General features: G+C 41.0%; 2 protein-coding genes across 5 annotated transcripts; both read right to left on the reverse strand.

Annotated features, from left to right (window-relative positions):
- Window positions 1-21362: 21362 nt before the first annotated feature.
- Window positions 21363-41197, reverse strand: SMARCE1 (SWI/SNF related BAF chromatin remodeling complex subunit E1). Of its 3 annotated transcripts, XM_003942812.4 has the most exons (11): window positions 40905-41197; window positions 38924-38975; window positions 38703-38746; window positions 35527-35631; window positions 30487-30567; window positions 29359-29490; window positions 28895-29066; window positions 25133-25305; window positions 24482-24583; window positions 23615-23825; window positions 21363-21637 (listed from the first exon to the last, which is right to left on the reverse strand). In XM_003942812.4, exons 2-11 carry the CDS (start codon window positions 38928-38930, stop codon window positions 21429-21431), a joined length of 1236 nt encoding a protein of 411 aa, XP_003942861.1. In that variant the 5' UTR covers window positions 38931-38975; window positions 40905-41197; the 3' UTR covers window positions 21363-21428. The 3 variants fall into 3 exon arrangements, with proteins under 3 accessions (XP_003942861.1, XP_074244806.1, XP_074244807.1); XM_074388705.1 differs by lacking the exon at window positions 35527-35631 and having other exon boundaries at window positions 40905-41193; XM_074388706.1 differs by lacking the exons at window positions 35527-35631; window positions 38703-38746 and having other exon boundaries at window positions 40905-41182.
- An 8228-nt stretch (window positions 41198-49425) lies between these two features.
- Window positions 49426-58787, reverse strand: KRT222 (keratin 222). Of its 2 annotated transcripts, none has more exons than XM_003942816.3 (6): window positions 58615-58787; window positions 55158-55286; window positions 53269-53489; window positions 50953-51029; window positions 50635-50770; window positions 49426-49892 (listed from the first exon to the last, which is right to left on the reverse strand). In XM_003942816.3, the coding sequence occupies exons 1-6, from the start codon at window positions 58708-58710 to the stop codon at window positions 49664-49666; spliced, it is 888 nt and encodes a 295-aa protein (XP_003942865.1). In that variant the 5' UTR covers window positions 58711-58787; the 3' UTR covers window positions 49426-49663. The 2 variants fall into 2 exon arrangements, with proteins under 2 accessions (XP_003942865.1, XP_003942866.1); XM_003942817.3 differs by having other exon boundaries at window positions 58533-58623.
- Between the last annotated feature and the right edge of the window lie 12952 nt (window positions 58788-71739).

Consider the following 71739-nt stretch of genomic DNA (forward strand, 5'->3'; position numbering starts at 1 on the left):
GGCATGCGCCTGTAATACCAGCTACTCAGGAGGCTGAGGCAGGAGAATTGCTTGAACCTGGGAGGTGGAGGTTGCAGTGAGCCAAGATCGTGCCACTGCACTCCAGCCTGGGCAACAGAGCAAGACTCTGTCTCAAAACACACACACACACACACACACACACACACACACACACACACACACAACTTTAAAGTGATGGTAGTGTAATTGATTCATGTCTGCTGAGGTCACTATTATGATGCACCTACCTGCCCTCTGTAGGAGATGGCTCCTGAGAGGCAGGGACCTTCTCTTAATCTTCTTTGTGTCCCTTTGCCTCTCAGCATCGTGGCCAGTACATGCTGGGAGGTCCTGTGGGGTGTGGGGAGTTGGATTGGGTGGTTAAACCTGACTTGTGAGACTCTTCACTGCAAAGAGCACTGGGAGGAGGTGGGGGCAGGCTGGCCCCACCGCATCCTCTCTAGTCAGCTGTGTCAACTCTCACCTTGTGTCAGAAGCCTTTCCAGACCAACTCAGCTTCTGAATTTTGGAGCAATATCTGTTTGTGCCCCATGTTCAGCCCCCTCTGTAGACTTATTTACGTGGGGAGAAGGACAGCATGCATTGTGATTCTGAGTGTAGGCTGTGGATCTGGCAGCCTGAGTTTCAGTCCCAGCTCTATCCTTTTTGAGCTGTGTGATCTCAGGCAACCCATCTGAGCCTCACTTTCCTTACCTGTAAAATATTCCTCCTTCCCGGGCTCATCATGAGGATGAATGGGGACGAGGCATGCAGCCGTTGGGTGTGGCGCCGGACGCTCAGCACATTCCCGCCCTTATCGTTGTGAAGTTTTCATCATTAAACGTGTTGTTCTGCACCTGTTCTGAGGATGGTTACATCACCCATGAACGAGAGGAAATGATGTGTAACCTTGGTGGATTGTTATGGCAACCAAATGAGAGAATATACATGAGAATGCTTTGTAAACTGCTGAGGCTTGGGTGTGAAGTGTGACTGACCCCAAAAATCACACAATAGGTAAGAGGTGGGGTCCTCCTCAATGACCACACCCTCCCTCAACACACACACACACACACACACACACACACACACACATTCACATATGCGCACACTTATACACATACGCGTAAGTATACTCCCACAGGCACACACACCAGCACCAGCACCAGAACCATGAAACATCTGACCCCATGCTGGCATCCCAAGAAAGCCGGTCTCTCATTTTTTCAACAGTCTCTAATGAGCCCTCTGAGACATCCAGACAAGTAATGGTGGAATTAAAAAAGACCAATGAGACCCAGCCCTTACTCTTAAGAAGTTTAGCAGGGGAGAAGGGTAAGCAAAGGTTACTCTAAACAAGGCCAAATGACTGCCAAGCCATAGCCACCGAAGGCTGGGAGTGGGGGAAGTTTGAGAAGGAGGGGCGGTTTCATGGCAGGGCTGGCATTGGAGCCGGTCTTTGAAAGATGGGTGGTGTCTTAGTCTCCTAGGGCTTCTGTAAAAAGTACCACAGACTCAGTGGCTTAAATAAGAGACATAGTTCTAGAGGCCAGAAGTCCAAGATCAAGGCGTTGGCAGCGTCGTTTCTTCTGAGGCCGCTCTCCGTGGCTTGCACATGGCTTGCTGCGTCCTTTCGTGGTTGTCTCCGTTATGTGGGTCCCAATCTCCTCTTCCTTTTATTCCCCCAAGATGGAGTCTTGCTCTGTTGCCCAGGCTGGAGTTCAATGGTGTGATCTCGGCTCACTGCAACTTCCGCCTCCTGGGTTCAAGAGATTCTCCTGTCTCAGCCTCCTGAGTAGTTGAGATTACAGGCATGCACCACCACACCTGTCTGATTTTTCTTGTTTTTAGTAGAGATGGGGTTTCTCCATGTTGGCTAGGCTGATCTTGAACTCCTGACGTCGTGATCTGCCCGCCTTGGCCTCCCAAAGTGCTGGGATTACAGGCACGAGCCACTGCACCTGGCCCCATCTCCTCTTCCTATAAGGATGCTAGTCATATTGGATTAGAGCCCACCATTGACTTCATCAAGGTAAAATGAGGTCATATTTGTGGGTCCCAATTCAATATGACTGGTGTTCTTTATCTCCTTAAAGGCCTTATTTCCAAATACAGTCACATGATGAGGTACTAGGGGTTAGGAATTCAATATATGAATTTGAGTGGGGAGACACAGTGAAGCCTGTAACAGATAGGATGCTTTCTTTTCACATTTGTTCCATTATAGAAGTACCCACTGTGGCCAGGTGCAGTGGTTCATGCCTGTAATCCCAACACTTTGGGAGGCCAAGGCAGGAGAATTGCTTGAGCCCAGGAGTTTGAGACCAGCTTGGGCAACATAGCAAGACCCAGTCTCTACAAAAATTAATACATAAATTAACCAGACATAGTAGTGCATGCCTGTGCTCCCAGGTACTTGGGAGACTGAAGTGGGAGGATTGCTTGAGCAACCTAGAAGGTTGAAGCTACAGAGAGCTGTAATCATGCCAATGCACTCCAGACTGGGCAACAGAGTGAGACCCTGTCTGTCTCAAAAAAAAAAAAAAAAAAGTACTCATTGTAAAATGTTGTAAAATGTTGAAAAGCACAAGAAGGAAAATAAAAACCCTTCATAGATGATCATATCTGTCCATGAAAAAAACCTTAAAATAGATTTATATTTTATAACATCTATTGTTTTGTAAACTACTTTTATATAACAAATATATCATGAGCTATTAAATATTCTACCACAACATCACCTTTAATGCCTTCCTCGTGGTCCATGATAAGGGTGTATTGAATGTGTTTAACCAGTGGAAAGAGGGGTTTTCATTAGCCAAGACTGGAGTGGAGAAGGAGCAGCCTCATGGGAGGGAACCATGTGAGTTCCAAGGGCAACAGTAGTTGGTTACGTGTCAGCAAACTGCAACCAATCAGAACAGTTCTCAGAATCAGGTTGATTACACTTAAAAGAACATGTTAATTTTGCGTGTGCTGTGGGGCTGGTGGTGGTGAGGGAAACAGACTGTGGATGAGAGAGTGCTGCTGCTTCTAAGAAGTCCTGCAGGGTCCCAAGAATGAGCCAGCTCCATGATTTGTGTCTGACTAATCAGAGTCTCAGTTAGACCCTATGGGGGCAACGGAAAGTCAAAATCTGACTCTGCATGTTGAGACTGAACTCGATGAATACTTCATAGTTTTAATGGAAATGCTGGTTTTTTTTTTTTTTTTTTTTTCGAGACAGAGTCTTTCTCTGTCGCCCAGGCTGGAGTACAGTGGCGTGATCTTGGTTCACTGCAACCGCCGCCTCCTAGGTTCGAGTGATTCTCCTGCCTCAGCCTCCTGAATAGCTGGGATTATAGGCACCAGCCACCATGCCCAGCTAATTTTTGTATTTTTAGTAGAGATGGGATTTCGCCATGTTGGTCAGGCTGGTCTCAAACTCCTGACCTCGAGATCTGCCCATCTTGGCCTCTCAAAGTGCTGTGATTACAGGTGTGAGGCACTGTGCCTGGCTGAGATGCTGCTTTTTAATGAGTGACTTTTAGTGATTAGTGATTATTGCTTTTCCAATCACTTACTTCCCTCACTCCCCTCTTTCCTTCCCCACCCTTCATCCCCGTTGAGGAGAAATCATTGGTAAAACAAAACAGAAAGAGACTTAGTGATAAAGACTCATCTTGTTTCACAGTGAAGGCTGAGGATCTAAAGGAAGAAGTTCAGGTTGGATCAGGAGGGCTTCTAGGGGAGAGAAGAGGCCGAGAGAGCAGGGAGACAGCACAAGTCCCGGGCTGGAGGGCAGTGGCGCAGTCTCGGCTCACTGCAGCCTCAGTCTCCTGGGCTCAATCAGTTCTCCCTCCTCAGCCTCCTGAGCAGCTGGGAACATAGGCTCTCGCCACCAGGCCCAGATAATTTTTTTTTTTTTTTTTGTAGAGATGGAATCTCTCTATTTTGCCCAGGCTGATCTCAAATTCCTGGGCTCAAGTAATCTCCAGCCTTGGCCTCCTCAAATGCTAGAATTGCAGGCATGAACCACTGAGCCTGGCCCCACTGTGGATTTTGAATGATCCAATAGGTGATTCAATAGGGAAAAAAATGCTTATCACTGTTAATTTCAATAACTGAGCCTTTCAAGTTGTGTTTCTAAAGCCGGTAGAGACTTAGGTTTCATTTGCTGTATTGTGCAAGTGGAGGAAGAGGAACGTGGCGATGACTCGTGCTTTGACAGAGAAAGCTCACAGAACAGTTTAGAAATACAGAGATGTCAGCTGCAATGCTACATCTAAGACAACCCATTCCCAAGTGAGCAAACCAGTCAGAATTATAGCTATCTTTGGGGGTTTCTTATTAGAGGACAAGACAATTATTTCTCAAGTCTTTGGAGTCTTGGCTGGGCATGGTGGCTCACACATATAATTCCAGCAATTTGGGAGGCCTAGGCAGGAGGATCACTTGAGGCCAGGAGTTTGAAACCAGCCTGAGCAACATGGCAATACCCCATCTCTACAAAAAATTAAGAAAAAAGTAGTCAGGCATGGTGGTGTGTGCCTATAGTACCAGGTACTTGGAGGCTGAGGCAGGAGAGCGGCTTGAGCTCAAGAGTTGGAGGCTACAGTGAGCTGTGATTGAGCCAGTGCACTCCAGCCTGGGCAACAGAGTGAGATCCTAGCTCTAACTAACTAACTAAGGGAAATGAAAAATAAAGCCTTAGGAGCCTTACCAGATCCCTTTTGTTGAACAGATGAGTCCAGGGACAGATTTATTCTACCCGAGACCAACTGGGAACAGTGATGAATATTCACCTGAGTCTGCCTGTTGCCCCGAAGAGCAAGATTTATGTTCTTGTGAAAGTTTTCAACCTAACACTTTGTCATATCTGATTCTTTGACCTGGCTTTTTGATGTAGAGGGGCACCTGTCTGTTCCCAGTTGCAGGGGGAGGAAGGCCATCTTCTGCAGCTCCTTCTGAGACACTTGTGTTAATGACGATGGTGGGCATTTGGGAGGCAATTTCATCAGTTGGCATTATAAGGAAAATAGCAGGCCTGCCAAGCGCAATTTACCGGCAGAAAAAGAAAAGGAGTGAAGAGGATATTGCTTATTAACTATGAAATGCGGACTGTACAGCACAACACTATCTCTTTTGAATTCTCTGTGATTGCAGAATCATAAGGCTTTCTTCTGGCGTCGGGGAGCATACTGACACCCCTCCCTTGTGCTGTGGTTGTGAAAAGGATTATGTAAAGTTAATCACCACTTTCAGGAGCCACCAGCCTCTCCACTTTAGGGAGGATTCAGGAAGGATGCAATTCATTTTGAACCTTTAAGAAATCCACATCATGAAAACCTAATTCAGAGAAGGTCATTTGCTCGAAAGTATATTATTAAATAAAACAAAGCAAGTTTTATTTTTAAAAAGATCATTTGCTATGATATTGCTTTGCAACCATTCACCACATGATTACTTAGTTCTTCTCATGCATTTTGTATCTTTTTTTTTTTTTTTTTTAAATTAACGAGTCATTATGGAGAGTGCGCTAAGTGCCTGTCTCTGTGGGAAAACCATATTGGCCAAGTCTCTAAGCTGACTCATACCCCCTCCTTCTGTGCAAGTGAGTTTCCCAGAGCCTTTCAGCACCCGCCTCCACTGCCTAGTGAGACAGTCACGCCACCTGGGAAAGTGGGCAATGCTACCTAAGAACAGTGCCCACATTCCAGCAAACTGTTATCCTGGAGCCTGGCAACCTCCTCTCCAAACGCGTGCAGGAAAACAGGAGTGAGTGCTAACAGACTCCTTGCCGGAAACCAGGTAGCCAGAGAAGCTAGTGACGCACCTGAGGAGGAAACTGGGAATCAGGACACGCTGAAGGCCCAGAGCTGGCAAGCTGCCCCGGGCGAGGTGACGGTTAGGACATTTCTGCATCATCCAATTATGAAAGCCACTTCTGTTTAATTCACTTAAACTAAAACAGGAGGGCCAGTTCCACCCAAAGGCAGAAGACACTGTCAGCGGATGCAGAGTGAGATCTGAGGACCAGGAAGCAAAGGTAGCACCTCCCCCGAATTCGCCACTGATGACAGCAATGACCCCATTTCCCTCTTCTAGTTACCCTTCACTATTCACTCATCCCTTGTCCCTCTGGGAGACATTGTCCCAGGGCAGAGTTTCCCAGCCCAGGGCCCTCTGCTCTGGTGACCACCTGCTCTGCACTAAAAGTCAGCAACACACGACTGGGCAAGTGTGAAGGTCCAAGGCGCTAGGGCGCCAGCGTATCTGAAATGGAGATGCCCAAAGGGCAATGAGACAAGGAATTCAGGTCCCCGTTCCCACTTGCCTTTGGGGAAAGGCAGTCATTTGGCTTAGTTGAACTGAGAACAGACAGGGCACTTGCTGGGAAGGGGAAATCAAGGTGCAGTTTCTCTCGGAAGGAGGCAGGATCACTAGCGGGTCCTGGAGGGAGGGGGAAGGTGTGGGCGGAAAGAACAAGTGTGCATGTCACAACAGACACAGTCCGCCTCATTCTCCACTGGACGGAAACTCCCTAAGGCAGGGGGCTCTGTGTTTTGTACACTGATGTGTCCCCAGCACTTAGAACACAGCCTGGTGCGCTGTAGGAGCTCAGTAAATATTTATTGTATGATGACATTTTGGGCTGGATGATTAAAGAAAAAAATTATTGTATGAATGACTCTCAAGTGTTGAGTTGAGTTGGTCTTTCCAGTGAAGTGGTTGCTTCTCTGTGAAACTCTGTGGGAAACATGAGCGGTGAGAGATAGGGCACCTGGCCTTAGGGCTGGCCATATGTGAGCCCTGTAACTGGTATTCCTTTCTTCCTTCATTCGTTCATGGAATATTTGCCCGGCCCCTTTCTTTAACATATTGTATTAGTCACTGGGGGCACAAAGATGAAGGCCAACAAACATTTCTTCAGGACAGGTGTGGTGGCTCACGCCTGTAGTCTCAGCACTTTGGGAGGCTGAGGCTGTAGGATCCCTTGAGGCCAGGAGTTCAAGACCAGCCTGGGTGACATATCGAGACCCTGTCTCTACAAACATTTTTTTTAAAATCCAGATGTGGCAGTGCATCTGTAGTCTTAGCTACGTGGGAAACTGAGGTGGGAGGATCGCTTGAGGAGTTTGAGGCTGCAGTGAGCTCTGATTGTGCCATTGCATGCCAGCCTGGGCAACAGAGTGAGACCCTATGGTTAAAAAATTAATTCATTAAGGAATAGATATTTCTTCAATATTCATCATGAGCCAGGCTCTGGGGGACACTGATGACTCAGGCTGGGAACATATTCTTTGGTAGAAGACACAGACGGTCTAAGCCACAGACAGGGGAGCACCTGTCTCTATCTGGAAGTGGAGATGCTGGGAAAGGCTTTGCAGAGGAAGGCACATTTGGGCTGCGTCCTGACAGCAGGGCAGGCTTTCGTCAGGCTGGGGAGGTGTGAGGCAGCACCGGAGCAGAGCGTCAGCGTGTGTCACGGCTTGGTGTCCCTCAGAGGCGTGCTGGGGCCACCTTTCAGCCACATCCTTTGCACCTCTTTTCCCCACTTCAGATCTTCTGAACATGTCCTTCTCCCTTACGAGTTGCTCCCAGTTTCGCTCGCCCCAGGGCCTTCCACCACGTGCAGCACAAAGATTCGTTATGATGAATGCCAGTTAGTCTAGGAACAGTTCCCAGAGCTCAGCGACTGCCCTGGTGTGGGTGCAGCTGGGGACGGCGGCGGGACTTTGACTCCCATTTCCTCTCGTGAGCTCCTTGGCCTGGCTCCCCTGGGAACTGACTGTGAGAGGAAGAATCACAACAGGGCTGGGCAGGACGAGGGCATCCCTGGGTTTTCCGCGCCACTGAGATACAACCCGGGCCCTGCCGCGGGCCACGTGGTTCAGCATAACCTGGAGCCAATGTCCTCGAGAGGGCTCCGACGTGGTAGTGCTCACCCTTCACCTGGCGGCAGCCATGCTCCAGTGTGCACTGTGACACACTTTAACAGGGCAGCGTGTTGGTGCTTTGGACTGCAGGGCTTTTGAGGTCGCTTCCAACTGCACATTTCATTTTGATCCAGTGATTCTTTCTGGCCTTGAGCTGGGAACATCAGAACCCGGTCCTGTGGCGGCTGCCAGAAAAGACTGTGAAAATGCAGCTAGAAGAACGGTGTTGTGGTTCTTTCACACATCAGCTGTTAATCTTGGTAGGATTTTCCCCTTCCAAGGGTTAAGAGAGAGAAGAGGAAGTGAAAACAGGAGGGGAGAATTTTCTTAAAGCACCTCTTGCCTTGCAGACAACAACCAAAAACCCCCTAGGCTTTGAGCAGCGCTGTGTACTTTTCTGTAGCTTGTTCCCATCCACAGCCGGCCTCATTTGGTTCTCAGAGCTCCCCCAGGTGGGAGGCAGAATTCTGAGCTGCTCCAATTCCACTGTCATTTGCAGACAGGGGGTGTTCCTGGGGCTGGAGGCAAGGGCTGGGGACTGGCTCTTCCGGGAGGAGGAGGTATTTTGCAGAGTCATTCTGAAGAGGCACTGGGGGTTTCTGAGTTTCATCAGGAAAGCTGGGCAGAGTCTCCTCTACACCCAGTGGAGAATGGTCTGGGTGAACCGGGATCAAGCTGACTGTCCTCTGGGTGGAGCCCTTCAGCCACAGAAGGCGGAGGAGCTGGACTTCGCAGCCCTGATTCAGCATCCGCGGATCTCTCGCAGCCACAGGGCACTCCCGGCTATTGGGGATCTCCCACTCTAAGGCCCAGGCCCTCCCAACTGAGAGCTCCCAATTGCAGTGTCCACTGCCAGGACAGGGGTGTCTTCCGCAGAGTCCAGCAGGCATGTTTCCAACTTTTCTTGTTGTTGAGTAGATTTCACTGACAGCTCAAGATAGGCAACTGGCCGGTGGGAAGCAGGGAGAATCTGGAGGCAAATGCGATGGAGCCCTTGTTCTCCAAGAGGAGGCAGTTCTGAGGCAGACAGACATGGGCACAAACACAGTGTGAGGATGGAATGGAGGGGTGGTGGGGAGGGAAGGGGAGGGAGTGCTAGGCGGGACCATGGCAGCCTCACTGTTGCGTGGAGCCCTGATGCCCAGTCCCAGGGCAGAGTCTCCCAGTCCAGGGCCCGCTGCTCTGGCCACCGCATGCTCTGCACTGTAAGTCAGCCACACACGATTGGGCAAGTGTGAAGGTCCAAGGTGCCGGGGGGCAGCGTATTTGAAATCGAGATGGTCCCAGGAATTCAGGTCCTTCTTCCCATCACCCTTTGGGAAAGGTGGTAGGTAGTGTGGGCTACTTGAACTGAGAACAGACAGGGACTTGCTGGGAAGGGGAGATTAGGTGGCCCTCTCCTGCCTCCTGGGGGTTTTGGCTGGGGATTGGGAAACTGGGGCTGGAGGAGAAGCTGGTGATCAGGGAGGCCGGGAGAGAAGGGGCAGCCTTCACTTTGTTTGGCAGAGATCAAGCCCAGGGCCATTTGGCAGGCCAGCAGGGCTGAGGATCAGCCGCTGTAGGACTTGGGTGCACAGGGGCCCTCTCCCTTTCAGGCACCCCCAGGCCCATTCTTATGCCTCCGAGACAAATGTGGTGAGTTAATCCTGGATTCAGCCTGGGCTCGGGGTCAGGGCCCTGCGAGTCTCCCATGCTGCGCCGGCCAGCCCCTCCTGTCTTTCTGGTTGATTTCTGCTCCTTCCCGTTGTGACTTTTCCCACAGAGCCTTCACTCCCTCATGAAATGCCCTTCTTTCTGCCTCCGCTGCCCTCTTCCGGCTGCTCAGATGCCGTGATTCCATGAGGCCTTCCCTTAGAAGTGCCCATCTTCCCTCCCTGAGCTCCCCGGCTCAGAGGACCGTGCATGTGACAACAGCTGCCAGAGATTTTCAGTTCATTTCTTTCTTCTCTCTCCAAGAATCTAACTCCTTGGGGCTGAGCCCAGGTCTCCTTCCCCTCTGAGTTTCTGCCATCACTTGGCTCTTCATTAAGCCATCAGTAAGAACTGCATGAACACCAGGAGCTCTATCCCCGGCTCTCAGAGCATGGCCTCTGTCTACCATTTACCTTCCTGGAGAAGAGGCCATTTGCTTTCCGGGAAGTGGCTGAGGAGAGAGCTGGAAGGAGCATCCATAGCAGATTCCCCCCAGGAATCTGAAAGAGCTGAAATCTCATCAGGATCAGATTTCAGCTCTTTCAGAACTGTGGGCTCAGGGGGCACCTAGCCAGGGCACCTGGGAACGACAGACCAGTTTGCTGGTTTAGGCGAGAGGAAGGGGGTAGAAATCTCAGTAGTTTCTGGCAGTTTCTCCCAGTCTACCAGCTTGGGAGAGGGTTGGTTTTCAGGGTGAGGCCGGAAGAATTCTACACAGATGTATTCCAGCTCTTTCTTTCTGGGGGTGCAGAGTAGGGTGAGCCATAAAGAGTGAAGGGGTGGGACCACCTCCGGGAGCAGCCACCTCTGACCCAAGAACCGTGTTTCCAAAGGGACAGAGTTGATTTAACAACTATTCAAATTTCCTACAAGTCAATACCTACTTCCTTCTACTCAACCAAGACCCAGTCATCCCTGGGGAGAAGCCTTAGGTGCTGGGATGAGCCCTGGGTGGGGAACTTAATGCGTTGTCATTTCACTGACATCTGTAGAGGTTTGAAACTGGACAAACAGGAAGTGTCCTGTCTTTAACATTTGCACAATCTCAAGCCTTTTGTGAAATATCGAGGAGTCGGGGGGTCATTGGGGCCGGTGGTGTGAGGGGCTGTGAGGTAGCCTGGGACCCGTCTCTGATCCCGAGAGTTGGGCCCTCTGCAGCTCAGAACCTGCCCCGCGGCTGCTCCCTCCTCAGTCACTGGGCACACCTGTGCTGTGAGATGCTGCTTGCCTGGCAGTGCTGGGGGCATCAGTCTCCATCTCTTCATTTTGATGGCAGCCTGGATTTGTTATCCTTCAAAGATCATCTCTTGGAAGGACAGCAGCCTCTGATTACCTTTCCCAGCCTGCCTGGACGAAGCTCAGTGAATCCGGCACGATTTGGGTGGTGGATTCCCTTCTGGCCTGGGTGTTTCAGCGCCACCTCTGGCACCAGTAGGGTGGGGAGATGGACAAAATAATTATGCCCCATGAGTTGAAAGGAGAATTAATTCCCTTGTGCAACCGTTTTTTTTTTTTTCTTTTTTTCTTCCTGGATAACTTAAAAGAAATTTTTTTTTTTTCTGGGTGTGGTGGCTCATTCCCGTAATCCCAGCCCTATGGGAGGCTGAGGTAGGTGGATCACTTGAGACCAGGAGTTTGAGACCAGCCTGGCCAACATGGCAAAACACGCTCTCTACTAAAAAATACAAAGATTAATGGGGCATGGTGGTACATGCCTGTAATCCCAGCTACTTGGGAGACTGAGGCAGGTGAATAGCTTGAATCTGGGAGGTGGAAGTTGCAGGAGCCAAGATCGTGCCATAGCACTCCAGCCTGGTGACAGAGACTGTCTCAAAAAAAAATTGTCCTATGGGTACATAGTAGCATATAGTTCAGGGCTGTTCTATTTTCCTTTTGTAACAGGTTTAATTTATGGCAGTAGTTTTTTTTAAAACTATTTTTTAATTAGAATTTTGTGCATATGACCTTTATACCATTGAGGATGTTTATCCTTCTTTATTATAAAAATGACTTAACTGTAGTAAACCCAGTTTTGAAAAGAGAGGAGTAAAAGATCGTCCATCATCTTAACACCGAACACGCTGGATCCAGTTCATTTTCCCGACCAGTCTTCATCTGACTCTGTATTTAATTGCGTGATCCTAACATACATTTACTTTTTGAAGAAACCTGGTCTGGTAGCATATGCATGGTCCCACATGGCTACAGAATCTTTCTCATCATCTTTAAAGCACAAAATGCCTTTAGGAGCATACTCAGCCAACTTTCTGCAGCTAAAAATTTAATTATTTCTTTTACCTTTCAAACCAAGATTTTGTTTGTCTTTTCTGGTATCTTCCCTGGTGCCCCAGCAGAGAGAGGGTGGAGCTATGAAACAGGGTTAGACCCAGCTCATCATCATGTCCTGCCCATCAGCCCAGCCCTTGGCCTGACCCCTACCAAATGGCTCCTGCTGTGTTTAGGTGCCTGCGGCAAGGAGCTCCCACCTTCCAGCACCGTAAGGGCATTTCCAGGGCACATCTGTGTGAGGCCTTTCATTCATGGTGCACTTGCCCACTGGACACTTGCCACTTGTATAGACACCTCCCCTAGCAGATGAAAGGCAGGGCCCCTGCCATACTGCCTCTTTTATTACTGGTGCCAAGGAGGGTTCCTGGCATATAAAAGAGGCTCAGTAGTTAAAGTATATGAATGAAAACTAAGAGTGATTCACAACTCACGAGGGATCCTGTAAGTCATCAGGCTGTTGGCCCAGCTTGGGCTGCAGAATCGGACACTGTGCTGCTTTGCAAGGCTTGGGGACTTTGATTAAGATACCCTCCCCACCCCCCAACTTCAGCCAGACGTTTATGAAGATTTAATAATAGCGCAGGGTCCCCGCCCGATTCTCCAGCATAGTCCATTTTTTAATTTATTAAGGTGATCAGCTTGTTTCAGTTTTCCTGGGATTTGTCTGGTTTTATCACTGAATGTCCCTCCTCAGTTCCAGATAAGTGGGGACAGGGGTTTTCTCCTAGTTCCCAGCATCCAGTTCTTAATAAGCTCCTGTAGAGGGCGCTGGAGGCAAAGCTCAGGAGGCAGGTGCCAGATGGATTGAGCAGTTCCTCTCCCAGGTGGGAGATATGTCAGCCGGACACCATTGCCTGGATAACATCACGCACGTCGCCTGGATAATATCACATCACCCAGACACCATCAGACTCAGGAGCGGGTTAGAAAAGAGCCGATCCCCTTAACCCTCCCCCAGGAAATGCTTGTGTCAGGAAACTGATGCTTGTTGGCCAGGAGGGAGTGACCGTGTAGGACGAGTCTCTGTTTCTTTATCCTGAGAAAGCAAATCATGTATCAATGAATCGTGGTTGTCTCAGGCTGTCAAGCTCCAAATGTGTTCTGGCTCTAACTACCCTGACAGCAGGATGCCCCAGTTGCATTGACCTAGAACAACCTAGGACAGAGAAAAAAAATCGGTTTCATTTTGTACGGGAGGACACATTTTTAAAAATTTCGCTCTTTTTCAGGATCTCTGTAACAAAAGTCAGGCTAGCAAGAGAAAGTCTTTTTTCATTTATTTTTTGAGATGTAGTCTTGTTCTGTCGTCCCTGTTGGAGTGTAGTGGTGCAATCTCGGCTTACTGCAACCTCCACCTGCGGGGTCCAAGCAATTCTTCTGCCTCAGCCACCCGAGTAGCTGGGATTACAGGCGCCTGCCACCATGCCTGGCTGATTTTTTGTATTTTTAGTAGAGATGGAATTTCACCATGTTGGCCAGGCTGGTCTTGAACTCCTGACCTCGTAATCCACCCGCCTCGGCCTCCCAAAGAGCTGGGATTACAAGCATGAGCCACCACGCCTGGCCTACATATTTATTTAATGTAAGTTTTACATGATCCCGGGGCTTTTGTAAGAAAATAAAGACTCAAAGAAATGCTTAAACCTGAGCGTTTTAATACTGGGTTTGATGAGGAGTCAAGGAAGAATATGACAGGACAGAGGGTATGAGCTGAGAGTCGGAAAGCGGGGGAAGTTGGGCAAGGCCTGTTTGCCCGGTTTCTCTTCTTCACAGATAGAAATGCTCTTTTCCCCTGAGAATAGGGAGGGCACCTGTCGCCTGAAGTTCTAATGATCTGCTTCAAGGGAAGTTCAGAAATCGGTTCAGCTTAAAACCTTCACTATTTTCAAGGTGCCCTATTTGGGGCCCGAATTCCATCCATTTTTTCCAAGTGTGCCTATCAACTATCCATCTTTCCCTGGTTGATAGACCTCACCACTTCCCTTGGGAAATTGAGTGGGAAAACGTGAAATTTACTTTCAAAGTGGGTGGCGATAATGAAAAAATAATCTTGCTATGATTCTAGTAAGAGAGGAGACCCACACAGATCCTACTTTGGGTATGACCTGGCCGAAGCCTGCAGCAAGGCAGTGAGCCCTTCTGTCATGCGTGGGTTCCCAGGGGCTCCACATGCATCGGCCCCCAGCTTCGGTGCACAACGTGTATTGCTGTTGATGTGTTCAGCTCTGTTGCAAAGTGTTTAGGACAGATAACATCACAGTCGGATCATTTATCAGTTCTTTCACTTGCCCACCTTTTGTTGTTAAACCACATACTTTGGGTCATAACTGCAGTTTATTAGGCATGCTGTGAATACTGTTTTGTAAGGAGTGCTTGGCTGGAAACACCCACAGAATGACTTAAAAACACAGAGCTAGGCTGGGCACGGTGGCTCACGCCTATAATCCCAGCACTTTGAGAGACGGGGGGATCCCAAGGGCAGGAGTTCAAGACCAGCCCGACCAACATGGTGAAACCCCGTCTCTATTAAAAATACAAAATAATTAGCTGAGCGTGGTGGCATACGCCTGTAATATCAGCTACTCAGGAGGCTGAGGCAGGAGAATCGCTTGAACCTGGGAGGTGGAGGTTGCAGTGAGCCAAGATCTTGCCACTGCACTCCAGCCTGGGCAACAGAGCAAGACTCTGCCTCAAACAAAACAAAACAACCCCTGCAAAAACCTACAGAGCTAGTATTTACATCTTGGAATGTCATCATCGTGAATGTTTCCATCTCCACAAAGAGCTGGAAAATGACTATTAGGATACCAGCCTTTATTACTGTTCTATTAAGAGAAGCCACTTGCTCCTAAGCCCTTCACTCTCTTAAACAGATCATTTTAAGAACGGAGTGGTTATGAGAAAAGTGCCGGTGCTTTTAAAGAGTGGCAGGAATGGGAAAGGTCACTGGGCTGTCAGTTTGAGTTTTTATCTCGTAGATGGGGTAACTATCCCTCACAGCATTGGAGTCGGATAGACCGAGGTGGGAATCCTATCTCCACCATAAATTAACTGTGTGATCTTTTCTAAACCTCAGTTCCCCATCTTTAAAACAGAGATGATATTCATAATCTTTCATTAAAAAGTATAACATTAGAAAGTGTCACACGCTGAAGAATGTCCGACTCTTGGCAAAGTTCAGTCCAACTAGGCTTGAACATGTTTTTAAAAATATCCTGGGGCTCTGCTCTCCTCAGAAGAAGCTGTAAAAAAAAAAAAAAAAAAAACAGTTCTAGCCCTGGCACTGAGACAGTTGGATCTTAGATGAGTCATTCCCTTCTCTTTTTTGGGGGCCTCAGGTTCCCCTTTGGTAAAATGAAGGGATTAAACTAAATCGGTGATTCTCCAAACTTTGGTGTGCTAGTCTGCTAGGCTCCACATTGGTAGCCTCTCATTCAGTTGGCTTGGGTGGGGTTCGGACAGCTTCCCTAGGAGGTTCTGATGCTCGGTCTGAGAACCACCCACCTGAGAACCACAACCACAGCCACCTGCGCTGTGATTGACATTTGATGGCTTCAAAGGGGTATTTTAAAGCTTTGTCCCAGAATACGTGGTATGTTTTTTGAGGAGGAGGAAGACCTATCCACAGCACACATCAGGGAGAGGTGGCTAAAGGTCAGAGAGTTATTCTGCATAACATCCATCTGATTTGGTACTTCATGAAATTTTTGGCACCCAACCAGGAATGTCTTTTAAAAGGTTCCCCACTGCTCACAGATTGACAGGAAACCACACAGGGGTAAAATGCACACATAACATACTGTACGTCTGACATCAGGGTGGTTCTCTATATAGCGCAGTATTTTGTATTATTGTAGACTTACAAATTATTGAAGCCTGTGTGTTTGTGTGTGTGCACTTTTTCATTTTGGTGTCATGGAGAGCTTTGAGGGAAGGAGAGAGGGATTCGAAAAGGAATCGTTTTTACACATGTATCTCCCTTTGCAAGAACACTGATCTCCAAGTGGATCCTTTTGTCTTGAGTCTTTTGAATTATTGATCCACAGTGATGAAATACTTAGCACAGATGTTCAATCTTGATGTCATTGAATATATTGTACAACAGCCTGAGGCTAATTTTCCTCTCTCCAGGAAAAATGGTTTGTAAGAGTTGATGGATCAACTCAAGCCCAAGATCATAAATATAGATTTCATTGATAAAGTGATCTACTCTAATATTAACTTCCGAGATTAGAAAATAAAAAGTACAAAAAACACATGAGCATATAGTAAGTGCTCAACAAGTGTTGGCTTTTATTATTGTCAGGTGATTAAGGAATTAACTTTCACTAATTTGCCCTGAGTTATACGCCACTGTTGATCCAGGGATAGTTTCTAAACAGACAAACCTCCTGCAACTTCAGGTATCAGGAGAGAGACCTTCCCATTAGTGCTGTCTTCTCCCAAGAGTCTTATCCAGACCACCATGTGGGATCTTTGGCAACATAGCAAGACCCTGTCTCTATTTTTTAAATAATTTTAAAAAATAATTTAAATACAATTTTTAAAAATTATTTAAAAATGATTTAAATAATTTTTAAAAACTATTTAAATTATTTAAAAATAATTTAAATAATATTTAAAAATTATTTAAATTATTTTAAAATGATTTAAATAATTATTTAAAAATTATTTAAATTATTAAAAAATTATTTAAAAAATAGAGACAGGGTCTTGCTATGTTGCCCAGGCTGGTCTTGAACTTCTGACCACAAGTGATCCTCCTGCCTCGGTCTCCCAAAGTGCTGAGATTACAGATATGAATCGCCACACTTGGCCTTAAATAACGCTCTTCAAAACAGTATGGATTGAAGTCTAAACAGAACGAGCTACTAAAAGATTTGTGAACTACTAAAAGATTTAGAACTTACTAAAAGTTTGTTTTCTTTTTATGACAAAAGACAATGGTTTTAACATTTATGCTGATATGCAGTTTCCCTTTAAAACAGATCATTCGAGTGGAAGAAGTTGATTCAAAGAAAACTGCTAAGTAATAATAGCACAAGTCGTACCAAGAAATGGTAGAAATTGTGATGGTGGCATGCAAATAACTAAGTTTGGGAACTACTAGGTCAGTGAATTGAATCCATGTCCTCTCCATTGTGTACATCTGAAAACATTCATCAACACTTATTTCATGGAGTTTGGATCCGTTGCACAAAAACTTCCGTGCTGTTCAGGACCTTGAGATCATCATAGGACCACCCCCGTATTTTAGGCAGGTGGTTTCCATGATCTAGAGATGTTGTATCTCAAGTGTAATACACTGGGGAGGAAACATGACTTCAGCAGATTATAGAGAAAACAGTGTTTGAAAAGAGGTAGTCCTTCTATCCCAGGAGAGACGCATTGGAGGAGAGAATCGAAACTATGTTCCAAATTTTTCTATGCATCAAAAAAATTAAACATTTTAAAAAAGAGAATGGAAATTGTCTTGTGAAAGGATCTCAAGGGGCACATGTCTTAAAATATTTGAAGATCTTTTACTTGGAAGACAATGACATGTACTCTAATTGACTTCAAGGTGAGTAAGAGGGAGGCCGAAATTATAGGAAGACAATTTTTAGCTAGGTGAGAGGAAATACCTTTAGTGAAGTAAAGAAGGAATGAGCTGTCTTAAGAGATGATGAGCTCCCCAAGACTACCGGTATTTATTTAAGCAAAGCCATGATGACCTTAGACCTTAGGGAATCTGGGACCAAGTGCTGGAGGGGTGTGGAGGTGGCTGAGTAGGGTCCTTGCTGACCCTTAAAGTCAAGGAGTTCAAGGCAGCCTTTTGGCCAGGTGTGGTGGCTCATGCCTGTAATCCCAGTACTTTGGGAGGCTGAGGCGGGCAGATCACGAGGTCAATTATTTCGAGACCAGCCTGACCAACATGGTGAAACTCCGTCTCTATTAAAAATACAAAATTAGCTGGGTGTGGTGGCATGCCCCTGTAATCCCAGCTACTCAGGAGGTTGAAGCAGGAGAATCGCTTGAACCCGGGAGGTGGAGGTTGCAGTGAGCTGAGATTGTGCCACTGCACTTCAGTGGCAGAGCGAGAGTCTCAAAAAAATAAAAGGCAGCCTTTCCTGCCTTTCAAGTGGCTCCTCAAAGGAAGCTATTACCTGCAGTTACTGTCTCAGTTTTATGTAAAAAGCATTTGGGAATTTCCCCTCCCCATACAATACTTTTTACTCCTGAGTACATGCAAAAGAGCTATAAGAAAGTTTCTGGTGCTAAATGAGAAAATGTGTGAACATAAATGAGCTAATTTAACTATAAGTTCACCACAGTGTATTTTAAACACCAGGCAGTTAAAAACTCAATAGTTTGATATTTGTGTTTTAATCAGGGTTTGGCTAACAATATGACACCAACTATTAGAGAAGTGAAGATCATTCTGGCAAACAGAAAGTTCCATCATTTCACATGTAGAAAGCTGCCATTAAGAGCTTGTTCTTGGAGTATAAAATGCTGAATTTAGGTTAAACCGGGTGAAATTGTCATTTTGCAGATGAAATCCTATACTGGCAATTTCTTATGGTTCAACCTAATAGTAAAATATTTATAAACAATTGTATCATTACAAATACATTTAACATTGTTTTCTACTAAACCAATATTTTCCTTCCCATCCTGATCAAAGAAACATTATTGCAGTAAGCCACAGTGTAATTCAGCATGATTTCTTCTAAAAAGGCTCCGAGTTCCTTTGAGCTTGTTATTGCAGTGGATTTTTAAAAGATGTTAAGCCCTCCAAGTGTGCAAATCATTAAGAAGTTGGTTGTTGTTCCAGCAAGGTTTGCCCAGCGGTAAAAAAGAAGAGAAAACTCATGCACTAGCTGAAACCAGGTGGGGAGACCATGTGTGGCAGTGCTCAGGGGTGGAGGGAAACTATTTCTGAAATGAGGACTTCAAGTATAATCCCGGCTTCACGGCCTGTTCACATGAGAAACCAAAGCTTCAATTTAACTGCAGGCAATGGGAATTTCACATTGTCAGCACCAACTGTCTAAAATCCCAAACTAGTCTCTAAATGTGTAGGATCAAAACCAAAAATCTGGAGGGATCTAGTTAAACTTCAATATGCATGATCCCAGAGTCCCCTTTCAAATATAGTCTAAGTATTATGTTTTCCACAGGGCATTTACATTATCATGTTAATGTGAATTATATATCTCTCCCCAAATCTCTGCTTTATAGAATACATAATTATCACATCCTGTAGGAGAGCCATTAAAAAAGACAGCCTTGTTTATAGACGGGATGTTAACGGAATTTAAAATTGTTAGAAAATTGGGGGACTATGGGGCTGGGTGCGGTGGCTCACACCTGTAATCCCAATACATTGGGAAGCTGAGGCAGGTGGATCACCTAAGGTCAGGAGTTCAAGACCAGCCTGGCCAACATGGTGAAACCGTCTCTACTGAAAAATACAAAAATTAGACAGGCATGGTGGCGGCGCCTGTAATCCTAGCTACTTGGGAGGCTGAGGCAGACAGAATTGCTTGAACTCAGGAGGTGGAAGTTGCAGTAAGATGAGATTGCACCACTGCACACCAGCCTGGGTGACAGAGCGAGAATCCAGTTAAAAAAAAATTTTTTTTTTCCTCATCAGCCATCAGCCAATTGCCAGTGTTGTATGGGCAAGCTGGGTCTGGATAGACTTGTTTTCCCAGTTCCATTTCCAGCTGAGCAAAGGAACCACTTAAATTCCCTTAGAACCTTTGATACCATAGTAAATAACCTGGTATCTTAATTGGGTACTGTTTTCCACCCACATTAAACTATATCTACCCCATTTTGACTACTAGAAAATGTATCAAAGAGGCTGTCCAATTTGTCTGAGATAGGCTGAGTTCTTAGCCATATAATGGCTAACACTCAGAAACTCATCTATTTGATAAAATCATTATTTGACACACAAGGAAACAGATGTCAAGAGTTGTTTCCACCAGACATCAAGCTTCCTCCCTCCTCTCAGGAGGCTGAACAGATTCCCAGTCACTAATGTGCCATGAACTGAATAGGAGTGAATTCATCGTAAACTCATGCATGCTGGTATAGAAAAGTTCTCTCCATAGAAGCACAGGACTTAAAGAGTTTTTAGCCACTTTTTCAGACATAATTCAAATGTTAGAGATTTCTTCATATTCCTCATGTTAATGTAGAAACATATTCCCCTTACTTGTGCAGTCAAAGGCCAACTTCCATATGTGACATTGACTATGAAAACTGATTTTCACAAGTATCTTGTACAAATGAACTGACTTTTGCAGCAGTTTATAGACACAGTTGGGTGAGACAAGGGGCCCGAGAACACAGACTTGCAATGGTTGAGTGGTCAGTCCACACTGTCACTGCATTACAGAAAACTGGACGCTTGTCTTGCATACAAGTATGTAGTGCATTAAAAACACTGAGACCTTTTTTTTCATTTTTTTATTACATTTGGACCTTTAAGAAACATATACCATCAGATATACCACTATTCAGTAAAAATCTATTCTAGTTTTTGGGAAGCATATGTGTCACAAACTATCTTGCTTCTAGTCTCCAAGACTTAGTACTAAGAGTTTATCAAAAGGTGGGCTCTGATCTATGGGATCCTGAGCCTTGAGGTTTTGAATGTTCTGATTATTGTAAAATAATTTCAAGTGGATTAACTTAATTCCCAGCTGTTTTTCTTCTGGAATGGGCTGATCAGTTTAAATTATCTAGTCCATTACAAGAATATTAAATTCCTTGAGTTTTTTGATCTAGTCTGTCTTTGGAAAACCTGGTAAAAAAGTAATTTTTTTTCTATACAGTAAGGATGAATTGACCGTAACATACCCAATATTAATCATAACAAAAAGCAGTATAGATAATGTATATGTGTTGTGTTCACTTTAATGACCATTTCATAAGTAACTACTCTTAACTATGGGAGCTATTTCTGGATCAGTAAGATCCAAGCATAGTTAGTTGTAGCCTACACTCAACTTCTTAACACAACTCTTGGTATCTGACATTGACTAAAAGTAAAAAAGGGGAAGTGAACAAATACATACTCATACATGATTACGGTTTTAAGAAACTACCCTTTGCAGAAGTAAACAAGAGAGGAGACTTTCAGGAAGCTGTTGACGGGGATTGGGAAGGTTTAGAGCTATGGCTTTGGTAAGCACCCCAGTGAGCTGTAGGAAGGCATTGTAAGAGTAGATTCTGCAGCATCAAAGGATAATTCTCTAAAAGAGGAGGGTGTTTTCTCAATTAATCTAAATTCTGAGGCTTTCAGCAGTTGAGGGCTAGAAACAAGAGCCAAAGAAAAGGCCATCTCCACAACACTAAGAAGGGTGACCGACTGTGCCATCAGGCTCATGATGCTAAATGGTCCAAAAGCCTTTGGTGGTGTGATATGGACAAGAAAAAAGTTAATACACAAACCACATAACACCATTAAAACCAAAAAACATTTTTTTTTCATTTAAAAAAGTATTTAGAACACATAAAACAAGGCAACATTTATTCTTTTTTCTCATCTTCTGGTATGGGATCTGTCGGGGGCTCCTCCACTGTTGCACTGTTGCTCTCCGAGCCAGTGTTGCTATCACTGGTTCCTTCCTCCGCCATACTGTCGACCCCCTCCTGCCCACTCTCCTTGTCCTCAGGAGTAGACGTGCCTTCTTCACCGTTCTGTTGGCTCTCTGTCGTTTCTTCAAGGTGTGTCTCCTCTGTAATCACACATTTGTCACTGTCAGTTCCAAGATGAAATTTTACTCTAGTTATGTTGACAGCATACAGCTGTGCTGTCCAGTACAGGAGCCACTAGCCACATGTGGTTATTAAACCCCTGAAATGAGCCAGTGTGACTACAGAACTTTTAAGAATGTTGGAACAATCTGGGTATGAAAACCTACCTTTTAGCTGTAAATTTATGAAATTTATTAAATAAATGCAGATCAAATACTTTTGATAAAAATTTGTCTTCTGAATTGAGATGTGTAGAAAAATGTAAAATATACACTGGATTTGAAGACTATTTAAAAAAAGGAAAGCTGTTTAAATGTTTAAAAAACATTTAAAAATGTTTCTTCCATGTTGAAATAATGTTACTTAGGATATGCTAAATTAAATAAAATATATTGTTAAAACACTTGTTTTGCTTAACTTTTAAAAATAGGTCATTAGTAGAAAATTTAAAATTTCACATGTGAATTGCATTTTATTTCTATTGGCCAGTGAATGAGACAGTCTGTAGTGCTATGGATTAAATGAGGAGAAGCAGTTATAGAAATGAGGTAAGGTTGATCTTTTAGATCAGGGGTCCCCAAACTTTTTACACAGCGGGCCAGTTCACTGTCCCTCAGACCGTTGGGAGGGCCACCACATACTGTGCTCCTCTCACTGACCACCAATGAAAGAGGTGCCCCTTCCTGAAGTGCGGAGGGGGGCCGGATAAATGGCCTCAGGGGGCCGCATGTGGCCCACGGGCCGTAGTTTGGGGACGCCTGTTTTAGATACTTTGGTAAAGTCATGCTGGGCTGTTTCCTGTAGGAAATTAAAAGCATGAGGTTTTGGCTCTAATAGTCTCACATGATCTTCAGGTATTTCCTTGAGCTAGGAGAAGAGAATTTGAGTAAAGACCTGCAAACCTTAAGCATAAGACATGCCTCATTCACAGGTGCCAAAACGGAGGCAAGGGACAGAGTGTTCGTCTAGTTGCAAAAATCAGTATTTTAAATTTCAAGCTCTTACTTTAACCACAAAGATGTGCTCATGCTCCAGATTCATTAAGATAAAAAACAAGTTCATACAAAACAGAGACTCAGATAGTGAAACTTAAAATATGACTATCTAAAATGTTAACCTGCTGGATTAAATTTTGCAAAAATACCTGGTAAAGATCCGTATTTCATTACATGTTTTCCAGATGGTTGTCATTTGACTACCAAGTATGACACTCGGAGGTTGTCATTTGAGTACCAAGTATGACTACTGTCCCTCCCACTTCTTGCAGTGATGCTCCAGGAAGGCTTTGGTTTGTTTTCCATAACGGCTTTTAGCTCAGTCCTGTTTACAGTGTACTAGGCACTGTCAAAACAGTGCTATGAGGTTAGGTGATCTCAAAATTACAAATGATAATCAATGGAATCAGTATTTTGTATAAGTTTTATTCATACAAGTTATTACGATTATTTTTTAGCTTGAGGGATGCTGCTTTTAATCAGGAAAATCAATATACCTAGAAGTAAGGGTTCTTCTAGGACAGGGTTGGCAATTTTTTTCTGTAAAGAGCCAGACAGCAAATATTTTCGACTTTGCAGGCCCGGCAGTCTTTGCTGCAACTACTCAACTATACTGCTTTAGCCCCAAAGCAGCCACAGACAACATGTAAACAAACACGTGTGGCTATGTTCCAGTTTTATTTACAAAAGCAAGTGGTGGGCAGAATTGGCCTACAGGTATTACTTTGCAGAATGCTGTCTTAGGACACCAAAGACAATTAATCTTAACAGTAATAACTACATCTTGATAAATAATGTAAGCAATAAAAGTTAAAATATTGAATGTCAGTATCATGTCAAATTCAGTACTGGGAATCACTCTCAGTGGCAGGTACCAGAAAACTTGCACTTAGAAAGAAAAATCTAAATTAAAGACAGCTGTACAGTCTTGGGACTTCCTTGTGTTTGTTGCGAGTGGGTTACCTGTCTCCATTGGAATGTTCTCGCCATCCTTCTTCTCCTCGCCTTTGTTGGCTGCTTGTTCTTCCTCAGGAACGATGCTGCTCTGACTGCGTTCAGCTTGCTCTGCTGCCTCCTTCTCCCTCTCCTCCTGCCTTTTGCGGGCCTGTTCCTCTGCCTGTGCAATCTCAGCTGCAATTTTCTCCATATCCACTTCTACTTTCAGACCACACAACTAGTCAGAAAAAACCAGAACTCTTAGTAATGTTGTTTTCTTATAATTTTTGAGCCAGATATATTCTTTCAAAAGTTGGTTTTCTTTTCCATAAACTATATATAGATCTATACACCTGTGTGTCTGTGTGTGGCAAAAAAAATGTGGTTCTAGGTCTTCTCTGAAACTCTTGGGTCTACAAGAAAAGAAAGCTGCTCTAGCAGACATATAACATCCGATATTCTGGAGCAGCTGGTGAGGCAAAATAGTGAAAAGTTCTGGGGCATACATAAGACTTCCATTTTATATTTTGGGCTACCAACTAGATTTCCTTGTCTGAATGTAAAATGCAAACTATAAATTACATCTAATGAAGACAGTTTATGAATAAATCATAATAAAAGTAATTGACTGTATGGGAGTTTAAAATATCAGAGGGCTCTAGCATTTATAGGCCTAGTAGATACGTGTATACTCCATGATATTTCAAATTTATTGCAATTTTGCCAGAGGATGGGAAAAATTGTATAAAAAAAGATCTTACAGGTTATATAGTAAAGTTAACCCTGTTCCAAAGTGAACAACATTCATTAAAACACTATTTTGGAAAAAAGAATGAGGAAAAATAAAGTAACAGGTACAGTGATAAAAGTATAGTTAACATATTAAATAGATACCCTTTTAAGTTCATTGTTAAATGAATCTGTGCTTTCCAGGAATTTCCTCTTCTTCTCCTGGTGTCGTTCCTCTATCTGAAGAAGTTCAGCTTCTAGTTTTCGCTGTAAGACAGGATCAGGCTTTATGATTACTTAATTATTTTCTCTAAAGCAAATGTCAAACATAGAAAATATGTTTCATTTTTTAATGGTCCACAGCTTCAAACAGTGTACCAAATAATGCTTTGAATTTTTACTTTAGATCATTAAGTACATGAGTCTAGCTAAGATTTAAAAACTACAAAATGCAGCACAAAGAAATGACTATGATAAACATGCAAATATTAAAGAAGACTGTTTCAGGTCTGAGCAATTCCTCTGGAAAAAATATTTAGTAGAGCAGTAAAGACTGATAGGATGCCTCAAAATTCTTACGTTCACATGTATATCTAAACAAATATATTTTCCATTACAAGGTTCTATGTTACAGTTTTTAATGACATTCTTATTAAACCTCTGGGAAAGGTCCATTTCCTTAAACCTCTTCTCCAAATCAGGAACAGTTTAGACTGAAATATTTAGCAGGTACATTTACGCATGGTGTAAGAATCATGTCACTTGGGATTTACGGCATGGGCCCATTTTATTGAAATGAATATTTTATGACTTTACCTGATGAACCATTAAGGACTGGACCTGTCGTTTGAGGACCTGCATTCTAGCTGTTGTGACAACTGACCGAACGTCTGGCACCACACTCTCACTAAGGATTTCACTGATGAGGCGATGGTTTCTCTGGAAACGGGCAGTGGCTGTATGCTTCATTGAAAAGCCATCATCGTAATCTGGAATGAACAGATTATTCTGGAAATTAGGTCACCAGTAACCAAAAAAGGAGTGTAACAATGTTAACAATTAATTACCAAGGAACTATGGCCCTCACTGGCCTAACAAGTGGACCTGACCAGCATCATGGGAGCTCTGGGGCAGTTACTTGATAAAAACCATACAGAGGACATAATGTGTTCATTGACCAAGGTCGTCGTTTATCTCCCAGTCTTTAAGTGACGATGTGTGTCTGAGAAGGATTTGGCTAAAACATTAACGAGATATAACATTTCTCTTTTGGCTTTGGAATCAATGTGAAGGCTGCATGTGATGGCCCTCATTGACCTTCTGCCCCTGTGTTTTACTTTCCTGGTAGTAACTTAAGGCACTTAACAACTGATGAACATCATATGAACTCGGCAGTGTCTTTGTCACTGAAGCACTTTGAAAATGAATGAAAATGTCCATTTGTAAAATTATCACAGCAGAGAAAACATCACCTCTAACAATATTCAGTTTCCTAGGCCTTCAAGTAATTTATAGAAGAAAAATAAATGTTTGATTCCAAATTTAATTTTTGTCAGTTTACACTTAGCCAGCTGTTGTCAGTGTGTAATGGTATGACCCAAGTTCATAAAGTACAGGTCTGGTTTATATGTTTTTGTTTTGTTTGTTTTGAGATGAATCTCGCTGTGTCACCCAGGCTGGAGTGCAATGGCCTGATCTTGGCTCACTGCAACCTTCACCTCCTGGGTTCAAGCGATTCTTGTGCCTCAGCCTCCCAAGTAGCTGGAATTACAGGTGCCTGACACCATGCCTAGCTAATTTTTGTATTTTTAGTAGAGACAGGGTTTCACTATGTTGGCCAGGATGGTCTTGAACTCCTGAATTAATGTGATCCACCCACCCTGGCCTTCTAAAGTGCTGGGATTACAGGTGTGAGCCACTGTGCCCACCCTATTATGCTTATTTTTAATAGCTATCTAGTGTTTCCTTAATCTCAGTCTTTGGTCTCCTAATGTTATAGTTTTTCATATCTCTTTTAACAGCCTGCACTATTGTTTACTTAATATTTTTTCTTTAAACTAACTCACTTAAAAAAATAAAAAGAGAGCATTCTCTTAAGCAATACGTATTAAAACAAATGCTCCTCTCTGAACCAGTTTATCACGTCAGTGTCCCGCCAGACAGAGGGTCCACACTTGAGGAAACCTTGCTACAGAGGCCTGTGTTGTGCGGCTACGTCACAGTCTAGCACCTCCCTTATTGTGGCAGTTAAATAAATAGTTCCTAAAATTCTCATTATCATAAATACTACAGTTAAAAACTGTTTTTAAAAAATTTACTTTCGTTTCCTTTTGAGTAATTTCTTTTGGAAATAAACTTCTGAAACTGAAACTACTAGGCAAGATACAGTTTTTTAAACTATAACCGTTCTACTTTTTAGGAGCGTTTCACCTTTAAGGTTATCTATGGTAAATTTGTGCTAACTCTAAGTTACCTACTTTTGTTATTTTTTGTTTTCTTCTTTCATTTATATGGCCCCAGTGTTGACGTGGGAAAACAAAGTCTGAGCAATCTGGGCTTGTCCTTCCTTGCATGTTAGTTGTCTGCTTCCTGTTTTATGGGAAATGGCTTTTCTAGTTATGATTTAATTCGACAGCTCTTTATCCCATGAAGGGTCTCTTACTGAATAAAAGCCTTTATTGTCTTGTGTGGATAACTGCATATGCCCTATTTTTTTTTTTTTTTTTTTTTTGAGACTGGGTATTGCTCTGTCATCCAGGATGGAGTGCAGTGGCATGATCATAGCTCACTGCAGCCTCGAACTCCCGGGCTCAACTGATCCTTCCACCTCAGCCTCAGTCGGAGTAGCTGGGACTACAGGCACAAGCCACCATGCCCAGCTAATTTTTAAGTATTTTGTAGAGACAGGGTCCTGCTATGTTGCCCAGGCTGGTTTCAAACTCTTGGCCACAAGCAATCCTCCTGCTTCAGTTTCCCAAATAAATGGTATGACCCAAAGTGTTGGGATTACAGCCATGAGCCATGGTACCTGGCCATGTCTATCTTTTGACAGTTCTCTGTTAAAGAAGTCAGTAGCTGTTGTACTTCATGCAGGTGCCACCTTTCTCTTATGTACATTTTACATACATTTCCACCTCCCAAGTCTTCCTCTTTCTGATCATTTTCATACTGGCATGCTAATGACATCCTCATACTCGAATCTTAATTGCTACCTGTACCTTCTTACTAGCAACTTTAAGATCCGATCTTAAAGTTGAAAACATAACAGGCCCAAGTTTGAGACTGTTTCTGAGTGAATCTCTTCAGTCCTTCTCAATGTTCATGCTGTTAATGAAAGCTTTAGTTATTTTCTACTTATGTTGCTGGCCTCTGTTTCCTCTTGTACTGACCCGCATCCTCCCAATAGCTGTACATTGAACATCTGTTTTTCAGTTCTTTATGTTTCTCTTGCATTAATCATCCCATTTGAGTAATTAAAGTGTGAGAATGCTAGTGTGTCTTTAGCACGCTGATTATTGGGCTTAACACTCAGCACTGTCTGGTGTCAGCTGTTCAAGGGAATTATTTTAAAAAAAGTAAAAAAAAAAAACCACTCATTACTGTTTCGATTCCATAGTCTATTCTCTATAGTATTACATTTCACTGTCTGTATTTATGGGAACAATATTCCAGTCCATTCTTTTAAAAAACGATTTTTGGGTTTCTCCACTTTTATCAATTTATTCTTGTCTTTAGGTGCTATTATTGCTTCCTCCCTCATTGATGTTGTCTTTAAAGTTCTTATAGGCTTCCTCTTTGTTATTGCTACTTTAAAATGGGATCTTAAATCATTTTCCTGATGTCTTTGTTGCTTGTAGCTGGAGCTTCTAATCTTTTGCACATGACAGCAGCATACAGAAAAACTATTAATATTATACAGCACACTAGGTATGTGGTTGAGTGTGTTCATACTGCAGGTGGCTATCTGTGTGTCTCCTTGCAGCTTCAGACCCTGCCTGGCTGCACAAGACCAGAACAATCAGCACACCTGCTAAGTACTCATTCAAGATGGTAATTAGGAAGCTCTGCTATTCGTGTGCATGTATAAAATTTGTATGGGTGTACCCTCGTGAGTAGTAGCATGAGCTATATTTATACATTCTTTTTGGATTTCTGAATTAAATAGAAAGGAAATTTCGTAATGTTTCTACATACTCATTAGCTTCTCCCTTAAGAGCCCTTAATTCAGCAAATTTAGTGAACCATTAAAAAAACAGGATATAATTAGAATGCATTTAGCTTTTAAAAAGCAGATGAGGCAAAATCCTGATTGTGACTTAAAAACCTTTCATACATTTTGAGTACAAAGATTCTGATAAACAATAAATATTTTTTGCTATTTTCTACACTGAAAAAGATATTTCTTTTTCTTGTGGGAAATTCACATACAAATCTTAATACAACCAAAATACTGAGATGATACTTGAATTATGCTTTCTTTTCCATTTAGGATAAGAAATAAAAACTTATACTTAGGAGATTTCTCATATCTTAACTCTCAGAGAAAGCAAGAACAAAACCCCACTTGTTTTCTTTTACCATCTGGATCTTCAGCAGGCTGAATGCTCATGTACGGTTCTCCTTTCTCCATGCGAGACTGTCTCTGTCGACTTTCTTCCTCTAAAGCAGCTTCTGCACGACTTTTTGCATTTATGTAAGCAAGGTACGCGGGGGAATTATGATAGGCCTTCATAGATTCATTGTACTCTATCTGAAATTCAAATGTTTTTTGATTTTATAGTTAACATTTTGCAGGTTACAATGCAGACTTACGCTATCTCATTTGACTATCAAAAGATATGATGTAAGCAGAGTGCTGGGATAATCATCTCCTTTTTTACAGACAAGAAACCTGAGGCCTTGAGAAGTTGACTTGACTTAGGTAGACAGAGCCTCAGTACAGCATCAGCCTTCTGACCAAATCTTATGTTTCCTTTATAAATAGTAAGCCAGTGTTTATGTACTTTACGCATTATCTATCCCACTGTGAGCCTCTACTCTACCTTTTCTGCTTCGTATTCGTTTAAATATTCTTGTTTTTCTTCATCAGTGAGATCTCGCCACATGCCACCAATAATCTTGCCAATCTCCCACAACTTTAGGTCAGGGTTGGAAGCCTTTACTTGGTCCCAGACCTTAAAAAGAAAACAGGTGAAATGTCAATACTGATGTCTAAATGTACAGACACTAAAAAAATACTTTTTAATATGGAAACTTTTAAACATAAAAAGCAGAGAAAACAGGATCAAATTTCTATGTACTCCTCAGCCTACTTCAACAATCATCAATGGCTGGCCAATCTCATGTCATCTTTGCCCTACTGGATTAAGACAGATCTCAGGCATCATGCCACTCACTTATAAATACTTCAATTTGATAGACAAGAATATCTCCAATCACTACACATGCTTAAGATGAGTTACTTCAACAACACAGGCTACGTCTCTAAAAGTTTATGTGAATTTAGAAAAAAATGCTTAATTTGCGTAACACAATACATCATATTATCAAATACATATATACTAGTCAAGACCAAAAGGTTTAAAATTTCTAGATAGTGGTTAAAATGCTCTGCTTTTTAATAAAGATATTGGCTATTTTTTTAATTTTAAGAGTAATGTAGGTTCATCACCAAAAAAACCAAAAAAACCAAAAAACAAAAAAAAAACAAAAAAAAAACAAAATTGGGGAAATCTGAGGAAACATAAAGAAAATTTAACTACAATAAGCTTACTGCTTAGAGATAATCATTGTCTTCTGTGTTTTCCCCCTTCAAACTAACATGTGGTTGCTATTACTTTTATAAAAATTAGATATTAATTCATAGTCTTGTCTTCCTCCTTCACTTAACACATTCCTCATGTCATTAAATATTCTACAAAAGACATGACTTCAATGGCTACCGAACATTCTGTCCTAAGGATTTTAAAAGTTTATTTAATCATGCTCCTCTTGTTGGATTTTGTTCTGGAATTTTGAAATCAGAACTAATTGTTTTAAAAACTGTAGTTTTTTGGTCCTTTCCTCTGAATATGGACAGAAAAGCTGGCTAAGCCAATCTAAAATTGGATGTAAAGCAAAGAAGCAGCAAAGACAGTGTCCTCACTCCTTTCCAGGTCCTAAGTGCCTACCTTTCTGCTGTACCTCATGTAGGGCATCAGCGGCTTATCTGGTGGCTTTGGGGGTTTTGGAATCGTAATACCAGAGGATGCCTACAAAAGAGTGAAATACATTCATTATTCAACTGTAAGGAGTTCACCGGCAAACTGAAGAAGAGTTCCTTAAAAAATTCTAATGCGCCTTTCTTCTACTCGTCCAAATATTTTCTCCACTGAAAATAGCTATTACTGCAAATTCAGAAATGTTCAAAAGAAAATGACTTTAAGCACATAATTTTTAAATGTTTTACTTAGCAGTTTATTGCCAATACTTTGACAACCTGGCTGTAAGAACAAATAAAATATTACATGATAACCCATACATTGAAAATATATGGTTATAGATCAACCGTCTCACATTCAGGACTTTACCTGGCACCCTCTGATTCTGCTCAATTACCGTTACACATACAGTCAACACTTGATTATCTGTAGCAGGATCTGAACCCTTAGCACTTACCATTCTCACACTGTCTATAGGAGCCTCAGTACCTATTAGCACTATGTTAGGGATGCACTCCCAACAATACCACCACAAAAACAACTTCCCAGGTTCAAAAACAAAAACAATTTGTGAAATAACAAACCACCTTACCTCCTTCGCCAGGCTAGAGATTTTATTTCTCTTAAGGTTCTGTCTGTTACCTAGTGGTTTCCTTGTAAAGGGGAAGGAGAAGTGTGAACTCAAGTCACACTTTTCTTTGTCCTTAGGCCTAATCACAGTGTAAAAGCAAACAAGTTTATCAGGAACAGAGAAGTGGCAGATATGGGGCCTGATAATGTTATTTTTGAGGTCTTATAATGACAAACTCCATTCCATTAAAAATCTTCCGTTTTATGGGAAAGACAAAGTAAAAGGAAAGATGGGATATGCAGGAAGAGGGAGACAGGAGAAAAGGAGGGGGAGGGAAGACTGAAAAATATTTTTTAATAAGGCAAAGCAAAAATAAGTGAGAGAAAAAACACAAAAGGAAGAAGGAAAGAGAAAGAAGTGATCAGTTTTTCCTCTGGTTTAAGGTCTAGGTGAGATTCCAGACAGCTTCTAGTAGGCCCCCCAGATAACACCCATCCACAACTATCTTTTACAACTTTTTAGTCTCCCCTTAATATGCATGACTGCATTTGATTAAAGACCCAGGATAAGAGAAAGCATTGCTATTTCAGACAATCTGCAAATTTTCAGATCTCTGATACTGACTCTTCCTGGTAGGCTGGAGAAAAGCAGTGCTGGCTTTATACTGATTATCAAAAGACAGGATTGGCAAATCCTTGTAAGAAAACTAAAGTGACATTTTGTTAACTTCCTCTGCTGTTGCTGCTGTGATAAAACCCCAGAGATAGTCCTCCACTCTGGGCTGGGACCCCAATTATAACCTTATTTTGCATTTGAGGGCTCTAGGATGAGCACGTTTGTGTCCCTTTCCACTGTGATCAAGAAATGTTTCCTCTTCCTACAAGGGTCTTTCTTCTTCCCTGTAGCTCTACTTCTTCATATATGAAGTTATTAGAAAGCATTTTGGCTTAGAAGCAGTATTTCCTCTCTCTCCATTCCTCCCATGCATTCTTACCACACCTCATGCTGGTGCCCAGGTAGACAGACCCTGTTTTCAGCCAGCAGTGGGCAACAGAGATGGTCAGGAGGCATGGAAACTGTCAAAAGTGGTGGGATGCGTGGCCAATAAGGGGAAACCTGTATCAGATTTTGTAGGAGTTTTCAAGGGGAAAGGAAATTCCTGTAAGGCTAACCTTACGGATTCAGAGGAACAGATACACAAAAGGCTGCTTCTTCACACTTAAAAAGTTATTAGAAAGTAATATACATGACTTCAACATTTCCAACTCATATCCAACGCAAGCCTTCAGAAATCCATGAAATGGGTTACGATTAAAGTTGGAATTGTGCCCATAACTGAGGTAGTAAGACCACTGTCAATTTTTTTTTAAAATTAAAGAGGTAAAGAATTCCAAAATGCCTATGCTTTCAAGTTTTAAGTATGAATTAAAACACTTTAAAAACATAGTAGTATTTACTTTATGGTATTTTTCAAAGAATCACATTTTATATTAACAGATTTGCTATTTCCCCTCCTTTCTCCCAAAGAAAGGTACACAAATCATTTACATATTGAGACCAGTCAACTTACCAAAACAAACAAACAAAAACAAAAACCCCAAAACTTAAAAAAAAAAACCACAACAAGAATAAAGTTAAATTCCAGATGGTTTTCGGGTGATAGTAGATTTATATAATTATACACTCCGATTTATTTAATGTCTCAGACAGACATCTTTCTACAGTGTCTTAAACATTTCTTTAAAAAAAAAAAAGAGTTAAACATACTGCAGACCCTTTCTGGGTAAGATTCAGTTAGAAACAACCACTGTTTTGCTGTGCTGTAAGCCTCTGTCAGATGTGTGAAATGTAAAAAAAAAAACTATTGTTGGCTCTTTTACTGAACGGCCCAGGGGCTATGCTTTTGGAGAGTGTTGTTTCCATTTTTGAACTGTTTCTTTCCTTGCTACTATCAGGAAATCCACCTCTAGCAGCAACTCTCTCTCTTTCCAATTGTCTACTTTCAATTTCCAATGGGGAGTGGAACTGTGCTTATTACATAAGAGCAAGGTCCTAGGAAATCTCCTATGAATAAAGTCCATGATTTTATGAAATTCACCTTGGTTACTCAGTTTTTTTGTTGTTTCTTTTGCAATTCTCAGCTGTTTCTCTAGTAGGGTCTTATTAAGGGGTTTCTTCTGGGACCGAATTTCTATTAATGCACAGGAAATAGGCTGTTTTTAAAGACATTTTTGTCTCAATCTGTTTTCACACCTGTACTTAAGAAAATGCTAATCATCATCTGAATGAAGAACTGACTAGGAGTCAATTCCAACTCATAGCTATCATACGTACTCCACAAGGTCTCAACATGCTATATTTATTGACTGAAAACGATCCAAGTGTACTGGAGTCATCAGGGAAACCCAGTGTTCTCTATGGCCTACCAGAAGCTACTTGACTGACAGGGCTTCACAAACTCATTCCTTGAAAATCACTAACGCAATCTGCAGGCAACAACGCCAAATAGGAGCTTCCCCTCACCCCCAAAAGTAATACATAACTAGGGTCACAGTAAAATCAAAACGCTTTTATAATGGTCAAAATCAGAGCCACTGAGTCCTAACACGGCTTAAATTAGATAAAGAAAAAACAGAGCAAGTAGTATAAAACCTCCACATTTTCTAGGTCCTTCATGTAGCAGTTCGATTATACTTCAATCTAGCGTTAAGAAGACAATAATACAAAGTAAATCTCCACAAAGGACGAAAACACCAAATTTTCTGTGCCCAATAACTCTATACTTAATCTACCATGAAGCTAGTATCCACACCAAATGTTTGGTTCTTAACACTCGCCAAGAAGGAATGGGAAGAAATAGATGAGTGATTCAATAGGGAGTGCACGTTCTCTTCCTAGTCTCCATTGAATAATCTCACTTTATTAACAAAGAATCCCCCGCAGCTAAAACCAAGTTAAGAACAAAATGCTCACACAAACCAAAAGACAAATTATTGTCATATTATAGTTACCATTTCTATTCCATTAACATAGATAATCAAGAGGTGACTGTATAGAGCTATTAAATGCAATCATTCTTGTTTACCGCCCATGAAAAAATTTCTGCATTAACATGAAGATCCACAATTGGTTCTGTTCATTGTTTACATTAAAATGTTCTTTATCATTTGAAAATCTTGTCACCCATTACACTCGTGAAACAACACATTTAGGCCAGGGAAAAACATGTACTGATGCACATAAAAATTGTATGCATTGTGAAATGCATACATACACACACTGTGTCAGAATTCTTTTCAGATACCATGAAATATGCATGGCACATAAAAACTTGATATGCTTATGAAGTACAAATTATGCAGAAACAATGAAAAATTTTAGACAAACAAAACCTATCAAGCTAAGCAATATGCTTATCAAGATAGACATTCATTTGATAGCTACAAGCTTTCAGTTCCAGCTTGACTACAGGGTGAGAGGGCTTTTTGAAGTTACATTAATAGAAGACACTTGTTATTTATGAACACAGCAAACAAAAACCAGGTATTAAAAACTTTACAGCCATTCTGGGTTGTATAAATTCTCACCAACACTACATTCCAATGTATATAAGTGTTTGACTTTTGGATTTATTTTTATTTCTAGTAAGTCATTTTTATAATTATTGGCGTTTTTTGGTACCTAAACTTTTTTGAATGAAATTTAAGATGATTCTAAAATAAAAGCTTTGAAGTGTATCATCCAATTTTGATGACTTGGGCTGATGATTTAAATGACACATCCTAAGTTTCAGAAATCATATCTCTTACACTAAGGATTAAAGACGCACTTCTCGTTGTGCATATCCAGTCTGATACTTAAAATTAATTTCATTCAGCCTTTATTCTGCATTTCTTTGAGGTGACATTAAAACATTTTTCTCTTTTTTACTAGAGAGAAATGAGTCTCAGTTAAAGGGTCAATTATCAAATCCAAAAGACAAACAACTATGGGTAGTGATTCAAACTGGTATGCCAGCCAAAAGCTTTCCAGACCTGAAAAAGCCAGGTCAGAAAGCCCAGCCTTTACTAGAAACTGAGTCCTTGAGACTAATGCCAATCACCTTAGAAAAATGAAAGATACTCTTTACGTCAAAAAGGGTATTTTTACCATAAGAAACTCTGATTGTTTACATACAGTATAAGCATCAAGTGCTCAAGGCTTTATCCCTACCAACCACCAAACAGAATGGATTTTCCTTTTCTTCCATATACATTCCAGATCTCACTATTTATTTTTTCAGTGTGAGATCCTACAATGAATGTCGAAAATAGTCAAAAAGCCAGGTTAAAAAAATTTTTTTAAATGGCTGTGCTTATGATTCAAAAGGACCTAATTCTGAAGGCATTTCTGGTCAATTCCAGTTGTTTGCCGGATGCTGTAATAGTTGATTCTCCTACCGTGACCCGGCTGTTGGTGCCCGGGTTCCCTCCCAGCCTGTAGTTGTTGTAGGCGAGATGACTGTATGGATTGTATCCCACAAACCCTGGTGTGCTGGGCATTTGCTGATGGAAACAAATGAGACAAAAACACGAATGAGAAATGAGCTCAAACGAGGAAAACACAGAAATGAAAAATGATCTGCATATGGCATGCAAAAGCAACCTGAATTTAAACAAGCAATGATGTGTTGTAATTGTTCTTTTTTTTCACTGAGGAAATTAAATATTTTTCTTTCATTGCGAAACCTGTTTGCAGTGTCTTTTGGTTGTTTTTCTCTTTCTTTTTTGTAGGGGCTGGGGATGTTTGTGTGACTGTAAATGTGTGTCGTTTTTTGAGGTAAGCAATACACTGAAGTGTTTAAAACGTTCAGGATTACTTTATGGTCAACAATAGGATATAACAACTTAGCAATATATGAAGACTGAGATAGGAAGGCTTGAAGTGTGATAAACTAGAACTCTGAAAACACTACATGCAAAACAAAACACAATTTATTTGACAGTTATGTGGATGCCACCAATGTATTCATCTACTAAAAACAAAAACAAGAAATGGATCTGATTTCAAAGACAGTTTTAAATAATTTTATATAATGTGAGAAATGAGAAGAGACTCAAATCAGGAAGCCAGGATTTGTCAATTGAAAAGAACATATGTTGGATCTGATGGATGTCACATACATGATTTAAAACAAAGACTTGTAAGAAATGCATGGATTCCATTCTGGGGTACTATCTGATCTTTTTAACCCAGTCATTCTTTTACAGGATTTCTCTTCCATCTCTTCTTTGATCCATCTTCCATAGGTCAATCATGAAAAAATTTCTGCATTTAGTCTCAATGTGAACTACTTTTTTTCTTTTTTCATCTAGTTTCCTGATAGCTCTCACCCTTTGAAAACACAACTGCTCATTTCAGCAACAGAACTCTTGGTTTTTGTGAATTATGTGTTGATGTAATCACCAACTGGGCTCTGAGATAGCAATGGCCTTGGGGCTAACACAATGACACTCAATGTTCATGAGAACCAAGGCATAATGCATAGAAAGAATGTAGTAGAGAGAGACCAAAATTAGGGTATTTTACCTTGTAAAACTCAGTCAAAATACGTGACAATTTCATTTTTTACATGCAATTAACAATTATCGGTCCTTAATTACATGATATAAAATACACTTAACATATTCCAACTAAGCTGTAGCTGTTACAAAATAAATACAATTTCCTAAAACATGCCGCTGCACATATCCTTAGTACCCAAAAGAAAGACATTTAAGCAGATATGACATTTCATACTCTTTAGGAAAAAAAAGAGAACGGCTGATCAATTTCTACTCTATACAGTTAAAAAAGACGCAAATCAAGCATATTTAAGTAGGCAAAACACAGATGAAGTATCAAAGGCACGAAAGAAGTGTATATTACTTGGAGTGGTACATTTGGGTGGTGGAGGTGAGAGTGGCGGTAGTGGTGGTGGTAGCGGTGGTAGTGGTGGTGATGGTGGTGGTGGTAGCGGTAGAAGTAATGGAAAGAAAAAAGAAAGGAGAATAACTCATTTAGTATCCATTCTGTTGGATGTTCTAATCCCTAGTCTTCTATATTTTGTGTGTTTATGTGAAATTATAATGGCACAAAAATATAACTAAAGAAAGGCAAAAAAGTCCCTTTTTACACATAAGAAATTATAAGGGGACACTTGGTTTTTGAAATATTTTAACCTCAAAAAATCAAGTTTGTCCTCAAGATATTATACATTGTCAGAGGTGGTATTTATGTCAAAATGACACCTTCAAAGGTTGCATAAATAATAAGAATCACTGTTCAACATTATGAGGCAATAATGTTAGAAAAATAAGGGAACTAAAAATAATGGAAAGCAAAACATTATGATTATACCATTTCCAAAGCTAAAGTACATGGTTAGCTTTTTGGGGTCAGAATCTCAATTGTTCAGCTCCACCTGTATAGCCACTAGCAGAATGCCATGGAGATGGTCATAACAAATGTTCTTTGATTTAAGAAAGAAAACAAACCAAGCACAGGACTTTACAGTCTACTGAAATTAACTTTAGAGCCTGTATGTAATATAAATTGAAATGAGAACATATGGTACAATATCTTTTTTTAAAAGCATCTCACTAAGGAAAAACAAATTGCTGACAAATGTAAAGAAAATATACATCTGAGGGTTAGTAAATATGAGTAGTTTTCTAGTGGAGAAAACAAAATTACACAAGGACCTAATTAGTAGTGAAAAGTAGACTAGCCTGAAATTTAGATGGTAGGGGCTATGGAAGGAAGGTTTAATATTAAAGAACTAATTTTGTAGAATCTGGTCATGTTAACAGTGTTTTTTAGAAAAACAAACAAAACCCCCCACCCAAAAAACCAACAAGGAAGCCATTTCAGCAAGACCTCAACAGTTACTGTTAAATCTATTTTGTGGGTTGGAAAATTATTTTACATGCTGACCAAGCTGGGCCAGAGCTTGCTGGGTGAAAAACCATGTTCACAACTACTTTTTAGATACCTTAAAAACATATATTACTTCCAAACCAATAAAATGTAATTTGTGGAATGGAATTAAGATTCAGTAACAAGATCTGACCCATAGATAATGAAATCTTTACTTGAACAGCTTGAAAATACTTAGAATGAGTGTAATTTCAGAAGCTTTATTGTTTAATTTAATATGAAAATTTTAGAGAGACAAGAAAGGAGAAAAAAACATAACCAGTTGAAGGTTAGGTTTAACAAAAAAGCCAGAATGAGCATTCACTCAGTATTAACTTAGAGACTCTTAATAGTGAAGATTAATAAGAAGTGTTAAAACTGTCATTTTCCATTTACAAAGAAAAAACAAACTGAGCATAGGAGGTTGGAATTTTACAGTATTGTTTCTTTAAATGTTGGGGTTGGTTCAAGGAAAGATGCAGATAATTATTTTATTTAGAAGGAAGTGCTGTTTTTCTTTTTTCTTTTCTTTCTTTCTTTTTTTTTTTTTTTTTTTTTTTTTTTTAGCTGAATTTCATCCTGTTGCTGTGATGATTGAGTGACTGTCACTGGAAGACATCTGGGTTTTTGTATCAAGGCCAGACTTGGCTATTACATTAACAAGAAAATTAAAACTTACTGTTGCAGGAGCTGGGGTGGGAGGTGGGGCATAAGATGGTCTTTCTGTTTGAAAGAAAATAAATAACTTCTTGTAAACAACTGAGATATAATACTATGCAACAAAACTACCAATGGTCCTGTTTTGAAGAAAAAAAAAATGAGAGTATTTTGGAATTCCCACTTGCTAGGGCATTAGTCTCTTATTAACATAGATTGATAAATATAAAAATTGAAACTTACTTGACATTTTGGAAGATTAAGTTCTCAGTTCCTTAAGAATGAATCTGAGACACTAAAATAAAAAAAAAAAGGAAAAAAAAAAAGAGAATCAAAACTCAGCAAGCATACGAGAATGTTTTCCTAATGAATAGGGTAATTTAATTGGGATTTCCGAGTAAAATTACTTCACCTTAATTCCTAGTAATTAAGCCTTCTGCATATTTTAACTGGTTCTTAAAGGTCATTTGGCTGATTAGAACTAAATGACTAAAATAAAGTACTGGGGATATTTAGAAATGTACTTTCAGGTTTTTTTTTTTTCTTGTGATACTAAGCCACCTCTAGAATGAAAAACATTTTGCTGACACCATGTAAACATTTCCTCAGACTGATACAAGGATGAGAATAGAATGTGATGTATTATCAGGGTCCTACCCAACAAGGCCTACCAGATAACTGACAGCTCCCTGATCAGCAACTGTACCATGCTTTTGGGATAACAATTTTTATTATAATAGGGCAGCATTTTAGTCTTGGAAGCAGTGCAAAAGGTAATTGACAATGAACTTCATATTCTCTTATGGAGGTAAATAGCTTCAGAAATGCCGGGAATAAATTTTGAGAGTCTACGTGAAAAGCTTTTATTCATCCTTCACAGCCCATTTCCAAATTTATCTCCTCAATGGAACTTTCTTGATACATTACCTGGGGAGAATTGCTCTGCCATCTGTGTTCCTATACAGTTTACACAGATCTATGATATTATTATAACTTTTAAAAAGCTTGTCAATATGGCTAGATTGGATGCTACTTGGAAACAGGGACCAGGTCGGGACCTAGCTATAGTCTTAGGAAATTTTGTCCTAGTATTACCATCTCACAACATGACCAGGCTCATGTGAGCTTGCTCTTTACATCAACATACATCACAAATAGTAAGGTACAAAAGGACACAAATTCGTCTTTAGAAAGCACGCATTCACACTTCGATGACTATTGGAGGTATTTGCATCCAAAATTATGTAAAATAGGCCCGATTTTTTGCTTCTAGCATTCATTTTAAGGAAATTCCCGGGAGCATAAGGAATGAGTCCTCGTGTGGAAAGAAACAGTTTATCTTCCCAACGGTCCAACCTGAGTCATTCCCTCTTAAAGGACAGTCAGAAACCTTTGACTCGTGTAGATTTCCTTTCTGCTCACATTAAGGGAGCTGTCAACATCCAGTGGGCCTCGCTGCAGGGGACCCTGACAACTGCCACAAGCGAATACTTTAAAATTATTGTTCTCCTTTGCTAGAATATAAAATTTAAGAGGGGGCTTGTACATTTGTCCACCGCTGGATCCATCCTTGGTGCCTGGCATAAAAATAAATACCCGATAAATATTTGTTCAAATATTTTATACGGGGTAGGCTGACGAACTATTTCGCTTAACAGTCACAAGTACTTTATGAGATATGTACAGCTATCCCCATTTTACAGATGAAGCCACGGAGTCTCGGAGAGTGCAAATAACTTGTCTGAAGCCACACGCAGCCAGCAAGTGCCAGAGCTGGGTTTCAAACCCAGGCCAAACTATTTCAGAGCTCCGTTCATCACTCTAAGCCACATGAGTTCTCAGGTCGCTGCCTGAACCAATGGGGGAACCTTCTTCCTGGGGGGTGAGAACCACGGACTTGCCTTGACCGCGGGCTTCCTGAGGTCGCTCTCTTTAAGTCTGTCTTGGTGAACGTACTTGACTAGCAACTCCCCTAAAACGCGGGATGCACAGGTGCTTTGACCAATTTCAGGGGACTGGCCTTGCCTCCAAGGAGGGGGCCCCAGACGGGACTCCCTCCCAACCTTCGCTCTGCTAGGCCTCAAGGAGGCCGCATCCGGCTCCCGGCTCCGGCCCCACGGCCAAGCCTGAACCCCAGCAACCCCAGGGAACTCGGGGTCCAGCCAAGCGGGGACACCACGACTTGCCCCCACCGACCCGGTCCGGCCCACTTGGAAACACTCACCCGCGGGCAGAAAAAGCGCCCGCAGCTCCGGCTTCGCTTCCCTTTGTCCCGCGCACGCCCCGCCCCTCGCGTCCGGAGCTTCCGCACTCGCACTTTCCACACTCTTCTTAATTTTTTTTTTTTCCCAGGCCCCACCCGACCCTCTTTAGAAAAAATAAATCTCTCCTGAGGACGCGGTGATGCTTAGCACACTCAGGGATTTTTTTCCAGGCCCCATTGGCTCTCAAAACTCCCCGAATTTGGAAACGTTTCCAACTGGGCGCCGATTCGTCACGGCGAAGAGGGCCGAGGAGGCCCGACCGCGGGATAGGCCTGGGCTTCGCGGCTGTGAGGAGCGGGAGCGGCCGCGGCGACCGAGGAGGTGTCGGGAGGTGCCGAGGCTTGCCGAGCGGCGGTGGGGACCGCGGTGGGAGACGGCGGGAAGCGCTCAGCCGGCGGCCGCGGAACCACCGTGGCGGCGCGCAGCTCAGCCTCCCCGACCCCCTGCCTTTCTTTCCTCTCGGCTGGGCGCCGGAGTCTGGACTTGACTCAGTCGGGGGTGGAGGCGTGGAGGACTCGCCTGGCGGCGTTGGCGCCCTCACAGGCGCGCCTCGCAGTTTTTACAGTTTTTCCAAGCGCTTTTAGGGTGTCATCGTCCCAGGTTGCTGAGCCGAGGCGCGGAGACGTGGACCCCCGCTTGCCACAGCCGGTGTGTCCTCGCAGCGCCGCGGTGCCGCCTGGGCTCCTTCGGCTCCCGCCACCGGGAACCACCGTCCCCGCTTCCAGCTTAAGCTCATCGGGTCCTTCCGGATCCAGCTCCGCGGTCTCTCTGCGATGCCCTCCTGGAACGTACCCCTAGGGAGAATCCTTGTTTTGGATGCCGCGGCTTTTTGATGATAATGATTGGCGACCTGAGCCGGACCCTTTGCATCCGACCGTGTGTGTGTTTTGTCATCTCCAGCGCTTTGGGAAGGCCTCGAAAGCAAGGTTCCGCTGTCTGCATCCGTCATCTTCCCACTGCCAGCGCCTACGAGGGGCTCGACCCATGCCTTGTTAGATGGCTCAGTGAAGTGTGTACTGAGGCAGCCCTCCGTGCTACTCCAGGGCTCTTTCCACTAAATCATGAGTATGTGGGTTTACCAGATGGAGTGAGTAGCCCCTTCTTTGAATACAGGAACACCTGACGGATTTTTATATGGAGGGAGAATGAGCAGATGGGATCCCTGACCTGTGGTTATTACTTGAAAACAGTTGACATTAAGAGAGGCTGAATTCTTGCCCTGCCCTCAGCCCCCACCCTGAGTGTGCCAACAGGGACTAGACGCATCTCTAGAAGTCTGCAAAGCCCGGAACTGTCCAATTCTTCCGATACTCTGTCCAATTCTTTCGATGTCGTTATACTCAGGAATAGAGATTCTTGAAATTGAAGAGCACATTCAAGAGAAAGACTAAAGGAGATTCGTCTGCCCTATGGACAGGCAGCCCGAGTGGTGCTTGAGAAAATGTCCATGAAATTGCTTTCTTAAAAATACAGAAGCATCAGAGACATGTAAAGAATGAATGTACGATACACGAAGGCCTCAGAAGGGATTCCAGTACCGTTTTCTGGCGTTGTCCGGCAACTCCAGCCTGATTTCTTCCCTGCCTTTGGGATTATAGTGGGGAGATGAGGCAACTGCAGTGCTGGGGAGGCGCTGGGTGGTGTTGTCTCTAGGGAATCCTCTGAAGAAACACTGCAGGTTTTGGATGTTAAGAATAAAGCACACTATAGGAAGAAAGGGGTGGCCCAAAAACGGTGAAAAAAGAAAGAGGGGATCTAATGGAGCAGTGACATTGTCTGATCATCTTTCTCACTGGTGTTTCCTGACCTACTTAAAATTGCAGCCCATTTCCCAACCCCTAGTGTCTGTTCATGGTCTGTACTTTACTTTTTCTGTAGCACTTATTGCTTCCTAACATACATGCATTTGTTTTGTCTTTTTCTTTTCTTTTTTGAAATGGAGTTTCGCTCCTGTTGCCCAGGCTGGAGTGCAATGGTGCGATCTCGGCTCACCGCAACCTCCGTCTCCCGGGTTCAAGTGATTCTCCTGCCTCAGCCTCCCGAGTAGCTGGGATTATAGGCGTGTGCCACCACGCCGGCTAATTTTGTGTTTTTAGTAGAGACAGGGTTTCACCATGTTGGCCAGGCTGGTCTTGAACTCCTGCCTTCAAGTGATCCACCCGCCTCGGGCTCCCAAAGTGCTGGGATTATAGGAGTGAGCCACCACGCCCAGCTGTCTTTCTCTTCCCATCAGAACGAAAGCTCCTTCAGGGTGGAGACTTTTGACATCTGTAACAGTACGTGGCACATTTAGGTGCTCAATACTTGTGGATTAAATAAATGAATGACTCTCTCACTTTCTTCCCTTGGTTCTTTCTCTACCAAAGATTTGAAAAATTAAGAAACACCAGCCTGGCAACATAGGGAGACTCCATCTCTTTAAAAGAAAAAAATTAGCCAGGTGTGGTGGTACACACTTATGGTCTTAGTTACTTGGGAGACTGAGGTGGGAGGATCACTTGAGCCTGGGAGATCAAGGCTGCCGTGAGCCATGATCATGCCACTGCACTCCACCCTGGGTGACAGAGCAAGGCTCTTTCAAAAAAAAAAAAAAAAAAAAAAAAAGGAAGGATATAAGCAAGAGATAATAGAAAAATAATCTGTTTCCTAGTCCTGAAGAAATTAAAACTGAAGAGTGAAATATCTAGCAAGATGGACTTTACTTATAATGAGTTTTTTTCCTCCTGAAGCAAGCATCAGAACATATGATCTTGCCTTTATAAGGATATTTATGGAAACTACAGATGTTTAGAATTGTGATTATTCCCAGAAAATGTGGGATACAGCATCACTGTGACTATTTAAACTAAACGAAACTATAAGGGTAGTTGGGAGCTCTCAGATTGGCCCAGTGCTTAACCCCAGAGATAATCTTAGGCCCAATTAAGGCCTAACTCAGGCCTTAGTTTTCATTCTGGCGGCAAGATCCAGAAACTTGGCCTGCTTTCCCCTCCGACACTACTCATACTTTTTTGGGGTTCTTCTTTCCCCAAGACAGGGAAGCCAAAACTAAGTGAGCAAGCTAAGGTTCAAGCCCAGTCTCTTTGAGTTATTTCCATTGTGTTGTGGGAAGAAACTGGTGATGGAGACAGAATTAGGGGTAGGACTGGGAAGAAAGGAGAAAATGGGAGAGAATAAGGAAAATCCTGAAGTCCTTGGACATCCAGTTGTCCATGAATAGGCTCTAATTATGGCTCTAAATTATGCTCAATTCTTATGGGCTTTTTTTTCCTAATCGAAGGTTAATTTTTTTCTTTGAGACAGAGTCTCACTCTGTCACCAGGTGGGAGTGCAGTGGTGCAATCTCAGCTCACTGCAACCTTCGCTTACTGGGTTCAAGCGATTCTGCTGCCTCAGCTTCCCGAGTAGCTGGGACTGCAGGTGCACCCCACCATGCCCAGCTAATTTTTGTATTTTTAGTAGAGATGGGGATTCACCATGTTGGCCAAAATGGTCTTGATCTCTTGATCTTGTGATCCACCTGCCTCGCCCTCCCAAAGTGCTGGGATTACAGGTGTGAGCCACCACCTCTGGCCAGAAGGTTAATTATTTCATGAGATTTTCAAAGAGGTGTGTAACTCAAGAAAGATTATCAACCAACCACTGAGCCATGGAGTTTCTAGTATGTTCTGTTTAAGCTTTTTTAGTGGATTTTTTTTTTTTTCTCAAACAAGGGAAGGCCAGAACAAAGCTTTACCTGACCCAAATAGCCTATGAAAGTCTGGTTATAGACAAAATGATGAAACAAGCTAATTTTCTCAGCTGTTTCTGTGAAAGCAGAAGGAGCTATGGGTATTCAGTTTCTAGCTAGAAATAGTTGTGAAATAATGAAGCTTAGTAGCTTTCCAGGACAGAGTGATTCACACGGTTTTACAGAATTTAAAAAGCATGGTTTGCTTTTACAACTCTCTGTGTTGCCCTCAAAATAACCTCGAGGATTGGGGACATGAGTTTTGCCACATGGTGTGGAAAAGGATAGACATCGAAAACAGGATAGAGCTGGAGAATCTGGGATCTATTAACCACTGATAATATTGGGAGTCTAGGGCAGAGATGCCAAATGAGATTGTTGCAGGCTGTATCTGGGCTGCCTCCTGTTTTTGTAATAAACCCTCATTTGGACCCAACCACCTTCATCTATTTACGTATTGTCTATGGTTGCTTGCGGTTACAGGGGAAGAGTTACATAGCTGTTACAGGGATCCTATGGCCTGAAAAGCCTAAAATATGTGCTATCTGGGCTATTATGGAAAAGGTTGCCAACTCTGGTCTAAGCGTGTGAGGGAAACTTGGAAAGGGTTGTACTGATTTTCACATATACCTTATTTTAGAACCTTTATTTGTTATATGCCCACAAATATTGGCAATCTGTGTGTACATGCTGGCCATAACTTGTAAACATAGAACCATATTCTGCCCTGTGGACAACTTTCCTTTGATTTCGTGTGTTGATAGTTTGAGTAATGTGTATGCATATTATTTAACTAAAATTTAAATTCAGTTCATGTATCATAATAAGTTTCCAAAGGGAACTTTCAAATTAATGTAAGCATTTTTTGACTTCAGAGATTTTTATTTTTATTTTTGAGACAGGGTCCCACTCTGTTGCCTAGGCTGGAGTGCAGTGGTGCCATCTAGGCTCATTGAAGTCTTGACTTCCTGGGTTCAAGCAATGCTCCCACCTCAGCTTCCTGAGTAGCTCAGACTACAGGTGCATACTACCACACCAGGTTAATTTTTTGATTGTTTTTTTTTGGTAGAGATGAGGGCTCACTGTGTTTCCCAGGCTGGTCTCAAACTCCTGGGCTCAAGTAATTCTCCTGCCTTGGCCTCCCAAAGTGTTGGGATTATGGGTGTGAACCACCATGCTCAGCCAAGAGATTTTTTTAAAAAAATTCTAAAAACATAAGAAAACAAATCGAAGGGCAAACTGAACTTTGACAATACAAAGATCTCTAACAAATCAATAAGAAATGTGCTTATGTGCAGTATTTGTTGTATATTTCTGCATAGTGCATTATCCCAAAATTTAGTGGCTTAAAATAATAATCACTTATTATCTTTAGAGAACTGTTTTTTTTTTTTTTTTTCAGACACAGGGTCTGACTCTGTCACCTAAGCTGGAGTTCAGTGGCATGATCTTGGCTCACTGGACCTTTCCACTGGGCTCAAGTGATTCTTCTACTTCAGCCTCCTGAGTAGCTGGGGCTGCTGGCATGTTACCATGCTCAGTTAATTTAAATTTTGTTAATAGATATGAGGCCTCACTATATTGTCCAGGCTAGTCTTGTACTCCTGAGCTCTAGCAATCCTTCTGCCTAGGCCTCCCCAAATGCTGGGATTATAGGCATCAGCCACTGTGCCTGGCATAAAGAACATTTTTGTACTTTAAAAGCTATCATGACAGAACAGTTCAAACTGGATGAGACTTATTGGGAAAGAATTTTTTTCCGGCAGCAATTGAAAAATTAAAAATAGTATCTTGGCCGGGCGCGGTGGCTCATGCCTGTAACCCTAGCACCTTGGGAGGCTGAGGTGGGCAGATCACCTGAGGTCAGGAGTTGGAGATGAGCCTGGACAATATGGTGAAACTCCATCTCTACCAAAAATACAAAAATTAGCTGGGCGTGGTGGCATATGCCTGTAATCCCAGCTACTGGGGAGGCTGAGGCAGGAGAATTGCTTGAACCTACAATGAGCCGAGATCTTGCCACTGTACTCCAGCCTGGGTGACAGAGTGAGACTGTCTCAAAACAAACAAACAAAAACCCCCAAAACCAAAATGGTATCTTTACCTGTCGTGTTTTGAATTATTACTTAATCATTGTCAGCTATAATTTTCCCCACAAATTCTCTGAAGACAGTTTTCTTCCAAATAGTACTATATATCTGAGCAGTGCTTTACCAAATATTTTTGCTTGTATATTATTTCAAACAATTGTAAAATAGGCAGAGTAGGAATTATTACCCAACATTACCTTTTCCTTTGTTTTCAAGTATAAAACTTGAGACCTAGGAACTTAAAGTGGTCCCTCCTGGTTACAGGGTTAATTAGTGACAGAGCCAGGGCTAGGATCCTACAGTTGTTAGTAACTGGAATTACTCTTCATTTTTGTATTTTGTTATGCAAGCATGCATTTGAAACATTTCCGAGCGATTGAAGAATATTAATTTCTACTCTTGTATAAAACAAGGATAATATTATTCATGTTGTAGGATTGTTGTAAGGAAGGATTAGGGATTAAACACAGTGACTGCAGCCGAGTAAGTGCTTTGCAAATGGTGCTGCCATTATTATACTTTTCCCAGAATTATAGGATTATGTGATTATTTTGATTTTTAAAAAATTAGAATAAAATATAAATATACCGTTTTAACACTTTCTTTTGTAAAACAAGTTAAAAATCATTACCTATCTACTGTGACTGCAGTTTTTTTAGTTACCCAAATGAACTAACCATGTTGGAGTAATTAGTTCTTTGCTTCATTTAACCATGCAGAGATATTTTTGAACTTAAAGGACTGCGTTCAAACTCACACACAATGCAGCTTTCGCTTTCATGTTTCAATTGTTTCAATTTTTAATTTTTATTTATTCTTACTTTTTATAGAGATGGAGTCTTGCTATATTGCCCAGGCTGGCTTTGAACTCCTGGGCTCAAGTGATCCGCCTGCATTGGCCTCCCAAAGTGCTGGGATTACAGGCATGAGGCACTGTGCCTGGTCATGTTTTGTTTTTTTAAATTGTAGGAGTATCATTACTTTGGTAAATTCATAACCCAATTTAAATGCCCCAGAGCGAATAAAACTTCATTATAAATTCAAGTACTGTATTTTTAAGTGTACACGTTATACACCCAATAGATACATACTGAAATCACTACAACAAGCAGTTACATTCATGACACCCAGTACTAAGTTTTTTTTAACACTGAAATACATGATGCTAGATATATTGCTTTATTAAGATCACTGCTGCTTCGTACAGTAACTTTAGTACAATAGCTTATATGATTCCGTTTTTAAAACTTTAATAAAGCTAGTAGCATTTAGCAATATTGAATGAAACTTTTTTTATGTATAGGATGTATTTTAGGTCAGATGCTTATGTAAGAATAAGCACTTAACATGCTGTTATATTCTTGACAAAACAAAATCATCCCTTTTCATTAAATAGAATAAACCAGACTAAAAGGAATCTGAAGTAACTGAAAGAAAATTAAAAATTTTTATCCCTGTATTATGTTAAATATTAAAATGACATAATATTTTCCTGGTTAAAACATACATTTTTCTGGTTGAAATACACATTATATGTATGTGTGTGTGTGTGTGTGTGTATATATATATATATATATATATATATATATATATATATATATATAATATGTATGGAGAAAGAGAGAGAGATTGTAAAGGCTGTACTAAAATGCAAACATAGCTGTAGCCCTTAGATGATACTTTAGCTGGGAAAAAGTATGGTGAGTTGTACTCAAATACTTTTTCTGCTTAGAAAAAAATTAAGAGCATATAAATTTCTAATGTCTTAAAACAGGTATTTATTATTTAAGATCTTAAAATAAATATACCTGTATTAAACAAATTAGGTTATTTAAAAAACTTTGCAACAATACCTCACTTATTCACAAATATATTTCCTACCCATATTTATTACAATTTGAACAATTTAAAAACAAATCCTGCAAACACTCTTAGCTTAGATAACAATTACTGTTATCTTAGTTCACATGAATGATTGCAAGAAATATTTATAATACTTTATATAGTATCTTATCTAAGGCTGATAGCAAACACTCTAATCATATTTGGCTTTACAGATGGAAAAACTGGGATGGTGGGTAACTGTTCTGATATCAATAGTAACTACCTTTTGAATTTGCTTTTCATATTTTGTTTGTACAGTTAGCCTTCCCATTTTTTTCTTTTTTTTGGTGGGAGATACAACCTTTAAAGTTCTTTGAGTAAAGTAAATCTTCTGGAAATCAGATACTTATTTAAAAAACTTTTTGATATGTATAGATTAATTTTACTTATCATCAAATTAGCCTTGGGGTGTGTTCAATAGTTTGCTCAGAATTTCTCATGGAACATAACTCTTCTTTTTTTCTCAGTATACAAATGATTATCTAAAAAGGAAGAATTCTCGTTAAGTGAATAGAGTCCCCCTTAAAAAACTTGTTTATAGATGCTGTTTTTGAAAAATAGAACAAACACTATAATTTAACTAGTCATGGAATAATGATGAATAACTCAGTGTGACTCTTAACATAATACAATCTTATTCAAACAATTCTTTTTTCCTTAGGGTATTCAGCCATTGAAAAATTACAAAGAATTTACTAAACCAGGTTAATGCTTACAGTCTCTGATGAAGTTTCAAAGGAAAAATATGACTATTTGGAAAGTAAAAAGAAATAGACTGTACTGAATTTGTGATTTTATTTTTAAGCTACCCCCTCATTCATATATATATGTATATCTCCATAATTAGATTCAGAAAAATGTCCTTTACTGTTTTTTTCTTCTGAAGAGAACCACATATTGATCATAACCTTTTCCATACATACTTAATAACTTACATTTTGGGACAAAGGGAGTTGCCGTGGCCCACCTTGGACCATCCTAACGTTTTCAAATCAAGTCAGGTACCATCTTTGGATTAATCAGCTGTTGATGGAGGTTTGATAGAGGGAATACTGCATGATCGTCTCATGATAAGCCTGACTTCTATATCTGGTAGATTATCCTGCTTAGTCTGTAAACACCCTTCATCGGTGGCTGCTAAATGAAGATCAAATCGAAGAGAAACAGATTTTTTCCTCAATCGAGGGTTATCTTTAAAGAAAGAACCTTCCCATTCTTTAATAACTTCATCCACTTTCTCTGTCCTGAAATGATAAAATAAACCTTTTAATATGAAGAAGTATGGGTCTATTAAAAATATATAACATGTATTTCATATCTATGGAAAAATCAAGAAATTTGTATAATTTATAGCTTGTAGAATATATAATATACTTACTTTAAAGATCATATGAATAGAATTTCCAAGGAATTGTATGGAATTTCTCTGTAGGAATTCTCATGTTTGGGTTGCATTTTTAGAAAAAAATGGCGAATTAAGGATTAAGTAATCTTCCATGAGTTTTTATGTATATATGTCAGATTAAAAATCACAGTAAAAGCTGGGCATGGTGACTCACACCTGTAATTCCAGCATTTTGGGAGGCCGAGGTGGGTGGATCACGAGGTCAGGAGATTGACATCAGCCTGGCCAACATGGTGAAACCCCATCTCTACTAAAAATGCAAAAAAAAAAAAAAAAAAAAAAAAAAAGAGAAAAAATTACTGGGCAGGGTGGCACATGCCTATAGTCCCAGATACTCAGGAGGCTGAGGCAGAAGAATTGCTTGAACCTGGGAGGCAGAGAATACAGTGAGTCACGATCATGCCATTGCACTCCAGCCTGGCAATAGAGTGAAACTTGGTCTCAAAAAAAAAAAAAAAAAAAAACAGTATACTGAAACTATGTTTGGAAACATTTACACAAAGAAGAATAATTATTGGGATTATGCAAAGTTAATTTCTTTACATATATTTATTATTATTTCTTAGAGCTTCTTTACTCACTGAATAGTGCCATGAGCTTCAGTGCTCTCCTTCACAGTACTTCCATTTAAAACTGTCTGTTTGGTCATTGTTTCTGTGTTTTCATTCTCATACTTTTGTGGGACTTTTGTAGTAAAAGATATTTCATTTATAATGGCTGTGAAAATATTATTTATGATATATTAAATTACAATATTGAATTACTGTTAACAAATTATATTCAAACTTTTATTCAAATATTGTTTTTTTTCTACTTTAGAGTATTTAATTTCCTTATAAAGTAATCCCTGTAAATAGTACTTAACTTTTCAAATTAGTTTATTTATATCAGAAACTCACCTGATGGTAAGACAAAACCAACTCTACTTGTGGTAGGCTTTTTGTCTTTTTTCCCACCTTGAATACAACCATAATATCTGAAATTGGAAAGAATTATATTTTAAGAGCAACACTGTATTAGCAAATAATTGAAACACACAGAAGAATGGATAAATTGTATATTCATGCAATAGAAACACTCTTTGACCTAAAAGAAGTGAACTAAGTCTACACTGTATCTTTATGATGAATTGCTTAAGAATAATATTGAGTGAAAAAGAAGTTGCAGCTAATTTTATAAAGGTTAGAATAATATGCAAAACAATTTCATACTTTGTTGAAATACATACATATTACTATGAATAAGCATATGAGACTAATAAGCATCAAATTCAGAAGCCAGGTCAGGTAGAGGAAGGAGGATGAGATCAGGAATGTGACTTAAGTGTCCAGGGAACAACACTAACATTTTACTCTTTTTTTTTTTTTGAACTATTTTACTTCTTAACCTGGGGGAAGTGGGTATAGGGCTGGTCATTATATTTTTCTGAAATTTTCTTGTATATCTTAAGTGTAGCATAATAATATTTTTTCAAGTTTTACTATGGAAATATTAAAGACTATTTGATCAATATCTTGAATGATTAGGAATTAAATAAAATTCACAACCGTTCATTTTATTTAACAATTATATAGTTACATGTATATAGGATCTTGAATGATTAGGAATTAAAATTTATAACCATTTAGTTACATACACATACACACACACACACATATATGTATATGCACACACATGATATGCATACATACACATTTACATAGCACTTACAATGTGCCAGGTATTGTTTTAAGCACTTTACAAACATTGACTCGATTAATCCTCACAGCAGTTCTATGAGGTAGGTAGTATTATTATTCTCATTTTACAGATGTGAACACAGGCACACAGAGGTTAAGTAACTTGCCCAAGGTCACTCAGCTAGTAAGTGGTATGTTTTTAATTGTTTATGTTTTTCAAAGACTTAATGTCAAGATTTATCATAGGCTAAAGTTGTTTTACCTACTTTTCATCTAGTTTTGTAGAAGACTTAGAATTTGGAAACAAGCAAGGACAAAGATTTCTTCTTATGGGAACATGGAGAATTGGAGGTTATGTCATGCTTACAGCAATATGACCTTATAAATCATTACAGATTATGATGAATGAATTAATAAGAATTCCTCCTTTGATATCTTATCAGGACATCTGGTAGTTTTTAAAATCATGACTCAAAATAATATTTTTTTCCATGTTTGGAATATAATTACATTATAGTAATTATTATTATTTTGGGGTTTGATGTGTGGTATAGGGTGAGCCCTTGGTCAGGGGATTGTTGTGATTGTGAATTTTCCAGGCTTTCTTTGTGGGTGATCCTTAGAAGGCACAGACTAATCCCTCCCTCCCTTCCTTCCTTTCTCTTTTCTCTCTCTCTCTCTTTTTCTTTTTCTTTCTTTTTTTTTTTTTTTGTGAGATTGAGTCTCACTCTGTCACCTGGGCTGGAGTGCAGTGGCGTGGTCTCGGCTCACTGCAACCTGCCTCTCCTGGATTCAAGCGAGTCCCCTGTCTCAGCCTCCTGAGTAGCTGGGATTACAAGCATGCATCACCATGCCCAATTAATTTTTGTATTATTATTATTATTATTATGTTTATTTTTAGTAGAGACTAGGGTTTTGCCATGTTGGCCAGGTCCCAAACTTCTGACCTTAGGTGACTCGCCCGCCTGGGCCTCCCAAAGTGCTGAGATTACAGGCATGAGCCACTGCACCCAGCTGAGGAAAGGCCTTTTTCATGATTAGTTCATTGTAATTCCAAACTACGTGGCTTAAGCAATCCTCCCACCTTAGCCTCCCAAGTAGCTGGGACTACAGGTGTGTGCCACCATGCTCAGCTAATTTAAAAATCCTTTGTAGAGATGAGGGCTCACTATATTGCCCAAGCTGGTCTTGAACTCCTGAGCGGTAGCAATCCGCCTGCCTCAGCCTCCCAAAGTGCTGGGATTACAGGTGTGAGCCACTGCAGCTGGCCAAGGCTACAAGATCATTTTTGTAGTGATCTAGAATTGTTTACATTTTATTCTAGCTGACTTTGGCTATTTGGTTCCTAATTTAGAAGACTAGAAATGGTTCTTCCATATATTCTTTGCAGTGCATACCTATTTTGTTGTATGAGCTCAGTGAGTACACCATAATGATGATGGCTTTTTTGGATTTAATTTCTCTGACTACATCAACAATGACAGAAGTGGTTCTGTATTTCTGATCCCTTGTCATTAACTAAATGGATTTAGGTACCTGATTTCTTCTTTTTCTAGGAGGCGGCGATAAGTTGCGATTTCTTGTTCCAGCCTCATCTTCGTGTTGAGAAGCATCTCATGCTCTTGAAGCTGCTTTTCGATGCCACGCCTCACTTCCTGTAGCTCTTTTTCTAGTCCTTCAATCACAGCCTCTAGGTCTTGCAGCTGCATCTGGTAATGCTGCTCGCTGGCATGTAGGGAGTTTTCGAGGCCCCTTTCCTGTTGTATATAGATCTTCATCAGTGAATGAGTAACACAGAATGTGTTTCTGAAATCTGATTTGCAATATCTTCGTCCTTTTTTTTTTTTTTTTTTGAGATGAAGTCTCCCTGTCGCCCAGGCTGGAGTGCAATGGTGCGATATCGGCTCACTGCAACCTCTGACTCCTGGGTTCAAGCTAGTCTCCTGCCTCGGCCTCCCGAGTAGCTGAGATTACAGGCGTGTGCCACCATGCCTGGCTAATTTTCTGTATCTTTAGTAGAGATGGGATTTCACCATGTTGGCCAGGCTGGTCTTGAACTCCTGACCTGGGATTACAGGCGTGAGCCACTGTGCCCAGCCATCTTCATCCTTTTATGTTCATTTTTTTTTCTTTAAAAAGATTGCAATAATTATATTGCATCTATACAAGAGGTGTGTTTCCTTACAGCTTTGTGTGTGACCCCTCATTTTAAAAAATTGTATTTTATATACATAACTAGAGAGCTTACTTTATTTCAAAGACATCCTGTGATAATTCTTACTGAAAAAAAAAAATCCTCTGAAGTGTGATTAATTTATTATCACTCTGAATTACCTGATTTTTAAATTATTGAAAGTATACTTCAGAGGTAAGCTTTGTAAAAAAGAAAGAAAATATAGTATGTTGAATATCAAAGCCAGAGCAGACTGCTCATAAAAGGTATTTACGGAACATGCTTAAATACTTTTTCATTTGTTTGTTTGAGACAGCCTCGTTTTGTCGCTCAGGCTGGAGTGCAGTGGTGTGATCTCAGCTTACTGCAGCCTCTGTCTCCTGGGTTCAAGTGATTCTCATGCCTCAGCCTCCTGAGTAGCTGGGATTACAGGCGTGTGCCACCATACCCAGCTAATTTTTTGTATTTTTAGTAGAGATTATTTTGCCATCTTGCCCAAGCTGGTCTAGAACTCCTGGTCTCAAATGAGCCACCTGCCTTGGCCTCTCAAAGTGCTAGGATTACAGGCATGAGCAACTGCGCCCTGCCCCCAACATGCTTAAATATTTTTCTTTTCTTTTTTGGAGACAGAGCCTTGCACTGTCACTCAGGCTGGAGTACAGTGGAGTGATCTCGGCTCTCTGCAACCTCCGCCTCCCAGGTTCAAGCAATTCTCGTGCCTTAGCCTCCCAAGTAGCTGGGACTACAGGTGCGTGCCACCATGCCTGGCTAATATTTTGTATTTAATAGAGACAGGGTTTCACCATGTTGCTCAGGCTGGTCTCAAACTTCTGAGCTCAGGCAATCAGCCCACCTTAGAAAGTGCTGGAATTACAGGAGTGAGCCACAGTGTCTGGCCTAAATATTTTTTTTATTAGATGTCTCAATGACTTGGATAAAATAAATCCCCACTGTTAAGACATAGAATATTTTACAAATATTCTATCCCTCCACTTCGGCAACTAGAGAATCCCAAGGTAATAAGAAAGCATTTCTTCATTTGTACAGGTCTGAACTGGACCTTGAGTGAGTTGATAACAGCCACTGCCACAATGGAGGGAGGGGTGAGTAATTCAACTAGGATAAGGGATAGAATTCAGTGGTCTTGATTTCCAGTTTCTCAAGGTAAATAAATGGACATTAATTCTTTCCCTCTCTTCATCAAATCACACTGAGGACTCAATGGGTCAGTTACTTTTGAGATCATTCTCACCACAGCATGGAGAGATTCAATTTCCACTTGCAGGTGGTGCCACTGGCGTCGGGCTTCCTTGAGTTCTGCTTGAGCTGCCTTCAAAGCCTCTTCATCTTTGTCCATTTTTTTGCTTATGTCTTCTTCTAGCTACAAGAAAGCCGACAGCAACAATAACAAACAAACAAGGAGTGCTCTCGAAAGTGAGATGTGTGACAGCAATTATAGAAAAATTGTATGGGAATCAAATAATTTTTTCTTAACTTGTTAGATTATAACGTGTGTTCTAGCGCCTAGTTAACTAGTTAAATACGCGAGCAAGTCTGTGGCGTTCTTAGCCCGTTTTCTCCTACGTAAAATGATTTCAAAAAATCCCTTCCAACTATGACAATCTATGAAATATGGAAATATACATTGACATGAATGAAAACAGTTTGCAGGACCAAGATTTGTGATCTCTGATTCTTAACTTTTCACTATTTATGGATCATTGGAGGAAGGACTGAAAAATTAGCTGCTACGTCCCCCTATATTTTCTTGAAGGCTGCTTTGCAGAAACAGATAAATAGCTGTACCCCAAAATGGATCAACCTGGCATCAGGTATAGGGACAGGGAGTAAATACTGCTAGGAAGTACATTACTAGCAATTTAGAGAATTAAGTTATTATATGCAATAAGGCTCGAAAATTAGACTTCCATATGAAGAAAATCTACTGTTGTTTTTCCTTTTTCAAGAAGATCTTTTCTTTTTTTGAGACGAAGTTTCGCTCTCGTTACCCAGGCTGGAGTGCAACGGCGCGATCTCGGTTCACCGCAACCTCCGCCTCCTGGGTTCAGGCAATTCTCCTGCCTCAGCCTCCCGAGTAGCTGGGATTACAGGAACGCGCCACCATGCCCAGCTAATTTTTTGTATTTTTAGTAGAGACGGGGTTTTGCCATGTTGACCAGGATAATCTCGATCTCTTGACCTCGTGATCTACCCACCTCAGCCTCCCAAAGTGCTGGGATTACAGGCTTGAGCCACCGCGCCCAGCCTCAAAATGATCTTTTTAAAAGGCATGTTAATTTTGGGTATCTGGGTAATAAAATGAATACATAATAAAATGAATTAATAATAAAAATGACTTCTCTAAGGATTGTTTTCCAAATATTTTCATATTTAAAAAAAACAAGTGTAATATTTTATATTTAGCTTTAAATGTTTTTATGCTGATGTTGAAATGGAAAGAACGTATCTGTTGACAGAATTTTCAACATTTGGCCCCAGGAACAGTGGGAACAATATATAGAATTGATTGTAGTATCTTGAAGCAACATTTCTAACTTTTAATATTCTTATAAAAATACATTTTAACATTTAAAAATTTAATTTTATCGTACAATAGATTGTTTAAAGGAAACATTGAAGTAAATGAAAGTCTATGAATAAAGTTTAGGGCAAGGTATTTGAGAACAAAATCCATACATTTCTTTGGGTTTGTTGATCCTCTGTTCTTAGTGTTAACTTGGCAGAGTCATGCAGCAAGCAACACCTACCAGAGCAACTACAGAAGATAAAGTATAGAATTTTGGAAAGAAGAAAACAGAAAAATGCTGGGATCTGCTGGTCCGGTGGCTTTCGAATATGGAACTAGCTGCTAAGCTTGCTTGGTAACTACAGTCCCAAGATGGCCCCTTAAGAACTCTATCTCCCAAGGTGAGCCCTAGAGTGATCCCCTTGTACATTGATTCTGGGCTGACCTGGGTCTCACTTTAACACGTAGGATGAGTTAGAAAGAATGCCGTGCTACTTCTAGGCCTAAGTCTTAGGAAACCCTGACAGCTTCTACTTCTATGCTTTTGGGAGCCCTGGGCTAATATGTAAGAAGTCTGGATACCCTGTCGGAGAGATCTTGTAGAAAGTCCAGAGGGAGACAGACCCTGAGGCTACGTGGAGTGAGAGAGAAAGCCCCAGCAGAGCCAGCCTTCAGCAATGCCCTGCCGAAATGCCAGACACGTGAGTGAAGCACCTTGGATGTTCCAGCCCAATCATGCCGGAAGACTGAGGTCCCAGCTGAGTTTTGGGGGTGTTATATTATACAACAATCTGTAACTAAAATAGTTAATTAAATTTTTTAAAAATATTAAACAATCAGGCTTTCTTGAATTTATTTCAGCTGACTTTCTGAATTATTTGGAAAAGATCCTCTTAAGTAGTTTCAAGTTAAAAGACACTTTAAACAAAACTTACTGTAGTCTTGCTTTTTCATTTGAATTTACTCATTTGGCCCTGTGACTTGTAAACTAAACTCCTATTTCTACTACTACAAAGTAAAGTGTTTTGTTTATAATTTTCAGAAGTTGTCATCTATTGATTTTTTTCTTCTCTTCGTAAAGATGAATGAACTATCCCAATGTTTACATGTACCAGTGACTTTGCTTAGTCTAAGATGTTGATCATTTATGAAGACTGAAAATGTTATCTAGAGGTGAAATTTATAATATAAGTAAAAATGAGTTCCTAATAGAATAAAGGCCTGTGATTTTCTACCAATTTTTTTTTGGGGGGGGGGTGATATTCTGTAGTAAACTTTTTGCTGTATTTCAGGGCTTGGAAGAGAACTTGAACCCATATATGATAGGTAAGCTAAAAATTCCCGTAAATTTCTTAATCTTTGTTTTTAAAATATTTGTTTGTAAATTTGTTTAAAGACTTGAGACCTTAATTAATTGCTGAAGGTGATTGTTACTTTAAAACTAAGTCTATGCAATTAAGATTTAGTCCTTATCTAAGTTGGCTCTCCTCTTTTTAAAAATACTTAAATATTATTGTAATGGAAATAAATGTCATCTTATAGTACGGAAGCAAAAATCTTAGTGGAGAGTCGATACCAATTTGGGGAATTTCGATTGTCATAGTTTATATCATTGTTTCTGAATGCCATGTTCACACACTCAGATGGTTTCTATTTATAACAATCTGGTATAAAACGGAACTCTTTACCAGACCAGCCTGGTAAAAAGATGATAGAAATCTTTTAGAAATATTTTACTTAGTCTTATCTCTAGAAAGTGCACATGCTCATAAATCTTACTTAAAGGTTTTTCGTTTTAAAGATGTTATTTAAATTATCTCTATAAATAACTCCATTAATAGCTTCGAAGGGTATCTGGAATGCTTCCTTCCTGAAGAATGTCTGTTAAAGGTTAGAGTGCACCATTTTATTGTATGTTGACCCCGTGTTAATGACAAGAACCTCACAATTTATATAAAAATCAAATGCATCAATCAACACTTACTTAATGGCAATTTAAGAATACAATCACCGTATTTCCCCCTGTAGTCCCAGTCACATTGCAGTAGAAGCTAAAAATCCTTCCCCACTAGATGCTGCATTGAAAAGGAAATACTGTACCTCAGAGAGGCCGGGACAGGAATTGGGTAGACATGGACTGTCTCCTTATTCTGGAAGGTGCCTGTCTGTATGAAATCATTACCTGGATCCTTGTTGAGAGCACCGTCTCTATCTGATTTCTGGTGAGGATCTTTTCATAGTTTGCCCTGATCTCATTGAGTAGCTGGGACAGTTCCATTCTTTTCCCATCCTCCACCTTGGCTAACTGAACCTTATCGATAGGATGAGTCGCTGCGGCAGAGTCTGCTCTGTCTGCGAGGAGGGCAGGCAGCATCGCGGAGTCTTAAAGATGCAGAGCCCCTTTTTCAGAGGCCATGGAAATTCCCGTCTTTCTAACTAATTATGCAAATGCAGGGTGAACTTTTCGCTTCTATTTTCATTGGGAGAGTAGCAATGTCGGATTCTTCATGAAGGAAATGAAAATTTGAAAAACTGTACTGGTTCCCTGTAAAAATTGAGTACTTTGAGGGGAGGGGGAGTTAACTTCTGCGAAAAGGAAACGGGGCATAACATAGAATTGCCGGGCACTGTGGCTCTTGCCTGTAATCCCAGCACATTGGGAGGCTGAGGCAGGTGGATCATCTGAGGTCAGGAGTTTGAGACCAGCCTGGCCAACATGGTGGAACCCTGTCTCTATTAAAAATACAAAAATTAGCTGGCAGTGGTGGTGCCTGTAGTCCCAGCTACTTGGGAGACTGAGCCTGGAGAATTGCTTGAACCCAGGAGGGGAGCCACTGCACTCCAGCCTGGGTGACAGAGCTAGATGACTCTGTTTCAAAAAAAAAAAAAAAAAAAAAAGAGAGAGAGAAAATTATATTTAGTTTTCTCAAAATGTTGCGTGGAAATAAATCTGGGCCCCAACATGATAGTTAAAATTTTCTTTTACAGTTTTTCTCACCGTCTGGACCCTTTAAACAGAAATGCTACGGTAGGTCATTAGAGTATGTTGTCAATCTTAAATATTCTGATAGTTATTGGAAAAAGCTACCATCAGATTAAGTTGACAGTTGTCGTTAGCTCAGCTGACTGACCGTATTTCTCTCAAGTGCGTGCTGTGGAGCTCATAGAGGACTGCTGGCCTGATAGAGCTTGATGTCTTGAGGTGAAGCTGTAGCTACAGATAAGTGCTGTAGATGGGAGTTGCGAGTTAACATTTCCAATGTTTTAAGAGGGATAAGGAAGTAGACCTTTTGGTGTATTCACCAAAAGAATCCTTGAGCCCTTTGTAGTCAATGTATCATTCCATCCAATCTTCGCAATCACTTGAGCCCTTCGGAGGGCGTATTCAGTGTATCATTCCATGCAGTCTTTGCAGATCCTGACGTTTTCCAACCTGGAAAGATGAAAAGACTGAGGCCAGAGAGGTTGAGGCGTCTTGCCCAAGGTTGCTCAGTGATGTATGACATCGTTGGGACTGGCTCTTTGATGACTTGCCTGTGTTCCATGTATTGCCCCTGCATATCTGCAGCTGCGTTCTCACTCTCCCCTCCGAAATTCCTGGTTCAGTCTTGCCAGCTGGTAGCTAGATGTGATGGAAATATGTTGTGAGAGTGAATCATTATTGTTATTTGTGGAGTGGCTTTGGTTGAATTGTATCTGGAGCACAGTTCAGGGGATAACCAGACCTGGGTTCTAGCCCTCACAGGGCCTTTGCACGCATGTCCTGCCCTTTTAGTTTCTGAATTAACTCACATCTGGCCAGGCCAGTCTATGCTGGGCATTCTCACAGTCCCCTCTAAACAGAGCTGTCCTACCCACAGCCCCTGGTGAGAGGAGAGGTGCCAGGTCATTCCTGACCTGCCCCTGCCTACCTCCTGCACCTTCCCTGCCAGTCACAGCTTGATTATCTATAGATTGGTCAGAGACCTATGAGGTAGGCTGAGACAGAAAGCTCTGACTAATGAGGCTCATTGATGATTATCTAGGCCAAACTGATTCTCTTTCTTGATAACTGAGACTGAGAAATATGAAGAGAATTAGGCTTGGGAATGGAGGGGACAGAAGAAAGCAATGAATTAAATTCCTAAATTAAATTCAGGGAGCAATGAATTAAATGCTTCCTGCTAATTTAGGTAGCTCCTGCTAATGCCTGCCTAAAACGTAGAGAGCTGAACTAGATTCCCTCGAGGGTCAGTCCTAGCGATCTGCATTTTAAATAGGTCTCTCAGCATTTCTTATGCACCCTAAATAAAGCAGCACTGTCCAGTGGAAATATAACACAAACCACAGATGTACTTTTCAACTTTCTGTCTTTCTTTTTTTGAGATGGAGTCTCACTCTGTCACCAGGCTGGAGTACAGTGGAGCAGTCTTGGTTCTTGCAACCTCTGCCTCCCTGGTTCAACTGATTCTCCTGCCTCAGCCTCCCAACTAGTGGGGACTACAGGTGTGTGCCACCACACCCAACCAATTTTTGTATTTTTAGTAGAGATAGGGTTTCACCATGTTGGCCAGGATGGTCTCCTGACCTCAGGTGATCCGTCAACCTCAGTCTCCCAAAGTGCTAGGATTACAGGCATGAGCCACTACGCCCGGCCTAAACTTTCTAGTAGCCATATCAAATGGTAGAAACAAAAAGAAGTGAAACTAATTTTACTATTACATTTTATTTCACCTGATGTATCCAAAATGCAGCAACCAATATAAAATGTTAATGAGATACTTTACGTTATTCTTGATACTGTCTTTGAAATCCAAGTGTATTTTATATTTACATAGCATCTCAGTTTGGAGGAGCCACATTTAAAGTGCATTCTAGCCTAGGTAACAGAGTGAGACTCCATCTCAAAAAAAGAAAAAGAACTTCCACATGACCTAGGAATTTCTCTTCTGGATATTCACCCAAAGGAGACGCAATCACCACCTCATAAAGATATCTGCATTTCTATGTTCATTGTAGCATTATTCACAATAGCCAAGATATGGAAACTACCTAAGTGTCAGTGAATGAATGGATAGATAAACTGGTGTGTGTGTGTGTGTGTGTGTTTGTGTGTGTGTGTGTATCTGCACCAATAGACTACTATTCCACCCTAAAAAAGGAGATCTTGCCATTTGTCACAACATAAATAGACCTGGAGGACATTATGCCAAGTGAAGTAAGAAACATATTATATGATCTGATTTATATGTGGAATGGAAGAAAAAAAGTCAAATGCGCAGAGAATAAAACAGTGGTTCCCAGGAGTGGGGGTCGGGATGGATTAGGAAATGGGGAGACGGAAGTCAGTGTATACAAAATCACACTGCCATGTGTGTACCTATGCAACAATCTTGCATGTTCTTCACATGTACCCCAAAACCTAAAATGCAATTAAAAAAAAAAAAGAAAAAAAAAGTGACAGATATGTAGGACGAACAAGTTTAGAGACTTACCCTACAAACCAGATATCACAAAACTGTATGCTCTCTGGGGTTTTTGTTAAGTAAGTAGACTTTAGCTGCTCTCATCGCACACAAAAAGATAACTGCGAGATGACAGATATGTTAATTTGCTTCACCAGAGTAACCATTTTACTGTGCATATGTATCCCATCACATCATATTGTAATGACATAAAATTTATTTTTTGTAATGATGAAGTAAATGCTCGAAGAAAATTTAGGAAGAGAGAAAAATCTCTTCCCTTGTTTCCAACAGGAAGAATCAAGCCTTTTATTTTAAATTTGCTTTGTCCTAGCATCGTCCAGCCGCTCTCCCCCACAGTTCTTTCCACGCTTGAGGGCTTAAGAGTCATTCTGATGCTTCTGTGTGCTGGTGGCATGGAAATATCAGGTAGATGGTGGCTCCATCTGCCCGGACACACTGTGCAGCCATAACCTATTTGGCTCTTGTCCCTTTCCTGAGGTTACAATCTAGGAAGTAGGGCACAGTTCTCCCAAATAGTCAGTTCTCCCAACTTACCTCCCGTTTTGCTGCTTTGCAGGGGCTCTGACTCAGCAGCAGGACCTGGGGCTCCCCTCTCGGGGACCCCACTTTGTCCTTCCTCAGCAATCCTTTTTTTTTTCTCCCCTCTCCTTTCAGTCCAGGGTAAGTTCTATTCTTCAGGGTGGGATGGAAAATCCTGCTTTTACTACTAGAACCTGAGCTCCAAGACCTGTCTTGTTCACTTCTGGATCACCATTTTCTAGCTATGTGCCTAGCGCAGAGAAGGCAGGCAACGGACATGTGGCCAATGAATAACACTTCTTTAGGACATTTTGTGTGGGCCCTGAGTCCTCTTCATTCTAAGACTGGACTGGGGGACCACACAGCTTTTGTTTCACCCTCCCCTGAGACAGTGAGCACAGATTAATTTATTTGCCTGAAGGCAGTGAAGGAAGCAAATTACCAGAAGAAAGGTAAGTAGCTCAAAAACACTAACTTCCTTACATTTCTAGTGTTTATAAACACAGGCAAATCAGACATGCGCTCATCATTCATCTTGGTGAATTTTCACTGAGTGACCTTCTGGGAGTTTGGAGTTAAACTTTGGGAGAAATAACAGCTTTTCTAACCTGTTTGTCCCTAGCAGATGTGGCACACTCAAGAATTTGAATTTTGCTTTGAAGAGGAAAAAATAGTAACAAAGAAAATAATGAATTATTTTTATGTAATAGATTTGGGCACATACATTTCACCCTTTAAATTAATCTTGAATACAAGAATGTCAAACTCAATCCACTTAATGTTTTTCCTGCCCTACACATAAATGCTGTGATCTGTTTTTATTCTAAAAAGTGTAACAGATGAAATCATGGCCACGCAGGTTTATATTAAGTGTTTTTTTTTTCCCCTCCAGGAAATCGTAAACACGAAGCTTTTTTCTTCAGATAGATCAGTCCAACTGGTCTTTTATAATCCCACAGAGCTTGGGTATTATTTTATTTATGAAGCGTAATTTCTTTAGCAGCTTAGGATTTTGTGAGTCCCTCTTTTTAATAAAGCATGCATTTTCATAGGATTATAAAGGCGTAATTAGGCAGCAAATAAAGGCTTTTTTTCAACTTAAAAAATTGCTATAAATGACAGGGCTTTACTGGCTTATATCCTTTTTGTTATATTATTGATTTTTCTACTCATAGGAGCAGGCCTCTACATGATATGGCTTAATCTTATTTTTTATATATGAGCTAAGACTGTAATTAGATGATAAATAGTTTTGTGTGGGAATCTGTTTGTCAGCATTTTTTAGCATGTTTTCAGAGTATGTGAGAAATGCTTACATGTGTTTCTATACACCCTGAACATGCATTTCGTATGAACTGGTTCAGCCGGGTACATTACACATACAGTCTTGGTCCTGGCAGATACTCACTTCATTCTTTGCTGTGGTAACTCAAGGGCAAAAAGCAGGGCAGTTTCACCATTCAAAGACTTTGCCATTGGGTCCTATTTTCTCTGGCATCTTCCAGATGCTTCCAGGTGGTTCTCCTTCCTACCTTGTTTATTGTGGCCCAACACACACAGATTCTCGAAATGAACTTTACTAGATGGAGGGCGGGCTCATTTTAGGACACCCAGTTTATATAATTTTGGTGCATTACAAATACAATACATGTGATTTTTTTTTTTTTTTTTTTTTTTGCTAGCTTAGCAGACTATAGGCACCTTACAAAACTATTCAGACTTTTCTCCATCTCATTTTTTTTTTTTTTGAGACCGAGTTTCACTCTCGTTACCCAGGCTGGAGTGCAATGGCGCAATCTTGGCTCACCGCAACCTCCGCCTCCTGGGTTTGAGCAATTCTCCTGCCTTAGCCTCCCGAGTAGCTGGGATTACAGGCACGTGCCACCATGCCCAGCTAATTTTTTGTATTTTTAGTAGAGACGGGGTTTCACCATGTTGACCAGGATGGTCTCGATCTCTTGACCTCGTGATCCACCTGCCTCAGCCTCCCAAAGTGCTGGGATTACAGGCTTGAGCCACCGCGCCCGGCCTCTCCATCTCATTTTTATCTGCGGGTGCTTTAATTAAGTGCCAGCCTTTGAAGTCATCATTTGTAGGTTGAAACTGTGCACCCATCATCTACTTACTGGAGCTACAATATTTGCATTTCCTTTCAAATCTCTAGAAGAGAGATCTTTGTGGGGACCTAAGTACATTGCCTTCACCAATTTCACAGGTGTTCCCTTAGCTCTTTCTGTCTTCGAAATACTGATTTTTCTAAACCTGCTTTCTCTAAGTTATGACATTGGCCCTGCTGTCCTGATACTCTAGGCTTAGTCATTTCTCTGCATCTTCGTTTATTCTAGACAGTTTAATTCCTTGCACTTGCATTCATCCTTTCTTGCCTTTAAAAATTTATTTTATTTTATTTATTTATTTATTTTGAGACGGAGTCTGCTCTCTCATCTAGGCTGGAGTGCAGTGGTGTGATCTCGGCTCACTGCAACCTCCGCTTCCCATGTTCAAACAATTCTCCTGCCTTAGCCTCCCGGGTAGCTGGGAGATAACAGGCATGCGCCACCTCACCTGGCTAATTTTGTATTTTTAGTAGAGACAGGGTTTCACCATGTTGGCCAGGCTGGTCTCGAACTCCCAACCTCAGGTGATCTGCCACTGGGCCTCCCAAAGTGCTGGGATTACTTATAAGTGCGACCCACTGCGCCTGGCCTCTTAAATTTTCCCTCTGTGGTCTTCTTTTCCTCTTTTCGAACATTTTTATTTTGTTTAAAAAAATGTCGACTTAGGTCATTTTCACAGACTTTCTGCCCTGCATATCAATTTTTAGCAACCGGACAGGATTCCCTGACCCTCACCCCTTCAGACTGCCCAACTCTTCCCCAGAATGCAGCTGTCAACTTCTCCTCAGCCTGGACTGTGTAGTATTCTGGACTCTGCAGTGTGCCATAGCCATTATCCAGTGGTTCATAATACGCATGCTTTTAGTTATTCAAAAGCCTTTTTCATTTTTAGCTAAACTTTTATTTTTGAGGTAACTGTAGATTCAATTGTAAGAAACAGTACAGAGCAATCCTATGTACCCTTTACTGAATATTCCCCTGATGGCATCATCACAACCAGGTTATCTACATTGATGCAGTCAAGATACAGGACATTTCCATTTCAACAGTGATCTCAACGAAGGGCCTTCTCTCAGTGTTGGCTCTGGCTCACGGTCCCTCACATGCAGAAGGATGCAGAAGGAACCAGCCCTGAGCCTGTGGACCTGCTCCGATTCCGGGTGGAAGTGGGAAGTGCCACAAGTAAGGCACCTCTGCAGAGGAAGGAATTGCCTTTTTTTTTTTTTTTTTTCCTGAGGGGATCAGAGAAGGCAAATAAAGGCAAACATAAATTAAAATTAAGAGAATTAATTCTCCCTGTTTAAAATAAGGGAAGTGACACGCCTCTGCTCCCCTTTCTTTGAGCATTTACTTTAGAAAACTTGTAAATTCTTTCTGTGTCTCTTTGAAATGTGGGTAAATCTTTTAAAAGTAAGCTTTTGCCAACTTTACAACCAAGGAATGCCTTTCTCAAGACTGGAAATCGACCCTTTTGGGTGTAAACATTCAAGGAAAGAAACACCCCTGTGTCCCAGATTCTGTGGGAGGGTAGGAGCCTGATTTCGGCAGGCACCTTGCTCCCAAGCTACCTTCTGTTATAAAGATGTGAGAAGTTTATTTTCTCTGTAGATAAAGCCTAGTAACTAACATAGATGGTCACACAAATTGTGGAAAGTTAGAATAAACCGTGTGTGACACACGGTGCCGTGAAGTCCTCTTACGTGGAGAGTAGCTGTTGTTCATCCTAAGAACATCCATGTAATGGGTTGTATCTGCTTGGCTATATAAAGGAAGAACGATCCTTCTGTCTTTGCAATTTCTTTATGGATTGCCTGTGACGGGCATTGCATTCTGGTTTAATGCTTTTTCAATAGTAAAACAATTTTATTTCTCGCTTACCTTGATGGAGAGGATTTCTAGGTTAGGAGATTTTTATTTATTTTTTTTGAGATGCAGTCTCTCTCTGTCGCTCAGGCTGGAGTGAAATGGTGCGATCTCGGCTCACTGCAACCTCTGCCTCCCAGGTTCAAGTGATTGATTCTTCATGCCTCAGCCTCCAGAGTAGCTGGGATTATAGGCGTGCACCACTGCATCCAGCAAATCTTTGTATTTTTAGTAGAGACAGGGTTTCACCATGTTGACCAGGCTGGAAATTTTGTTTTTAATTGTATTTCCACAGCAGATTTCATGGAGGAGGTAGCATCTGACCTTGGCTACGAAGGATGTTGCATGCATATGTTACAGGCAATTTAAGATATGTAACATTTCTCTTTTGTAGTTTAACCCACACATGGGACCCTGTTTTAGACAGGTGGCAGGGGGTCTGCCTGGAAATCAATTTTAAAAATTAGAGCTGAGTGCAGTGGCTTATGCCTGAAATCCCTTATGGGAGATGGTGTGGAGTATTTTCTGGAAAACAGAATTAGTAAAGTGGAAGAGGCAGGAAATAGAAAACTTAAGGGGCAGCTGGTGACAGAGGAAGCAAGAGTTTACAGAAATTCATCGGCCTGGCTTTCAACGCCCACCCTACCTCAGTAAGCTTGCGTCTCAGTGTGAAGCTTCTCTGATAATAGGGACTGGTCCCTGCCCCGTCCTGGATATATGCCCTGCACGACTCTTGTAATAGTAACAGTCTAGTCCTCAGAACCAAACATGTCGTTTAACTTTACGTGTTTGAAATGCCTTGAATATAGGACCCAGCTTCAGTTTTCCTTTCTCACCCACTCTGGTAGCCTCCCTAGAAAGACTGCGTGGACAGCTTGAGGACACCGGTGCAGATCATGATCAAAGGGACGACATAGTTCTAGTTTGTAAATAAAGTTCATGCATTTGTTTGTATTGTTTTTGCTAATTATTTGCCTTTACGTAGCGGCTTGAATGATTGAACTCTATTTTCAGGCTTAAATGCCCCCTCTGCCCTGCTGTCGTGGCCAGATAAATGTGCCTACTCCAGCAGCAAGCTCCCCACGTCCTGCGCCCCTTCCTGCCTTCCCCTTACTTCATGCCCCTACTGCCTCCTTAGTTTGCAGCTGCCAGTGTAGAGCACCCCAGCTTCTCTAGGCTGCGCTCCCTGACAGCTGCTGTCAGAGGCATCTGCTATTCTCTCCCCATCCTTCCCTTCTTCCCTTGCTTTCAACTGCCCAGCCAGTCTGTAAGTATTTGAGCACCTTCCAGCAGCTTCACTGTGTTGTGTCGTTCCAGGGGCCATGTTGCGCAGCTGTGGCACATATGTCTATCCACAGGGGTCCTTTTCTGAGCACGCTGGATGCATAGAACTGGCGTTCCAGAAGTGTACGGTTGAGTTTTTGACAAAGAGAAACTTGACAAACAAAATTGTAGCTGTACAACTTTTTCTAAAAAAATTATATTTTCCCATAGGCTTCACAGAAGAGATAGCACCTGACCCTGGCTATTAAATGCACAGTATTTAAAATACATGGATTAACACAATTTTATTTGCTCACACCTTTAAGTGGGGTTAAAAATACTTGATAACTGTTTTCTCCTTAAGCAGATCGTCCTTAAGGGCAAAGAGGGAATGTCTTATATTTCTTTAAAACTTGTCCCATTTTCATCAGCCCACCAGCCCCTTAAACTTAGTGCTTAATGTGTTTTTTTTTTGTTGATTTTTTTTTTTTTTTTTTTTTTTTTAGATGGAGTCTCACTCTGTCACTAGGCTGGAGTGCAGTGGTGCAATCTCAGCTCACTGCAACCTCTGCCTCCCGGGTTCAAGTGATTCTCCTGCCTCAGCCTGCCAAGTAGCTAGGATTACAGGCACATGACACCTCACCCAGCTAATTTTTGTATTTTTAGTAGAGACAGCGTTTCACCATGTTGGCCAGTATGGTCTCAATCTCCCGATCTCATGATCCACTGCCCTGGCCTCCCCAAGTGCTGGGATTACAGGTGTGAGCCACCGCGCCCAACCTGCTTCATGTTTTTGAACAAACAAATGAATATCGAAGTAGGCAATCTTTTACTGACTTTGTGTCTTTTCTTGAAAAGGAATTGATTACTGTTAAAATTATCTTAAAAATATGTTTTGAGTTCTGGGAATGTACATTGTAAGGTTCAAGTTCGTTTTTTTTTTTTTTTTTTTTTTTTTTTTTTTTTTTTTTTTTTAAGAATAAAGAAGAGGAAGAAAGAGAAAGAGGAAGAGGGAGAGAGGATGGGGGTATTGCTTTATTGCCCGGGCTAGAATGCAGTCTAAATATGGGTATGCCTGTAATTGTCTTTAATAATGGAGACATGAAAGAAAATGAGGGAAGAGAATAGCAAACAAGGAGCCAACCAAGATTTCTTTTAAACTTCTAAGTTGATATGATGTGGTACTGATAAGAATGTATACTTTGTATATTTAAAGTGGAGAGTTCTATAAATGTTAATTACATTTACTTGTTCCAGATCTGAGTTCAAGTCCTGAATATCGTTGTTAATTTTCTGTCTCATTGATCTGTCTAATATTAATGTTGAAGTCTCCCACTATTATTATGTGGGAGTCTAAGTCTCTTTATAAGTCTTATATGTCTGCATATTCCTGTATTGGGTGCATATATATTTAGGATCTTTAGCTCTTCTTGTTGTTGCATTGATCCTTTTATCATTATATAATGTCCTTCTTTGCTTCTTTTGATCTTTGTTGCTTAATTGTAACTTCTGGTTTTTATTTATTTATTTTAGCTCTCTGTTTGGTTGGTAAATCTTTCTCCATCCCTTGTTTGGAGTCTTTGTGTATCCTTGAATGTGAGATGGATCTGGATGCAGCATACTGATGGGTTTTAGTTTTTTATTCAAATTGCCTGTCTTTGGATTGGGGGATTTAGTCAATTTAAATTTAGAATTAATATAATATATGTGAGTTTAATACTGCCATTAGCTGGCTATTTTGTCCATTAGTTGATGTAAATTCTTCATTATATTGATGCTCTTTTTGATAATTTTTTTTAGAAAGGCTGATACTGTTTGTTCCTTTCATATGTGTAGTGGTTCTTTCAGAAGCTCTTGTAAAGCAGGCCTGGTGGTGATGAAATCTCTGAGTGCTTGCTTATTCACAAAAAACTTTATTTTTCCTTCACTTGTGAAGCTTAGTTTGGCTGGATGTGAAATTCTGGGTTGAAAGCTCTTTTCTTTAAGGATGTTGAATATTGGCCCCCACTCTCTTCTGGCTTGTAGGGTTTCTGCTGAGAGATCTGCTGTAAGTCTGATAGGCTTTCCTTTGTGGGTAACCTGACCTTTCTCTCTGGCTGCCCTTAGTATTTTCTCCTTCATTTCAACCCTGGTGAATCTGACGATTATGTGCCTTGGAGTTGCTCTTCTTGAGGAATATCTCTGTGGTGTTCTCTGTATTACCTGGAGTTGAATATTATCCTGCCTTACTAGGCTGGGAAAATTTTCCTGAATAATGTCCTGAAGCGTATTTTCCAGCTTGGATTCATTCTCTTCGTCACATTCAGGTACACCTATCAAGCGTAGATTAGGTCTTTTCACATAGTCCCATATTTCTTGGAGACTTTGCTTGTTCCTTTTTATCCTTTTTTCTCTAATCTTGTCTTCTTGTTTTATTTCATTGAGTTGGTCTTCAACCTCTGATATCCTTTCTTCTGCTTGATCAATTCGGCTGTTAAAACTTGTGCATACTTCACGAAGTTCTCCTATTGTGTTTTTCAGCTCCATCAATTCACTTATATTCCTCTCTAAATTGTGTATCCTTGTTAACATTTCGTCAAATCTTTTTTCAAAGTTCTTAGTTGCTTTAGATTGGGTTAAAACAAGTTCTTTTAATTCACAGAAGTTTCTCATTATCCACATTTTGAAGCCTGCTTCTGTAATTGGAACACATTCGTTCTCCATCAAGCCTTGTTCCGTTGCTGATGAGGAACTGGGATCCCCTGCTGAGGGAGAGGCGTTCTGATCTTGGGCATTCTCAGCCTTTTTTGGCCGTTTTCCTCCCTTCGTTATAAATTTATCCATCTGTGGTCTTTGAATTCACCGTCTTTGTAATTGGGTTTCTGAGTGGACGTCGAACTTACTGATTCTCAGCGCCGAAATCTGAGCAACCCACTGCACCGACCAAATCAGCGGCGTTAAGATTGATGGTGCTTTTCTGACTCTGCACCAAGAACCTTCGCTCCAAGGCGCAGGCAAAACCGCCTCGCCGGTCACAAGAGTCGCGCTGGCGACCTGTGGGGCTCCTCCGCTGGGAATCTCCTGGTGCGTGAGTAACAAGAATTCATGTGAAGGTGTGGCATCCTCTCATTCTTTGCGCTTTCAGTGGGAGCTACAATCCCGAGCTGTTAGTGATCAGCCATCTTGGATCTCTCTCTTCAAGTTCGTTTTGACTTTCTAATTGTATACTCAGAGAGGAATAAGTCACTCAGGAATTACTGTTGTGAATAAGTTTTTCCTCGTGGGTGTGAGGCTGTGTCCAGATTAAAGACACTGATATGGTATACCAGCAATTACATAGTTTAAGGCAACTAGCTTACATCTATAGGCCATATCACTTTACATTAATATAATACTTCTACTTCCATAAATAATTCTGAGTGCTTGGAGAAAACACTAGTTTTTACTCTCAAAAATCATTATCTCTGAAGCTTCCTTAAATAGCCACAAAACCAGCAACTCATGCCTTGAAAAAGGTAGTCACTGACATATCAGTACTGTTTGAGAATTAGAAAAGCATTTCTAGGACAAGTATAGTGGCTCATGCCTGTAATCCCAGCACTTTGGGAGGCTGCGATGGGAGGGTTGCTTGAGGCCAGGAGTTCGAGACCAGCCTAGGCTACATGACAAGACCTTGTCTCTACAAAAACCAAAAAAATTAGCCAGGCATAGTGGCATGTGCCCATAGTCCTAGCTACCAGGAGTTTGAGGTGACAGTGAGCTATGATCTCACCACTGCATTCTAGCCTGGGTGACAGAGCAGGACTGGATTTCCATAGGAAAGAAAGAAGAAAGGAAGAAAGAAAGAAAAGGAAAGAAAGAAAGAAAAAGATTTCAGTTATCTTTGATAAATTCTCAGTGTTAACAACTCAGACAGAATCCGTTCTTTTTTCAACTGTATGGTTCTATATGATACCTTTGATAGTAAATCTGTATTATTAGTTAGCAATAAGTTTTGCACTACCTATGAAAAATAATATGGTAGTAAGATAAAAGTGTGCTAACTTATTTTCTGCTTCAGTACTTAACGTAGTTACTGATTTCTTGCAGACCGTAGCT

Source organism: Saimiri boliviensis, chromosome 17 (genome assembly GCF_048565385.1).
Source record: "Saimiri boliviensis isolate mSaiBol1 chromosome 17, mSaiBol1.pri, whole genome shotgun sequence".
In the NCBI taxonomy this organism is placed as follows: Eukaryota; Metazoa; Chordata; class Mammalia; order Primates; family Cebidae; genus Saimiri; species Saimiri boliviensis.

Coding starts and splice junctions, on each gene's coding strand:
- SMARCE1 (XM_003942812.4), bottom strand. Junction 30,568..35,526: donor GCACCAACAGCCGGGTCACG/GTAGGAGAATCA, acceptor ACTCTTTTGTAG/GCATCCTCTGGTATTACGAT. Junction 24,584..25,132: donor AGTCCTTAATGGTTCATCAG/GTAAAGTCATAA, acceptor CCTGTCTTACAG/CGAAAACTAGAAGCTGAACT.
- KRT222 (XM_003942816.3), bottom strand. CDS start 58,710: ATGGAACTGTCCCAGCTACTCAATGAGATCAGGGCAAACTATGAAAAG. Junction 53,490..55,157: donor TTGAATCTCTCCATGCTGTG/GTGAGAATGATC, acceptor TATATACAACAG/GAAAGGGGCCTCGAAAACTC. Junction 49,893..50,634: donor GAAGCTCATGGCACTATTCA/GTGAGTAAAGAA, acceptor TTATCATTTCAG/GACAGAGAAAGTGGATGAAG.